Source organism: Oculina patagonica, chromosome 10 (assembly GCF_052425735.1).
Source record: "Oculina patagonica isolate OP01 chromosome 10, crgOcupat, whole genome shotgun sequence".
In the NCBI taxonomy this organism is placed as follows: Eukaryota; Metazoa; Cnidaria; class Anthozoa; order Scleractinia; family Oculinidae; genus Oculina; species Oculina patagonica.
Genome location: NC_135767.1, coordinates 8,367,288 through 8,428,583, shown reverse-complemented (window position 1 = coordinate 8,428,583; position 61,296 = coordinate 8,367,288). Strand labels below are relative to the sequence as shown.

Sequence of the window (61,296 nt, the reverse complement as noted above, 5' to 3'; positions counted from 1 at the left end):
CAATTTTAAGTCATTATAACAGACTACTATTTGAAGAGAAGATCTGAATGAAAGTTGGCTGAATGAGTCGAAATGGTCTGTTATGTTCAGTAGTCTGACGATAAGACATGAATCAGTTTCACTTATTTACACCTGCAAGTCTTTCGTGCAGTATTCCCACCAAAGCGAGGCCTTTAAACAAAAATAGTACATAATCCTTTGGGACTATTCTCTGAATTTTCATGTTATCTTACTGGCGGTTTCTATTGCTTTAAAAAGTTATTTCTTTCCTAGTAACAGGAGATACTTCAATATGAAGGCACTTGACTTGTAAACGAAGTCTCTTGGAGGTAAAAGTTTCGTTTTGGGCTCTTTCGTGAATTGGTCATTCCTATTCAAGTCAAAGGCCGGATTATAGAGTGCAACTAAACAAAGAGAGCAAGAGATCGTAATTTAATTAATTCTAAAAAGACCTACTTTTTGACGCTTATGAGAAAAACAATAGCTTTTCATTGTAAGAAAGGCCTAAGATTGTACGATTTTTTCCTTCAATTGGTCATTGACTTATAGAGTGCAACGTTGTTTAATTACCTAATTCTAATAACTTACCTTAACTGTTTTTGAATGTATATAAGCATAACAAAGCCTTCTCTTTGCCTTTTCTTTGCTTACAACTAAAAACTCCCTTTCTTTGCTCATACGATTGACTTTTCAAGTCAATGACAAGATTACAGAGTGCAACAAAGAAAGTAACTAGAGAACGCGATTGAATTCGAATAATCTACTTTTGGACGTTCACTGGGAATCACAAAACCCTTTCTTTCTCATCGCCGACTCGCACGGTCAGCTTTTACTTCACGATACACGAGCTTCAAAATTGTTGCGATAAAGATGCAACGTGTAAATGATACCCCCAAGGCATGTCTTGTTAAATTATGTTACATGCGACAATCCTAAGGTAAAACTCGTACTGTCTAAATCAGCCTTGAAGGCGATGTACTACATTTTCGCTAAATCGAAAAGTAAACTTTTTGTTCAGAATACAATGCGAATTCGACTGAATCGAAATAGAGCCTGGCCCATCACTCTACTCTTAGATCCTCTTGCCTTACCTGTTATGTTCCTGCCAACTGTTGAAGTTTGGTGATGTACCACTATATTCTTTAAACAAAAAGAGAAATGTACGAGAATTGTTAGAAAGTAAAATTAACGTTTGGATCCTGGGAAGTGAAAGCTGTTTCTGTAAGAAAATCGCGCATCAGAGTTCTAAGTAGAGTTACTACTTCTTTGTCGTCAACTTTCTTTAGTTTTTCGATTTCGATACGAGTAGCATAAATAATAGATTTTCTTGTGGCAAACGACTTTAAACGATGACAATTCAAAAGCTGTGACCTATTCGCGGAACTAGCGATTAGTCCGCTTTCCTGAAATTTTCGTTCACGACTAGCTCGAGTTTTTAAGCGTATTAAAACTCAGTATGGCAGCCAGGTCTTGAACTTCATAATCAACTTCAGTACAAACGTCCTTACACAACATTGTACTTCTACAGAATTATAGGTAAAGCATAAGTGCAGATCAAAATGTTTAATCAGAGTGAATTTTTAAAAGTCAACGCTCATAAAATGATAAGTAAAAAGAGCTTTTATTAAAATTGTTCACTTATTTCCAAACCGTGTTTTTAATGCCACTTATAAAGCCCCGGGCCCCCAGTATATGAGATTTCCCAGTCATAAGCCCTAACAAAGCCGTATAAACCCAGGATTTATAACCGGTATTTTACGGTATGGCGGTTGGTCGATGAATTAAGGCTTTTTTGGTATGCCCTGGCTGTAATTGTTTGAACAAAAAGAGCTATAAATGCAATGCCAACTAGTTCTAATTGTGATAACAGCCTCTCTTTGTCGTATCCAGTTAAAGTGCATTTTATCTATATACTATTATATTTTTTTCCCTGAACCGAAGGCCTAACTTGTTTTTATGAACTTTAGTTAGAAGGTCTGAAGTCATATCTTTTTTTTCAAGACCGACAGGGCAAGTAAATTAAACAAAACATATATGTATATAATTAATTAAACAAACTCAACTCCTCCCAATAGGCAGAAAAGTCAACGGAAATACAAAACAATCGATTAATAACATAAAATGTGCATACAAAAGAACTTATCGAAGTTTTAAGACTCTTTCGATCTAAACTAATTTAATAAACATGTGCAAGTTATGTCCAAGATATTTCCGTTGTTGTATTTATCAGTTGTTCTCGGATAAAATATAAACTTTTGTTTCAAAAGTACTTATATAGGACAGAAAAAAAGAAAATAGTTCTTTTTAGAGGTTTGCAAACAAATATGATTGCGTGCGGAGATTTTTGATTAAGGGAAAATGCAACACCAAGGAGCTGAAAGAACAAAAGTGAGAATTTGAGGGTATTCAGATTTAATCAAAAAGATTCATGATGACCGCGTGTTTCCGTTTTAATTTCGTTAGCACATGTTTTGTTTAGAATTCATGCGGAACCAACTGAACTTGCAAAATCATCTGAACTTTTATTTTTTCATAGAGGTTTGAATTCTTGCTCAGTATTTATGGAAAATGGTTGAGTTCGTTGTTGAAGCCATGTAACTTCGGCTGAGATTTCGTCAGTTTCGTGAAGGTTTCATATCGATAGCTTTTTGAGGGATTACAGCTATTGTTCTTTAAACAAAAACAAATGCGAGAAAAACAAGCCATTAGTTCTCGGGTGAATGGTTTTCTTTATTATAAACACTTTTCTGTTTTCGACTTTCCAACTTTCGGTTTTGTCGAGGATTTAATTTCAGCTGTAAAAATATACGTATCAATTCCATAAGCTCTTTTCTTTTTTTTTCTATTTACAGTTTTTGTACATGTTCTCACGAAACTCTCGTGTATCATTATTATTTACATATTTGATTCAAATCAGTACAAAAATATAATTTTCAAAGCGACCTGAGGCGAGAAAGACTCTGTACTATTAAGCGATTCTCTAATTGCTATTCAAGTCTTTAACAAACATTGTCTTTATAAAAGTTTCTAAGTTTTTCTTTTTTCTACCACGGTCTCCAAAGCGATGCGCCTTGGACAGGCGTTGCAAGTTTGGGTTCTTGCGATGAAATAAATCTCGTATCTCGTGTCTTGCTTATCGAAGCAGGTGATACAGGTTCAATATCTCGTGTCAGACTTGTTGAGACGGGTAATACGGGCGAGACATGTAGCGGTGATGGTGGAGGTGACGGGAACGGGATCATGACAGGTTGTAAGGGTGCCATGTATCGAAGACTCTCCGTACTGAACACAGGTACGGCGGCTACAGTGGTATTTGGGCTGTTTCCTTGGCAACGAGATGCAAGGTGCGCAAGGAAGTTCGCTTCGACTTGATCCTTTGGCTCAGGTACGGGTGACGTCATTTTTCTTGTAAATTCGGTGGCGCACTGTACATAGCTTGCTCTGTACTCTGTAGGATCCACAACTGTAAACGAAAGAGATATTCCATGAGCCACCAGTCAAATAAATCAGATATTTACTCGAAGAAATTATTCTGGAGACTTCTTGTTGTTGGAGACTATTAATTGAAGGAAAAGACTAAATTTCCAAACATCGCAGGAGTCTTAATTAGATGTTCGACAAAATTTTCAATCGTAGTTTAGAAGCTAAAATACTTTCTGTTCGAACTGTATTCCAAAGCATGACGCCAGCTATTTGGCAAATAAACGTTTGAGCAATCTCTTGAATATTCCGGAAACACAAGCGATATCAGTGATATTAAACGTGGGCGAAAAGCAATTTAAGAACTCCTTCAAGACCCAAAATAAAACAAAAATAAACGTACCTTGATGTTTTTGCTCCCTTCTTTTAAGCTCGCGTAAATAATGGACTGTCATTTCCAATACATCGGCTTTCTCCATCTTGGAGTATCGTGAAGCCTGAAAAATTAACGGCGAAATAATTGTAAGTAAATGTTCTTAAATGACTTTTAAAATTCATCAGCGAAACTTGATTTTTTAAATGTTAAATATCGTTCAAAGCTACTTACATCTTTATGTAAAGCCTCAAGAATAAGAGATTTCAGTTCGTTTAGACTGTCATTTATCCTTGCCCTTCGCATCTTTTCCATGAGAGGTTTTTTCGCCTATTAAAGAATCACAATAAAAACATCGTTAAATATCGGTCATAAGTAATATAAACCCAGAAAAATGTTTATAAATATTAGGACGTTTGAGTTACTGATGTGTATCGAGACCTACCTTTCGTTTCTCAGTTAAAATTTTGCTGACGTAGTCTGATTGTGGCTGATTGTAGAAGTTTGCAGTCGCCATGTTGGATCGAGAGTGAATGTGATCTCCGCGAGTTGTGAACTGATCGAGCGCTAAATGCGTGTGTCGGTCGTGTGCCAAGCATCCACGTTTTATGGCGGCTTTCGTGGGAAAATTCTTTTGGCCTTGTGTCATTAATCGTAAATATTTACCCTCACATTTACAAGAACAATTATCCTAACAGCTGAGAACAATGCGGCTGACCTTCTCAATGGGTAGGTCGTGGGAACAGTCATCTCTGATTGGTCAGTTGTGTTGGTCGCACGACAAACTACAACGAACAAAGCTTTGACGTCGCCATCGGCGCGTGACGAGCGTGAGACCACTCCACGCTGATTGGCTAATTGAACAAGCAGCGCCTGTGCTGAGTTACTCACAAAAAGACAGTATACACAAGCTGAAAACAAAAGATCTACAATTGAAGTACCTCGATGAAAGGCCAAGAGAGCCCAAACAGAGCACAATAATTTCGCGCCGGAAAAGCGTCTAGTCAACCTGACAGCTTGGTTTTTGGCACGAGGTTATCACATTGACGCGATGAAATCGTGATAAGTTCTTAATGGTTTTCCTGCGGAGCGTTTAGTGTCTCATTTACACGTAGCGTATTTAAATAAGGAGCTCCAGCGAAGCGTCAAATGACATGCACGTGTGATACAACTTTAACAGCGTCTAAAGCCATTGTCACTCTTTTCATTTGTACTGGAATTGTCTCGACTCAAGAATTACTCTGCGGTTTACAAGGTGGATTTTCATGACAATAGCGTTCAAATCTTTCCCACGGTCCGAGAATAAAGAACATTTTTTCACTGTCTCTTCATTATTCTTCGCTGTGCTGGAGTTTTGTTATGCAAAAACACCACAGTTAAAAGACAAAGAGTACGGGTTAAAACTGTGCAAACGCTAAGTGTGTTCCAAAGGGTTCAGTTAAGACAGGCACAATAACACGATTTTAAGGCATGGCCTAAGGGGAAAAGGTTTCTGTTACGGCCATTATTTAATGAAGTGTTAGTCGAGGTCGAAAGAAACTGACAACAGAATCTGGCGCACGTGCCAGTGACCCCACGCAGACAGGAAGGCAAGAACGGAACCTGTCATCAATATAAATCAAATTCGAGAATTAAAATTCCAAAGTCTTGGGCGGCTGAATAAATCTTGTCTGTCTTAAGCTTAGCTTGATTTGCTTTGCCCAATCACTAGAAAATACCTAAGCTAATTAGCGATATCGGCAAATGACTGACCACTGCACTGTATCGATGATAAGTGAGCCGACGTGGTATATCGCGTTTGCCACCCGCAACTAAGTCTACAAATGTCGTGTCTGACTTGTATCAGAGGGCTGATAATTTTTTCACACGCCGTCTAAGTGCTTAGCAGTCCATAACTTCACTTATTAACTTAATGATAAAGTGACAGATTTGCTATTGTTTTTGACCCATTTTCAGGTTAGTTCCGGCAACTTATTTCTGCTAAACATTTCAACCATTAGAAAAAGGTCGCTTTTAACCCTATTGACAATTTGGAAGGTTAAAAACGTTTTTCCCCTGTATATTCCGACGTACAATCAGGCAAATAACAAGCAAGAAAGCAATATATCCGGTCACCAAAACAGAATTATCCTGACTTCTACCAGCTTAAGTATAAGGATGTATGGAGACCAGTCGGATATTTGCACGCTTTTATTGAGTTTAGCATCTTTATTGACAACATTTTGTTCCCACAGTTCTTAAATTCGATCGTTTTATACAGACTGTTACATCCGGAAGTCTTACACGGGAGTTATGGATTCGGGAAATAAGCCAACATGAGAAAACAATTGAAACTTTAACCATGATCCGTTGAAGGTTCGTAGTTTCGTTACTCCCAAGCACCTATTTTTGTCGGAATGTATAAAAATGGATAAAAAACTGAAAGAATTGCTACACATCAGCTAGTAATGCAATAAGCCCTTTTAAAAACTTTCATAATCCACATACAAATTCACCCTACTATATTTTGTACACCTTTTATACCCGGGCTTTTATATTACTAGTTTGGAGAAATTGTGACAAAAGCTAGTCAGTTTTGGACAAGCATACCTTTGATTTCCTGTGCTTTAAACGTGAAGTATAGATATTAGAAGGTGGAAAATGTGGTTTGACATAGTTATTGTGGTTTCATTAAGCCTGGTTCTCATATGATCGTCCCGATCGTCTCTGTCGCTTCTGTCGCTTCAAAAAGTTTGCTTGCTCCAATCACCTCAGACTTTGCAAACGACAGAAGCGACAGAGACGATCGGGGCGATCATATGAGAACCAGCCTTTAGGCAACTGAGACACTGCTTCAGCCGTGGCGCGAAAAACGTGCAGTGGTAGGCGCACGAGCCGGGGCGAGCGCCGCGCGTGTGATGCTGCACGGCGAGGAGGCCAAAGAATCGAAAAGAAAATGTCAAAAATGCAAAATTGTGAAGTTAAACTGGTTTCCCGCAGGCCTCCGTTGTGGGATTGTGTCAGTGATAAAGAACCAAAAAGACAGCTTCTTTTGCGAGTTACAAAGTTTCATGGAAGGAAATTTCGGCTTGCTGTTGTAAATCATTTCATCACAAATTTCAGTTGACGGCCCATCGCAAGGAAGGCTTGTAGACATGGGATTACAGAGGGGAAAGTGTTTGATACCTTTTTAAGAGAAGGGGAATAAACTTCTGATGTTATTTTCAACTTTTTACCCAGATAACGGTCTATTGAACTATAAAAATTTGTTCACTTCATGAAAAATTTGTGGAAAGCCAAGGAATTATTTTATTTTTTTCGTTTGGCGTCTAATCAGCATGAAAACAATCAAGTATTTGAGCAAGCCGCTCAATAAACACGGATTTGTTGAAGGCAGACAGGATTACTGTTTAGGAGATACTGTTTGATTTAGACAGAAGGGCGTTTGCCGCGTTTTAAAATCTAATACTCGTGCGACCGACAATGAAGCCAAGCGAAAGCGCTCGCTGATGTGTAATTAGTAGCTGTAGGCGTGGTTGATATAAACATCGTAATCGTGGCGAAACAAACACTCGTACGTAAGGGACACACACAGAGAGCGGCTAGAGCCACCTTAAAATGGCGGTGTTTTTGCAACCCTAATACAACTCTGAGAGCACTCATTCTCAAGAAATTCGCATCTAGAAACGTCTTCAAAATAGCTTTCTGTGTCTTTAAAAATTGCGTCATCATGCCTTGAAAGGCGTGTAACTCTTTGTTGGGTCTTTGTTTAACTGAACGCTTTGAATTCGGCTTTTCAGAAGAGTTGTAATAGCAAATTACGGCTTGTTTCTATTGTAAGTGTAGAGCTGTGCTTCCTTAAATTGCGTCACAGGAGTTTTGCAAACAGTTTTCGAAACTAGCTCAGATTTTAGTGGCTACAGTGATTCATTATGGCCATTCTAACTTGCTCAAGGGTCGTCCACCGTTGCGCAATTTTGAAACTCAACTGAAATGGTAGCTCAGAAGTCAAAATGAAAAATGGCCGGAAGAATAAACTGAAAGCAACTCGTTAACACGCAATTTAAATTGATCGGTGTTATATTGAATAACGCAAAAAGAGCAACGACTTAAGAAAAGGCATCCTCAGAGACATATATAGGCGCAATATTGTAAAGAGTGACTGAAAAAGTTGTTACTGAAATTGCGAAATAACCAGATCCGAAGTGTCATTTACAATGTTTTAACATTAAAATTATAATTAGCAGTTTTGGTTTGTTAATCAGGCCAATACTGTAAATTGTTTTCATCATCATGAATATTTCTGTCCGCCTCTTGAAATGGTTCCTTGTTCTTTTGAATAACAACAAATTAACTACTGACTTGAGCGATTATCATTAACGTACGAGGGAGAGACGGTATCTAAACTTTCCTTATCCTGGGTGTTATCTTTCTTCCAAAAGGCAAAATCGAGATGCGAGACTCTTACTGATCATCAAATTAAACCTGGCGAGGCAGCGAAACATTCTAAGATTAATCAAAAGTTCGGAGACAGAAATCTGGAAAGGAAAGAAACTAAATCTGAAATAATCTCAGCGATCTCTTAAAACACATTTACGTTTATTCAAAAAGCGTCAACATATTATTCAAGGCAAAGCTGATCCACTTTAATTTTGATGCAACGTCGTTGGTGTAAGGGAAATTTCGCAGCGAATGGGTGCTCGCCAAGCAATGACTACATGGCAGGCTATTACACAAAGCGCGAAATTAGACTATGCAATACTTTATGGTGAAAGCTGTTGGTACAACTTTAAAGATTGTTGCGACGTAGTTTTGCCAAACGACTTTACACCATGTATAAACTAGACCGTTAGCCTTTTTCCTTTCGTTATCTTGGTCTCCTGGGGTTCAAATACCGCTTTGTAAAGACTTCGAATGAAATAAGCATCCATGAGTGATTAACTTAGCATTCCGTTTATTAAAAAAATTCCTTGAGGCATACTGAACAATAGCAAGCTGTTATGAGGAGCCAAGGTGTATAGGCACAAAGAACTTGTGAATGAATTTTCCATCAAGGGAAAGCCCATTCGTGTACTGACGGAATGCGAAGAAGGTGTTTAAATGATATTTGTTTTAACGTGGTGTTGTTACGTTTCTCCTCAAAGGCAAGAAACAACGTTTTAGAATGAATTACTTCCATCTAGATTGAAAAGAAAACGTGATTTAAACATTGAAACGACTACAAGAAACAACACATTATGTGACTGCATAACCCAGCAATTTTTTAAATTTACTTTATTTGATAAAAACAAAGGATTTCTTTACAAAAATATATACCTCTTAATGTTTGTACAATTTTTTAAAAAAAATAAATATTCACTCGTTTTTATATCACAACTATAAGCGAGCCCCAATTTGAAAACACTCCAAGTATATAAAATTTCGGCTTAAAAAAGCAATTAAAAAATGTCACGATAAAAAATAAAAATAAAAATGTGTAACGCTGTCCTGCGTTACCATGGTCTCCACAAAGATGTATCGAAAGCAGACGAAGAATTTGGGAGCGTTAAAGGTAAAAGCTGTACAGCTGTATCGTTCGGTAAAATTAAAGCTGGAATGCCATTACTTAGAACAAAAGGAGACATGGAGGGCGACATAGCCGGCGAAAAAGGCAGTAGTTTCCTCTCTTGATGGCTGCGAAGAGGCGAGGAGGGCGGTGAAGGAAATTTCGTGGCCATACTCCCATCGGTGAAAGCCGGATTCCCGCCAACCGCAGGCGAAATGGCGGGAAAACTTGACGGCATCGACAGCGGTATGTGGGTTTGTTGACGCGAAGCTGGTTGTTCGTTAGGGAGTTGGTGAGGCTCTTTCTGCTTTTGACACGTCGTTGCTAAGTGTGATAAGAGCTGCGTGCGAACTGGGACTGTAATATTGTCGGCCGTCATTAAAAATTGGGAGACCTTGGCAGCGCATTCGTTGAATCCAGCGCGATATTTCGCGATTGCAACAGCATCATCTGTAAATTGAAGACAAAGATACAATGATGAGTATCATATTTCACATCTTTGACACTTGTCAATATATCTGGCACCTCCGGTTGAAGAGCTTGTGGGCGGAAATATGTTGACAACCTCTGGAATTCAGTGGTTTAAATTTCTCGCTAAAAATCACACACAAACCAGCCTTAATTTAAGCGGATGTTTCGAGACGTCCCAATTGAAGAGATCAAAATGAAGCGAAAAATAAACTGCTCATGGTTAAATCTTCTTTACTGGAGGCTATACGTTGGATTTTCTACAAAAGAATCAAAAGGGTGTAATTTAAAGATTGTTATCAACGAGAAACAAAGATCAACACAAGTTCTCTCCCAACCTTTTGGCGTTGAAAAGTCATTAGTGTGATTAGTACTTCATTAGTTCACGTTGCATCTTATAGTGAAAGGAGAGTTTTGTGTTTGTTTAAAATAACGTTTTTTGAGGTCTAAAAATGCATTAAAACGTATACCACATCTCACGAGAAAAAAGCAGTCAAAATCTACCTGCCCCTGCAAAAACCTTATTAAACTCAAGTCAGACCCTTCTATGTCGTAAATTGCGTGAAGAGAAGTTTTGAATAAATTTTATATTCTCACGTACCTTGATGCTGTTTTAGATGTAAAGGTCTTTCTGCATTCAGTGAACGTAGGTATTTTACAGTCATTTCTAAAATATCGGCTTTCTCCATTTTGGAATACCTAGAGACCTGTAGAAGAGAGAAGGACAAATCGCTTTAGCTAACCAAAATCCAACGAGCAAAACAAATGTATTCAATTTTCTTATCACACCTTTTTAACAATTCAATCTTTGGAAAAACTTACATCTTTTTTCATCGCTTCCAGCACGAGACTTTTCAGTTCGTTTAAGCTGTCGTTTATTCTGGCTCGTCGCATTTTTTCCATGAGCGGTTTTTTAGACTGCAAAACAAAACAGACAGAATAGGTATTAATAATTATTTTGTCAATTTTCTTTAAAAACCATCGCAAGTTTTAAAGCCCAGTTTTGTTCTGTTTTATCGTGGAAAAAAACAGCTTATTATTCAAAGCTGCTAGATGGGTTTCTTTCACAGAATTTATCTTTGCAACGATGTTTTTAAAAATATTTGAAACCAGTCATATATTATTAAATCTCCATTTCGCGTCAAATTAGTGGTCTAAAAACTTATGATTACTCCGCCAAAATACCTTCTTTGTTTCCTTTTTCGCATTTCGCTGAGAAGCGATAACGGGTTTTAAAACTTCAACATCCATTCTTGATGCCAACAGGACGCGTGCAGTTCACTGACTTGTGGCAGTATAAAATACTTCGGCACGCTTCGAGCCGACCTTGGGGCGTAATACAAGCAACCGGCGTGCGCTTTTAATATTCTTTTTATAGTTCGCACCGTGGGAAAAATTCTTGGTCGTGTGTCAACCCTCGCACTTATTTACAAACATCTATTCATATTCAATAGCTGGAACAGTCAACAATGCCTCAGTGATGCCGGACCGTGGGAATGCTCTGTGCTGATTGGTCCACGACGCGCGAGGTCGTGAGGTTAAGTTGCTTGACAGGCTCTTGAGCTTTACTGGTGCATAGAGGGCGTGAGAACGGAATCGCACGATTGGTCTGAACATTTCAATGGGTTCCTGCAATTAGCGAGTCGCGCGACTTTACTTTATGCAACTTCAGCTAAGCGCGTGACGACAGGAAAATTCCTTTTCGATCCTCGTGCCCGCCAACGCTGCACTCGAGTGGGTCTATTCTTTTCAAACTGTGTGTTTTTGTCGTCGTTTCAAAGGTGTCACCCCTTGAACACAGTAGCAGCGTTTTGCTCTTCAATATGTGTAAACACCGTCGTTAACTCGACCCCTTCTGCACGTGCTTGCAAGTCTAAGTTGCCTATTATGTAAAATGTTTTCATAAGATTTGAGTTTCCATTGTAAGATTGTTTAGTTGAGAGATCGTGTCACATGGGAACAGAAGAATACAATAAAGCTATGGAATGTTCCCACGGTAGCTTTCAGCTCTTTTATACAGAGTTTATTACACCTGTGTAATTGAAGCCTGTTGGCTGGATTAACCCTTTCAATCTCAGAGTTAAACCTATTTGAAATTTGGTTTCTTTATTAAAGTCTGTGGATAAAACCTTTGTCTAGCGTGGTGTATGCCCATTCATATAAAAGCAACCGAGCAGAAGTTTCTTGTTGTGTTGTTAGACTCTTGTTAATCGTTTTTTCAAAATGGAATTTTCCATTTTGTTTTAGTGTTTGTTTTTCCCTTTAAATTTTGAACTTGGACACTGAAAGACGGAAAACACGAAACATTTTAACTTGGATCGTCGATCGCAGTTGTATTCCGGCAAAACTCCAGTATTGTAGTGTTATGGAATGTTCAATATTTTCGAAAAGAAAACTCGAAACTTACCCGGAAAAAATAATGCTGTTAAAGCTTGCGGGTGGTCTAGAAAATTTGATCTTAGTAAGAAAGAGCCTCCCCACCCATACTTATTCAATTTGACTTGGGGTGTCTCCCCCCCCGAGAAACAAATTTTCAAACTGAAAACCGAAGAGGCGGGGTCCTCCTAAGGGGTTGTGGGGGGGGGGGATCTGGGTCGGATGGGTGGAGGGGGAGGGGTAAGACTCAAACTGCCCGAACCAAAGATTTCTTTAAACTTTTCGCCTTCCCATTTACTATTATTTTTTATTTTTATTTTTGGTCAAACAATGATCCATGCCATCTATCAAGGTTACAGCTCACTTTCGCAGCATCCAATCTTGGCATGAAGAAGCGTGTACTTTGCGCTTATCAATATCGCTAATGTTAAAACTTTAGGGTGTGATAATGCTTTAATCATCTTATCTTTAGATGGCGAGTGAAGATTACAAATTCCACCCATACATATTGACGCGTGCCGCCAAAAGCCGCCATTGACGGGCGCCGGCCAAGAGTGTGGTGCTGTGATTTGTGTAAGCCTGCGCGTCACTGATGTGAAATTGCAGTGCACCTTAGTTGTGATAAATACAGCGGGTCTGTTAACCTGAGATCATGCCCTCCCTCCCTCCCTACTTAAAGAACGCCTGATCGCAAGTACGGGTCTGTAATAAATAAATTCCCCTCGCCGATTGCATACATTTCATTGAAAGTTTGTAGGGAGAATTTGGTGTTTTATCTATAAGGGATTGGTAGCTGTAATGCCCTCTCAAGAGGGTCATTAGTTCATCAGATAAATTGAATAAATCTCGTCACTTTATGCAATTATTAAATATTTATTTATTTATATAGGTTAGTATTAGATAGAGCAACACTACGGAGCTAGAACAGAGATTAAAAAAAGTCGTGACGATTAACGAACTCGCCGAGTATTAAACCTGAGAATTTAGGCTAAATTGTGAAAGGACTAGCTAGTATTTTAAACAAACTGTGACGTAGTAGTTTCTTTAGAAGACGAAGGACTTCAAGCTCTTCAGTATGTTACAATGAACTGTTCTTGCCTGCGCAAGTTCCGCGAAAAGAGGCCGTTTGTCGAGCTTCTGGGAAATGAGATATTTTCGCTGCGCTCACTGGATTCCAAGGGTTCACCTTTTTTTCTAAATTTCCTACAAAAGGGTGTGGTCATGACTGTTTCAAGGGTAGCCGAGTGTTTCAAAAATAAGCGCGAGGCGGTTGTTTGGAGTTTTATCCCGGCAGTTCTCTTTTTGAATTTAATAGAAACTCATCGAAGTTAACGACATTTGCCAGTTGTGGAACGCAACGGTTGTACATGAACATGCAAAAATTTGTTTTGTATTGATTCCATTGCCATGAAGTCGTTTATCTCACTTGCAGTTTTGGCAAAGAATACAGACACACCCAAGATTGATATCGAAGTTAGCGTTTGTATATACAGAATTTCATTTGAGTTCACAAAACATGGGGCGTCTTGAAAGGCTTCAGAGTTGAATGAACAAACTAGTAATGGATCACACAGATGTACTTGAAGCAATTTTTCGAGAAATTGCCGGAAAGGCAGTTGCTCTGTCTGCCGGATTGTTTCATATTGGTCACTAAAGCTGCTAAGTAGTTTGTACTTTATCAATTGCGTTTATCGTTCAGTATTGTAATTCAAAGATTTAAATACCTTAGTTGACGGATGTAAAATATCCGGTTTTGCTATTAAAATATAAGTCATGATATTGGTAAAGAACAATCGTCGTAAACTTGGTTTTAAGAAGAGATATGATCTTTAATCTCGGTCAGTCCCGCAAGCGTTGTTTTCGAGTCGACTTTCTGTACTATGCTTTGCTGACACTCTCTCCGCTCTCAAAAACGCCCTAATATATAATCTCAAAAAGCTTGCGTGCAGAAATCTAACCGAAAGCACGAGACGTTTGGGTAAAGCAATAGAAAGGCTAATTGAAAAAAAGAGAGTCAAATTTCATTTTACATAATATTGAAAAGGTAACGCCCGATGACAGTATTGGTCAATCATTTTTGTAGCTCTTATTTGAATGATTATATTTTAGCTAGCTAGGGTTTCATCAAAAGTTAGAACCATCTCATCGAATCTTATACAACATACTAAGCAATACCTATACCTGAAAGTGCAGTTGCCGGAGGTCCCTAGTCTTGGACGTAAGAAGCACCTTGTACAACAAAATAAACAGTATAGTGCTACATGAAAGTACTGCTCAATAACTTTCATTTGAATGGTCAAACACTAGGCTTTCATCCACAGACTTAAAAGTAGGAACCACCTTGTACAGCATAATAAACTTTACGACATAAACGTACTGCTCAATAGCTTTCATTTTAATGGTCACGCACTTTGGTCTCAACCACAGACCTAAAAGTCAGAACCTACTTCAATATGAAGCATAAAAACAGTACAACATTAAAATTAATTCTAAGTTATATATAAGAGTACTACACAAAATGTTTTATTTGAATAGTCACACGATAACGTTTTATCCACAGACATCATTTGTTAAAACCACCTTGTATATGCAGCATGATTAACAATATTTAACTTCATGTAAAGGTTTATAGCACGTCCATCATCCAATAAATAAACGAAGAGCCTTTTTATGCTAAGTACCGATCTAAATATCTTCTCTTTTGGTAAAAAAAAAAAAAGCTGTATAAGCCGATTGAGCAAACGTTTCAAATGTTTATTTGAGATAGTAGAGAAAAAGATCTACTTCGGGTGGGGCTTGATCAAAGTTGACGAAAGACAAAGTAGTTATTTTAGGAAACTAGCTATAAAAATGGATAATGCGTTTATTGGATTTTCTAAAGTTTGCCCTCATTGTATACTCAACGGAAACTATAATCGCATAAAGAACCCTTGTATCACGGAAACCAGAAGCTAGACTGACAATTGACTGTTTTTCTCTGGATTTTGTCAGGGTTCTGTTATAGTTATTGAGAAGGATTCAGTTCCGGAGTTTCAGTATGGGCTGATCTGTCAAGTAAAATAAACAGACTCGGCAACAGTGGTGGTGATTTGCTTCTCTGCTTCGCAGGGGTGGAGGGGTGAAGACTCCGTTATATAAACATTGATTAGGGACAAGCGGCGCCAAAGGGTTTGGTATTCAGCCGTTTTGCTCTAATATCGGCTACAATTTGTGCATTCTGGTCTGAGTTTTGGTAAAGGTTTTAGAAGAAACTATTTTGTTTATGTTATTAAGATTCATCTCTTGACTGGAAGTACGGTCTGGTCTGAAAAGGGGTGTTAAATTTTGGGTCAGGTCCCAAATGCATATTTTGGTATAAAATGGGTAATTGTCGGAGGAAGCGCGCAGCAATTCCCCGCCCAAATTTTCGGAGAGTATTTCCCTTCCCTTAGGCTAGGCTGATTTTCCATGAAAAAGGCTGTTCTAGCGGAGAGCTTTCTCGGAAAAAAGGCAACGAAAAAATGTTGCCTCGTTGTTCGGTCCGGCTTTTAAATGTTGAATGATTCCCTGTTTTCATTTCTAGAAAGTTACATTTTAAGTGAAATACCCAATTTCAGTCGAAAATTCAAACCAGTCTATATAGATTGAGGCGGGTTCTCTGCATCGTGTTTCCTCTATAGATTTGTTCTATGGTGATTTGGGTGGAAGTCTTGTGAGAGCAGCGCAGGTCGAGGAGACAAGGGGGTGACAATGAGACAGGGTGGTCGACCCCCATGTTTTGGCCGCCAACTCCGTTTTGAGATCAAAACGCTCTCTTGGAAAATAGAACTACTATTATTATCTTCCTCTGCCTCCCGGGCTCTGCTTGCGCCCAACAAATCAATTTTGATGGAAAGTCTGAGATGATAGGACATAGGGTAAAACGAGAAATCTCTTAGTCTTCTCGAGTTCCGCGCGCCTTTCTTTAAATTTGCAGCATTTCTTTTTTAAAATCACTGCACGATTTGAATGATGTTTAAGGCTAAGCATTGAACTTATTAACAAAAATTTTTCTGACGGTTTAAAATTTGTGAAAATGCAAAATGTTCTCAGACAATATTTTCCACTGGAATTTCTCATTGCGTGCCATTTCTTTGAGACCACCAAACTTAGCAACAACAGGAAACAAGATTTGCCGGAGCTAGTGCAGTGCTAGACGGATAAGCATAAAATTTCCGTTGAAAAACGGCAGGAAGTCAGTGATAAGATAATCCTTCAGCACTGCGGCTATGAAGACGACATTAAGCCGGTGCCTTTTATATAAAGATTTTATAAAGACGCTTTATATTCGCCCATCTGTGTTTCACTGTCACGGCATTGATAAACAAAGACGTGAGATGGCTCAAAAGATAGAATTTATCTGATAATTGAGCTGACGGACTGAAGCAGGGGAAATATGATTGAATCAAGCTCCGTGTTTCTAGTTTTGGCTTTTCGAGATACTGTCCTTGAGGGTCGCGGGTATGGTCTGCTGTTGCATGCATGTAAAAATGGTTAAGGTAATGGTTTGAAACGAAAGAAAATCGACTAACAGAATACGAGAAAGTTGCAAACAGATTGCAAAAATGTATCATTTTAATCAAATTTTTTATTGATTTAAACGGTGACTAAGCATCAATCAGAGAGCTTTTTCTTCACTCAGAAGTGGGTCTGAGTAAACTTGCGCTCAATTTTGACCAATTCCGGCTCTACGTTTATCACTTAACACATTCAGCCAAACTTTCAAACTCTCAGCAGACAGCTATTCAATTTCACAGCCATCAAATAGAGAATAATCCTCGTTTCTCAGATGAGAATTTGGTCGTTTCCAAGGGGATTAACCCTGCTAGGATGGGCTCTCAGTTTTGTGGAGAAAACTCGAACTATCTTTAATGGGATCTTTAATCTTAGAGCTCGAAACATGGCCCTTTATTGGTTGCGAAAATTTCAACATTGATATTTTAAATATCAATGTTGAAATCTTCTCTAATTTAATCGTGTTTACTATTATTTTAATGCCGCCATTTATAATACGAAAGGATTATTTAAAACAACTTCAACATTTTTTGTCACGGTAGTCCACTGGTAAAGTTTTCCCAGCAAAAGGCTACAGTTGAATCCCGATAACTCGAACCCTCGGTAACTCGAACCTCGATCCCGCTAACTCGAACCGTTTTTGATTTCCCTTCAGGTCATTTTCTTACTAATTTTACCCTCGATAACTCGAACTCCCGATATCTCGAACCTTTTTCTATTTCCCTTGAAGGTTCGAGTTATCGGGATTCAACTGTACATTTATAAATAACAGTTCGAGTCAAGCGCGAGTGAATTACGGGTAGTTAGGGAATTATTTCGTGGATGTAGCAAAACAGAAATGTGGATTGTTCTAAACTCACTTATCAAAATAAAAAGGATAGGTCATGTTGTTTTCCGGTAAATATTGTTTTTCCATCAGCTAAATCATACGCCAGTATACACCATCCATCTTTCAGTGTTTTAAAAGAAGATTGCGCTTTTTTTCTTCTGTTCAGTTTTCTCGGGTCAGAGCTCCATTGGTTTCGACACCATCTTTCACTGGGCGAACGCCCAAGGCGAAAAAAGTGAAATTTCACTTCAAACTTCTGTAAACAAGTTTACTAGAATTTGGAATTCATGCATCAAAATTTGGTAACCTAAGACACTTGACCCTTTTTTATTGTCTAAAAATACAGCGAATGGAAAAAGTATGATTGCTAAAAACAGTTTTCTACAACTAATAGATATCATTCGAGTGAACTTTTTTCGTAAGAAGGACGCGAGTAGAATTTTAATGACCGTTTTTAATACGCAGGTCTAGCGTTGCCCTATTTCCTGTCAAAGGAAAAGCATCGCTATACGAAATTAAATTAAGTTAAATTGAATTAAATACAATAACGTTGCCGCTGTTGAATCCAATAAAATCTGAAACTCCATATTTTCTAATGGGTAATCAATTCTTGTTATTGTTCTATGCCGCTGTGACGAATTGAGGGTCGACCAAGAATTCAGGTACCGATGTTGACTCTTGTTCTCTTCTTTGATAATTTGTAAAGGGAAAATGTGTCCATTATTATTGTATTATTCTTGAACAAGCTTTTTGTGTTCCAAAATGTCTGCATTACAATACTGAACGCAAAAAGACTTGTCATTTGCTTGGCGAAGCAAGGTGTTTTGTTTGATATGCTAATTAGACAGCGCGGTCAAAGACCATTTAAAATTTGGCGGGAAATTAGTATTCCACGTGCTACGCGCCCGGCACGCGTAATTTAATTAACACCTGATCAGTTGCTCGTGTTTGTTACGCATAGTAAAGAAACCTGTTAATTGCTTCAGGGCTGATATTGACTAATATTGACGGGTAATATCGTGGTTAATTACCTAACTGGGTTGGTCAAGCATGAACGCAAACGTCACGCGCCTAAAATAATTGCTTCATTTGTGCTTTGAATTTGCCTCGCTGCCGGCACGCTTCATTTGAATGAATTAGCAGTATTGAAAACCTCTTTGCGAGGTGTTATGCGGTAAATTATAGAAACTCTAAGCTTAGTTCAATCTGCTTTGCAAATACCGCCTTTGAATTCCGTTAGACATGCCTGAAAACCCTTAAAAATTTCCGCGGACACACTTTCCGCTATCGAGTGGAGTTACGATTTCCCGAACCCTTGATTTCTTGGAACTCTCGATAACTCGAACTCGTTTCTTTTGTATTTGCTTCGCTCGGTCGAAGAATGCGATTTGACCCATGATTTTTGAAGTTAACTCGTGCCGAGTTCTCAGGACAATTTTCGTTTCCCCTTTGAGATTCGAGATATAGGGTGTCCACTGTATTTTATTCCTTTAGATGAGGTTTTGAATATTTCAACTGCATCATACAATAAAAAGAGACTGCAAAGAGCTTCTGAAACGTGCCTGTGCCGTTTCGTGAGACCAACGATCGGTAATTACACCAGAATAGTTTTTTTAATTGCTTTCCAAGCATGTCACACGCACAAAAGACGAAAACTCGCGGTCTTTTCGAATAAAACATTTCGCAACTTTTTAGCAAAAGCTGTTACAAATCACACATGTGTGTGACATAATTATTTAAAAGTTAATTACAAAGAGCCACGAAGCCACGTGTCTTTTGAATAGCCAATAATCATTTTGGCGCGCATTTTGAGTTCTCGCCTGAAAAATCTTTTTCGCTCATACCTACACAGTTTTTAAGCGCATTTACAAATTCTAAGCGCCTTCACACGCGAGAAACGAAGCTTATTCCCTCACGAACAAACCAGATAACGCCTCTGCATTATTCATTCAAGACCTTTTAACCCGCTCCTATTCACGACCATACAAGGGCACTCCTTAAATTTTCGCGGGAAATTTGGCGGGAAATTTAATATTCCACGCGGCGTTCGCCCACTTATTCCTGACACGTTTGCCTCCAAAACTTCAGCTGTTCACGCCCAGAACTTCTTTTCGTTCAATCGATTGAATCTCGCTCGAAATTAAACTTTTTTCGCTTTCTGCGACCTTCGTTCTGGCTTTTATAAGCATTTGCCTTTTTATTAAAAGTTTGGCGCGGCTGTTTTGCAGAGTTCAAATCAGTTTGTTGTAATTCTTGTTAAAACACGTCATTGTTACGAACAGGTGTTAACTGAACGTGTTCTTTGCATTGAACGCGATTGACTTAGGTGTATTGTAAACTTATTTCCTTCTTTAAGAGTTCATATTGCACGCATTTGACAAGAGACAGTCGTGTCGGCGAGTCAGTGACTCATTGCGTTGAACAACTTGTTCACGGACGATCAGTATTTGCTAAGATTCAAGCAGGAACTGCGGAAAGAAGTTAACTATCATGAAGTTTGCACCGATCCACGCAGTTGACAAAAAGGTTAGTTATAAAATAAATTAGTTGTCGTCCTTAGCAATTTCTTCCGATAGATGCGTCGTATTGCAGTAAACCGCTCTCTACAATGATCAGTACGCTTCGCCAAATGTTTTAAATGTACTTAACTGGTTGAAACTCTAGATTCAGTGATACGTATAACAAAAATTTTTGGCGTGCGATCTCCATGTATGCGGAAAATTCCATCCCAGTATGTTTTCAGGATTAACAATTGTTTACGGGGATTTAGCGAAGTTTCTGAGCAGTGCGCGCGTTGCTTACCGCGTCAAAAATGAAAGAAAAACTAATTTCTCTTTTTCCCTGAAAAGAAATGTAAGGTTTTCTGAACAGGCGGGTCACCGAATGATAGAAATTTTGACTCAAGTTTGATGCCAAAATGGATTTAGAACCAGGGTTAACTAGAATTATGGCATAAAAATACGTCTTTGTTGTCGCAGTGAATTCAATGCACAGCAGTAAGAAATCTAAAAAAATAAGTGTCTAATTTTATACAAGAAAATTTCTCGTGAAATTATATGTTTCTCCCACTGCGAAAGAACACGAGTTGAAAACTTGACTAGAATATATAAAAATATGACCAATATTTTTCATTTGTTCTTATAGCCATGCGTTTTTTCTTCCAGGTAAACAAATCTCTACAAGATCGTCTTCGACGTGAAAGAATTAGCAAGAGCGTGGACGCGCTTAGAGAGCTGGTACTTGGGTCGTCGATTGAACATGTGAGTTTTAGATAAATCATTTAACATATCCTCCTTTACCTCCCAAAAGTTTCACGGTGCAAATTTGATATTGATCTTTTCTAAACTTTCTATTCGCGAAAACCTTTTAAACGAAAAGCATATTGTGAAAGTGCCGCTCAGTAGCTTTCATTTGAATGTTCATAATTAACAGAAATAAATAAATTTTTTCATTCTGCCCCACATTTGGAGACCAAGTTCTGTACTAGTCTCCAGGAAAGCTCATCCATCAGCTGCCCTTCTCTTAGCCTTCTTCGCCAAGTTTTTGATCTTGCGCGAAAATACGCGGCGAAGCTGCAAAAGGCGGTTCGCCGACCCAGTTACGTTTCGCGCCTTTTCATCGCGCACGCAAAACTGCTAATTAGTTCCTGCGCTCTCTGATCTCTCCAACCGCATTTTTTCTCTGCCTCACTTCAAATTCCTTTCCTTTTTCTTTGATGAGCAAATTCATCGCAACTTGCATTGTCTGAGCTGAAAGGCTTTTTTTTGTCTACCTTCTTGCAGGGGAAGATTGGAAAAGAAGAAATTCTCAAACTTACTGTACAATACATCAGAAGACAGAAAGGTAAGTCATTTTGATGATGGATTTTTCATCGACAGCTAATGAGTAAAAATAACCCGTAAACGAAATGATTTTGACTTAAAGCTTGTCGTGGCTGAAGTTCAAGTTTGTTCCGTATCAGAAAGGCGTGCATGTTTTTAGATGCGATTCAAATTGTTTTTGGCCTTTTTTCTCCAAAGCACCCCTAGTTTGAATACGTATTGAATGGTAATTACTTGGGTGAACAATGGGAATTTAGAGGCCTAACGCCCTTTTACGGCAAGTATACCTCAAAATTATATTACCCACGCATATTTCGCTTCAGTCTATCGGTCTGCCATTTAGTTTGAAATAGCTCCGTCCTTTTCTCATCTTAGTCTTTACTGTTCCAATGGAGATACGAGTTTCAGTAGCTACTCGAAATTTGTTGCAAAATGCGGTATGCCTAGCTATAAGTTGGTTTCGTGAGACTTTCATCATACCGAAATTGCGCGGCTATAAATGTATTGTTTGGTAAAAATGAATTTTTTATTTGATTTCGTGATCAGTCACAACGCTGCTTTTTGAAGATATGCATGCGGAGTTTCCAAAGGCAAACCTAGCTATAAATAACTCTTGGTGCGTACTCTGGCTTGAAGAAATTGTTGTAAATGGCTAATTTGAATCTCTATTTGACGTGCCTCTCTTCTCTCTTTCAGAACGTATGGAAACTAATGTGGAAAACCACAAGTCGATGGAAACTTACAGGAGAGAGCCAGATACAAATGAAAACGACTCGAACAAACAGTCAGATTGTTCGCCGGCCAAAGAACAAGTTCAAACAAGACGAGAAGAAATATTAGAGAAAGAAGTTCGGTCAGAAAATGCAAAGACACTTAATTATGATGAGAATTGCGCCGCTAATAGCGTTCTATTTTCGAGGCAGTCACAGAGTTACCCCCGTAGATTCGCCGGATTTCGAAACGAGACGGACGAACATAGAAACGGCGCTCCACTGAGGAGAACGCCCTTTCGTGAACTCAACTTCAACAACAAGCAAGAAAAGAGCAAACAAACAATATGGCGGCCATGGTGAGATGAAGAGCTCATCGGCGCGGACATGTGCCTTAATTGACTTTAGCTTCTGTAAATCTTTTATAAACATATTTAAGTCTCGTCTGTTGTATCACACACACAAAGTGGAATTAATATAATATATGACTAATATGTCGTGTTCAATATTTAAAAAAGAAAGTTATAAACGGGAGTATGTTTCTATCTAATTTATAATAAACCAAATCATTTACATTCAAAGCTATAGTGTCAAGTCTGGAAATTTTTGTCCAAACTCTCCCAACTAAGCTCTAAAGAAAAGTATCGAGACCAGTTAAGAGAATTCTTATGTTGATTTCAGGTCTTACCGATACACACGCAATAAAAGATATTATTGCCTCCCCTAGAAAAAAACCTCAGAAACTTTGCTCAAATGCGCAGTCACTTCGGTGAGCCTCAGCGAGCTAACTCAGTGTCTTTGGCGGGAAATTGGATTCTGTTTGCGTTTCATTACAAGAAAACAAATTCACAAGTGCACAAATCCAAGTGCCTTTATTCGTTCCTTGTTTTGATTTTTGGCGTTAAATTCCTTTTTCTTCCAAGACTTAATTTCGCTGCCAATGCTTTAGGGAAACGGAGGACTGATCGGGCACGCGTCAAAGCCGTTTCTCGCGGCATTTGCAATTGGATATATTTTATGGCTTGCCTCTCTGTTATGATGATCCATTTCTGATGGTTTCACACTTTCAGGGTAACCGAAATGTTTGTAGTCAGTGGATGTACAACGACTTGAATTGGTTGCGAAATTCTGAAGTCGGGACAAGATTAATCAGAAGAGAGAATATAGCAGGAATTTATAGGGATTGAAATATTTCGTAAGATGATTGTTCTTTTTTGAGCAAAAGCAATAAGCTTACCCTCCCATTAATTACACGCAAAGTTTTCAGTAGTTAATCTTTTCTTTATTTATAAACTGCCTGGCAGTAATTTGCATATAAATTTACAGATAATCTCTTTCATACTCTGTCATTCATAAAATATATTCACAAAAGCTATATACAATTATTGATTACGGCGGTAAAGCAAAGCAAATAAAAGTCGCATTTAGTGAACTTTTCGTAGCAGAAATATTGCCGTAGAATTGCGTTAAGTCGCTCGTTTATTGCTTATTTTCTAGCATTGTAAATTCAGTTCAGTGTTTATTCTTCACCACGGACGCCAAAGCGGTGTTTTTGTCGTCGCGCTTGGAGAACTCGCCGGCGTAACACTGACTTTCTGTCCGTGAGCGGCCGAAGGACTGACTGGGGACGGTATCCTTGGCATTTCAGTTTGAACTGGGCTTGTGACGGGAATAAAAACAGCAGATTTGCTTGTTGGTGATGGTGGCGGTGAAGGATAAGGGATCCAGACGGCGTTAGGTGCAACGGCGGGAAAACTTGGAGTCATGGCGGGAATCCCTGGCGCGTGGCTCGTGGCGACACGGCTTGTGGCGTTACCATGGCAATATGAAGCCAAGTGAGACAGGAGTTTTTCCCTGAGTTGATCGCTTCCTTCGCTTGTCATGATATTTCTGTTGACTTCATTTGCACACTGATTGAATCCAGCCCTGTAGTCAGCAAGAGTTGTGGGATCTGAAAGTTAATGAAAAGTTTTGTTAGATTCTCTGCATACTTAGAGGACAATAAACCAAAATTTAATTTGAAAGCCGGTTTTACGCGCTAAACTTCGGAAGTGCAAGAAGTTGTAGAAGTATTAATGCTTGTCGCATTGGATCTACAGATGTCTTCGTTAAAAGTTAGAGTGGCAAAATACTCGGTTTCGGCCAGAAAATGAAAGCATCGCATTAACAAGCGAAAATCCGAGACGTGTAAAAAGGCTTGGTCAGTTTGCGTTTTCCGGTTTCATAACTCTTAAAAGTGCATCATAGCTCTCATTAACACTTCATTAGTTCTGCGGAAGCTAACTTGTTTACGTTTTACAAATGCATTTCACGAAATCTTACCTTCAGTGTGAGAGTCCTTTTGCTGCATGGCTTTAAGGAAGGTCACAGTCATTTCTAGAACATCAGCTTTCTCCATCTTTGAATAACGAGAAGCCTGGATAAAAGATAAATAACATTCTTATAAATACTTCTGCTTAAACACCGTTTGATCGATTTTATGCTCTGCGTAAATCTGAGAATTCGGAGTTGATACAAATTCTATCAGTCTCTAAGTATATTTTGCGCACTGTCAAAGCCGAAACCTACGACCTAGTTTTTTGATTTTGCAACACTGAATAAAAACATTTAACTTACATCTTTATGAAGGAGATCCAACACAAGGCTTTTCATTTCGTTTAAGCTGTCGTTGATTCTTGCTCGGCGCATTTTTTCCATCAAAGGTTTCTTGGCCTGAAATAACAACAAAGTTCAAATTATTACATGTAGCAATAAGTTATAAAATTGTGCGATCGAGTCTTGAAAAATGACACATCAGCAAATTAAAAACTGATGAATTAGAAATTTACCTTTCTTCTCTCAGAAAGAATCTTGCTGACATAAATCGCACTGTCTACGCATTCAACGGCCATGTTTTTGAAAGTTTAAGTTTGAGTTTTCCAAAGGAAGTTTGTCGGAGATGTTGACTCGGCGAGTGTTTGTCGCGAACTGTCCGACATGCATGATGCGATCGCATTTATATTCATCAATCGTGGGAAAATATCGGGGTCGTGTGCCGACATTAGATGAGTTTTATTTACAAACACCTGTCCTCTGACAATCGGCTTGCTGCCCGAACAATGCTGGCTTCATACACAAAGCCACAACCGTGGGAACAGTCGCCTCTGATTGGCTAAGCGCTTAGAGTCGCACGATAACCGTCGTTTGCATTGTTTCCCGCCTTCAGCGGCGCGTGAAGAGCGTGAGACCAGGCGAATGTGATTGGCTGAGGCGCGCGTGATTCACTTCATATAATTATGGCTGTGCTACTTGTACATTCAAACTTTTAAAACAAAAGCAAAATGACAATCCCGGGTTCTTGAAATCGGACATCGAGGCCATTTTAGCACGTGCCGTAATTGACGCGACACTCTTATGGCTTTTATCAAACTAGACTTCCTTTTCCCTACGTTGCTTTTAGTTTTTAAGTCCTCTAATAAGTTTTATATTGGCCGTTTTAGAAAGTTTAAGTCGTTCTCTTGCAATCCACGTGCTGCATAAAACATAACAGGTATTGTTTTCATTGTTTGCCCCGTTCTTTATCAGTTTATCTTTCTTTACACTTAAATCGCGCTTTGTAAGCACCATTTCAATAACAAAAGAAGGTGAAAATTTCCCACGGTAGAACGAGTCGCCAACTAAATGTGAAATAAACGACATTCCCTTGGTGCAGCACGTATTGAACACGGCGCCAGGTGGAGTTCTATTTGTTTTGCTGTAATAAGAACACTGATATGCATTTAAGTTAATTTGCCAATCACGAACAAATGCCAAAGTTGTTGATCGAATCTATTACTTTCTATAAGTGATGAAACCAGAGCTATTTGGTGCTTTTTGGAATATCTTTTTCTAAAGTAGAGCAAAATGGTTTCAGCTACTGAATTTCTAAGCCCAGTATAAAATACGACATTTTAGAATCGACAAAATCAAGAAATTAACTTGCCAAAAGATGGTCAGACAAAATTAATTGTAAAAATAAGTCAGCTTCCGTAAAAAAGTGAACTTCACATACATTATCAGACACATCTTGACAATTTTTTAGAAGGAAAGTTGGCCTTCTGCAAGAAGAAGGAGGCTTTTCAAAAACACATTTCTCAGTTTAAAATTGAAGTTAACAACAAGTCAGCAAAATATATTTTCATTTCGAGAAGGGGAGTCCACCGAATGTAAGACATAAGAGATTTAAAATCTTGATGGAGTCAGTATAGATATTAGGAAAACTGAATATAAATTGTATAATAAGTGTATCAACAGGAATTTTGATTTTGTTTTTAACGTCCAATTTATTTGTAAATCACTACTACAATAGAGACATCATACCATATTAACATCATCTACAAAGAAAAGTATGCCCTCAATTTGTTGAATCATTGTTCAACTAAACAACTGAACACTATGTTGACTCGCAGTCGGTGCTAAGGTCCGCACAGATAAATGATAATAAATTTGTCTAATAACTTACTCCTTGACAAATTAAGAAATGTTTACAGCAACGCGAATGTCAAGGGAAGCTAGAAAGAGAGATCATTTAATGGATGTGATCATGAACAATTCAATATGCATGCTAAGAATCGATTACTTAACATACAGTGTTTTGTACAACAAAATAATACAAAATTGTCTGTAAACAAAAACCGGAGATACTTGATTGCTACGGCCTTTCCTTCAAGACTTAATGTTATTTATATTTCTTTTCAACTTGGGCATGTATGGCCAAAGATTAATTTAATTTATTTAGGCGGTGTTTGGGGTCGAGTCGATCGTAAAATTTTGTCATGTTTTAGGGCATTAGAGCCTGTGAAAATTTTCACTTTAGTTTTTCAGGCGCCTTTAGGAAGATTTTTACTCTGCCGAGCCGGAGACTTTCGGACTGGAAAATGATGAACTCTATGATTGTTTGTCAAGAAAAGCAACTGTGTGCACTGAGCATTTGTTAGAATCTTTGTGGCGAAGTCATAGAAAAATTGTTGGCTTTAAACAACTGATTTGCCATCCTCTCGATCCCACTCGGCCATACCGTTTCTTATTAATAAGAGAAAAATTTCACTTTTAAGTTATCTGGCCATAAAATCTTGGATCTTCAAACCTTCAGTTCTCCCGATATTATAGCCGAACTTTCTTCTGTTCGAATTGGCAATTTTAATATGGAAGCCAACATCAACAAATTTGATGATCCTGCAACTAAGTATAGCTTTAAATAATACGGATTCGACAGTTTTCGGCGACCACTCTGCTCGATGGTGCAATTCAGACATTTTGTAATATCTCAACTCTTACCTTTTTATCTTTAGTATTACAGCACACTTTCCTTTCTTTAACTCTGGAAAATTTTGATACTGTTTCTCAGTTCACAACTTCAAAACAAAACCTCACGAAGTTGGTCCGCATTGCCCTATATATTTTCAGAGATCTCCTCTGTATTTGAGTTCAAAAATATAGCACTACTCTTAACAAAATAATATAGATGGAAAATCTTATTGTTTGTTAATTTAATTTGCACTTCCAATATACTACAATAAAACTATTCACACACTTCTAGTGTCACGAAAGGCTTTTGCCTGAAGTACATAGCAAACAGAAGGTTTAATTTCAGTCATGCCTTATACAAAACGTTTCTCATTCCTTTTTCCATCTCCATATTTTTTAACGTTAGATGTATTTAAGAATATTTCTGAGTGAAATAAAGGTTCACAATATTTCTTAGTTTCATTTTGTTGGTTGTTTATTTGAAAATGCACTGCGGTATTGTACAAAGGAATTATCGATTTTGTGCATTCTTGGAAATTGAAAACACATTCGTTATCACATCTGGCACATGTGGTGATCCTTCTTTCTTAACGCATTATTCAAGTTACTCCCTACATTGTTTTATTTTGAATACCACTGTATTATTTCATTCTCTGCCTGCTTCGTTGTATCGTGTTCAGTATCAAATAATTAAAGGTTACGTGTTTTGTGGTTATTATGAGGAAATGAAAAATGGAAATTGATATTCGGTATTCTAGACTGGATTCGCCGCCGTTTCCGTAAACAAAAGTTGATATTATCAATAACAAACGTTTCGTAAGCATGTTATTTGGGCTGGTTTTCTTCGGTAGTAGATTTATTTTAACCATATACGTTTCAAAAGTGTTCAAATACTGTTCGAAAGTGGAGTGTGTTTTTGACACAATTAAAGAGGCTATGTACGTGAGTTCTTGATAAACTTCACGTTAGTTAATATTCAAGTTCTCTGTTTGTCATCTGTCTCAGTCTTCGTCCAAACTTTCAACCAAATCATCTTTGTTTATTTTTAGTCTTATCTTACGTCTTCTGTGATTTTCTTTCTAAGAGACTATTACTGTGGCGTTCTCTGATTAGAAAAAAAAGTTTGGGTACATCGGACACAACAGCTTTTCATCCATGCCTCAACGAAGTCGTAGTATGTTCCATTTCATGTTCGCAGTTCTAAACTGTTACCCTTTGATACCATGCTAACTCACTGCAATAAATGCAGTAATAAAAGTGGAATTTCTTGTATATGCAGTTCAAACCGTATCGGGAGCTGCGTTGAGGCATGTATATTAGCTAGACGACTGTCAGTCTTGCATAGTCCCTTAAAGGGACTGCGACACGAGAAGTCTTCTAAGTTTTTAGTGTACTGAACTATGCTAGAACTGTGAGGGTTCACTCGCTTGTCCACAACAATTACCTTTAAAAATAAAAAAAGCATAAATTCATTCTCCAAAATGTTAATAAACCGTATTCAATGGATTTTATGTGATTTTTTTTCCTAGTAACACTGTCAAACTTGAAAACGTCGACCCGACATTTTCCAGTTTAAATAAAAACTGAGGTCTTTTTTCTTCCTAGCCATCAATAGCCACACCATTTTAAATCAATTTCCACGACTAGTACAGTACGCTTTAGCAAGGCCAGCAATCCATAAGTGGATTTCCAACTAATACCAACGCCTTCAGCGGATTTCATGAAGCTTTAAAACTCCTTGACACTGCCCTTTTAATTCCGTGTACAATACAACATTCTTATTGCAGGAAAGGATGCAAACAATTCGTTTCTGTTTAGATAGACGGCAACCAGTCCCCAGACACTATACTTAGGGATTTCCTAGTCCAATTAGGAAAAGAACTCGATAGTACTTAATTAAACGGAAATGGGTGCTAATTCAGTTATGGGACCACCCTTCTCAGACGGGATAACGGGAAGCACATTTTTGAATTAGACACCCGACTTGAGATAATCTCTGGAGACATACAAACCGATGAACGAGCAGAAAACCACAAACAGAAAGGTCAATTAAAAGAAATTTAGCATTTCAGTTGCAATGGCCACATTGAAAAATTCTTTTCGGTAAAAATTGAAAGGGACTGTCGAATTTGGTTTGAGTCGATACAGTTGCAGTTTGGCAAAACTAGTGTCCGAAGTGAGATCCCTACGTGATTTTAGCTTTGCTGGGTACTTCCCGAATATTCCCCGGTATTAATTAAGCAAAACAACAGTTTTTGTTGTGTTAGTTAACAGTAACAAAAGCTGTTACCTCTGTGCTTCACTTGGCTAACGAGCAACGACAACAGTTATATAAGATCCTTAAAAGGAAAACTCGCTTGGTTGCCAAGTGGAAAAAATATCTGGATCAAACCTGTGCATGGAGACGTATAGCTATCTTATGGTTTGAAAATCATTTTGTCTGAAAATTGCTAGTGCAGGGAAGTATATTTTTGTTACTCCGTTTTTAATTTAATCAGTCTTTTTTTTAATTTCACATATAAATTGACTGAAGCTCATGATTTTTTCAACCACAAGTATACTACCAATAGAATAAAAAAATTTAAACTCAGTTAAAAAACAAATAGAACATAGTAAACAAATTAAAAAAAAAATAGCTGAGATTTTGGGCCTACTCCAAGGAACTAACGTCGCACTTATTTTCGGTGACTTTTAAGGCGATTTTATGCAGATTAAGATAACTGAAAATAGTTTGTGAAGCAATTTAAGAGGGGCTTTCGGCGACTTAAGGCGATTTGGGCGTTTTTATACAGCTTTTATAGGCAACTAAAAATAAAATTGTATAGCGGAATCACTCACTCGTCGGCGCCACTAATGCAGCCCATGATGATCACCAGAACTCGCTAGGATTCTTGTTGAGCATGTCAAATGTACACCGAAGTCACTTTTTTTTACCTAGTTTAATGAAACCTTTGGGAAATTAATGGATCATTTATCAGTTTTATTTCTAAACGGGGTTAAGGTTAGAACTTTGCTTCCACTTTTTAAACATTTATTCAAGTTTTTGTGACAATCAAGTAGGGTTCAGAATTATTTATATACAACATTGATTAAGCGAAGCAAGCGAAGATTAAACTTTGAAATAAACTTCTCAGCAACTTAGAATTTCCCGCAGTGTCAGAGTTCTAATAAGTCTGCCTTTTCTTGAAAATTAAAAAACGGTTAAATGAGTCAATTAATGTGGTCCTGGGTTTGATGAGCAGTATTTTTTATTTCACCATTTATACTGATAAAAATTTTGCTCTGCAACAAGGTATTTCTAACTTCTAAGTCTGAGGATGAAACCTTAGTGTATGGACAATATTCAAGTAACAGCTACTGAGCACTACTTTTATGTTATATTGTTTATTATACTGTTTAAAGTGGTAAGATAACGTCTAAGTTTGTGGATAAAACCCAAGTGTGTGTCCATTCCCCGGAATGAAAGCTATCAATGACTGAGCAGTACTTTCATGTGGTACTGTTTATTATGCTGTACAATGTGGTTCTATCTTCTAAGTCTGAGAATGAAGCCCTAGTGTGTGACCATTCGAATGAAAGCTCTTGGCAGTATGTTTTTAGGGCTGTTCGTTTTTCAATCGTCTTACGTGGAAATCTTCCAAAAACTTGCTAAATCAAGACCAAGACATTACTTGCTGCTTATAACAAAAGGTTTGTTGCTCGATCGATACTCTCAACTATCGAAACACTAAATGGATTATTAAAAATTCTACTTATTTGTCAAGCCTATAAAAGAACTGATGTGTGCGTCTCAGAACCTTAAAATGAATTGAAATAAAACAAAGATATAAAAGCTGGCCCAGCTGTATGTCTGTTGAAATAGATACGTGATCTTATCTGGACTTCTTAGACTAAGCCACGAACTATGGATCCTCTATGGATGCAATAAGAAACCTTCCCTAATAGGTTTTAAAAGTGTTGTTGTATCTTCATTCATTCAACAGAGTCTCAACATTGTTGGATTTGAATGAGCAGATGTCTAAAAGCGGGTGGAATAATTTCTGGATCCGAACAGCATTTTCAATCTGTTCATCTCTAATTGTCCCGTGCTATACCTGTAAACCTTATTTCTTAGAGCTCGCACGAAGGGTCGGATAAACAGAGATGTTATAGCTACCTGCAAGAAGCGTTGCTTTACAATGGGGGCGTATTTGTTTAAACTGAAAAGTTCTAATCAAATCTATTCATCTGCGTTCAAGTCGAAACATGTATCAAAGAGATTCATAAATCTGTTCTTTGACTAGAACAAGTTGGAACATGCCGTATTTGAATAAAAGTAAGAGTCTTCAAATTGCAACATTTCCTCTTCATTATGTTCAATTTTTATAACTTCACGAATTCGTAATGATTTTTAATTAAAAAATCCGTTTATTACCGCTAAGGAGAACTAGCTCACATTGAAAAAGTACGCTCTGAAATACTATCATTAGCTTGTCTCTGACATTCCCTCACAATTGCCTCATTTTTCCACCACCTATGTTGCTTTAATTATAAATCTTTCAAAACTAACACTGTTTCGAGGTTTTCACTCAGTATTTGAAAGGAATTTTGTACATCGCAATATAACAAACTGATCAATTTTCTTCTATAAATTTACTTTCTGCGGTGGCTACCTACGTTAGCAAAAACTGATACTATAAGTCGGCCGATCTATCTTAAAAGATGTAACAATGTTCTCTATTTATAGAGAGCTGAAAAAGAATAATTCTTGTTGAAAACAATTGATAACACATCAAAATAGAGTTATATATTGCCTTTGCAAGGCATAAAGGCCTGACCAAACGGAGACGCAAGTAGACGCTTAGCTTGCGTCCCGATTTGCGTCTCCGTTTGGCCAGAACTTAGGGGCACCTGCGTTGACTTACGATGACTTGCGTTCACTTAAGGGTCATCTAAAACAAATATCAGAACATTTTAGTTAATTTCGGAGGGTCTTTCTTTCGGGATTTTCTATCAACCGTGAAGTCTATCAACTTTCGAAATTCACGGTACCCTGACAAGATGTCAGTCAGATCTTTAAAAATTGTTATTTTTACTATTTTTTACCCACATGAATGCAGACTTCGTCTCCGTCATTGATACTAATCAATTCTTACAAAGTTAAAATATCGGCATTTGTTTTAATTTTGTTTTCATATAAGAGGGAGCCAAAGTCTTCCTTCCAATTATGTTTTTATGTTCAACCGCTAGCGCCTAGACTGCAAAACAGTCGTATCTTTTGCGAACGCGCTCGGTCTTGAAACGAGAGCGAGATGTCTGTAGCCAATGTCAATAGAGAAAAAACGACTGTTTTGCAGTCTAGCTAGCGCCAGATTAAGGGCGTGCATTCACTTATAATTAATTCAGTCTATATTCTCGGTATCCGAGATCATGACTGCAGTACTGACGGAGGGCCCATATGTATAAGGCAACTGAAGAAAAACAATCAGAACGGAGCAAATTCTAATGGCGCTCTTGTTTCTTTTCATTCACAGTCTACTCGCTACCCGGCGCAAATGCCAAACCATAATACATCCACTTGTGAAACAAACAGGAGCTTAAAACAACAGAACAGAACAAAGTACTGATGTTTAAAGGGGCTTTGTGACGAATTTTAACAGATTTTTGAACAGCCAAAATTAATATTTGGGTCGAGTAGGAAACCTTAAACTAATGGTCTATTTTTATTAAAAATTGATATGTTGGAGCACTGAAACTGTTAACAAGCGTCTTTGGCTGCGGATGGCTCGCATTAAAACGGATTGCAACTTGAAAAACTGTTTCCGCGCGTCTTCAAAAAAATCGATATTTATAGCCGTAGCTTGATTTTTTGTCCGCCAATTAAGGTTATATTTAACAATTAGACTACGAGCCCAAGTTTTCTATGAGCAAATAGTCAACGAGGCGCAGCCGAGTTGACTATCGCTCATAGAAAACGAGGGCGAGTAGTCTAATTGTTTTAGTAGAAACTCTAAAGGATTGCAGTCCAAAACCTACAATATTGTGCACTTTGAAGACAAAAAACAAGAAAATTTACCGCTTAAAGAGCTACGCGAGCGCGCGACTGTTTTCTATCGGCGAATAGAAATCAGTGGGAGAACCAATCAGATTCGCGGATTTACATTAGAACACAGCTGAGTTTCTACTAAATTCCTTTAGATTTTCAAAGATAATGTTTTTCGTGGTTAATGTTGCCTACCACTATTATCAGAACAGATAAAACTGAAAAGCACTGTTTCAAAACAAAACAGAGCTCTGCTCAGTGTTTTAATGTTGCTGCTACTGAAACCGTTTTTTTTTTCTGGTTCCTGCCCGGCACAAATGGCAGATCACCAAACGATCAGTTTACTTTCTGGGGCATTTCTAAGAAGCCATAGATTTTTTCTGTCATAACATGGCAACTGCACAACGAAAACGTGCGTTTAAAACGGAGGGTTTCGCGATGTATACTGTTATATAATCGTTTGAACAATTTAAGAGGACATTTTATGATGATCATATTGTTATATTTAGGAAAAACTAACAACCAAACTCAAACAAGCGAACGAGTGTTGCTGTTTTAAGCGATCATAATATTGAAATAATATTGCCATACATGGAAAGATCAGTCAAAATTTGTACTACTGCACAAAGTTTCAGCACAAAAGGCTGGAATGTCGGTGAAGGAAAAGCATTATTAATGGATAATTTTCGAACGGATAAACTGACTAACCTTCCCAGCATATAAATCTCATTATCAAAACTTTAGCAGCTTAAAAATACTCCTAGTGCGAAAATTCAACCTAGTGTGTAGAAATTTATAAATTATACCAAAATTCAAGGGATCTGCTCCTTTCATTTATGCAAATATTTTTCTTGTTGCTTGCTTGTTTAGTTATAGGTGACTATTGTGACGTCATCGCGCGAACAAGGAACGCGAACAGACGCCGTTGTCGGCGTAATTAGCACGGCGAGTAACAAAGCGATGAATGGAAACTAATCTTGTTTTTGGTATTCTTATGCCTAATCATTTAAAGTGCAATTAGTGGTTTAAAAAACGTAGGAAAACAATTAAAACCCTGTCACGTACTTGTTGTAGTGAAGGTACAGTGAAGGTTAAAAGTTTTCTCGAGTTCTTTTAACTCGCAAACTAACCGTCACTTGTACTGTGGCTTAGCGAAGTGGTGAATGAATTTGAAACTAGGTTGAAGTATAGAATCCAAAATGCAAGACTTTTTTTCGTCTGCAAAAGGCTAAGAATACACTTCTTCCAAACTATGAAACGCGTGTGAGATAACTATCACTGCTCCTTCAATCTGGACGGAAAGTATAAGGTAGTTTGAGATAACTTGAAAAAAACTCCATGTGCCTCACTTCGGCCTGCTTGCGGATCTAAGACGTTTTTTCCTCGTGCGCGCTTTCGTGCTTTCGCGGTCGAAGAAGATAGTAGTTGACCGTTTACGAGAGAAAATCGAACTATAAAACTTACATAAAATTGGATGTGAAGGATAAGTCTAACTGATGTTAGAAATTTAAGGCAAATGTAGGTCATATAAAAGCTTAATGAAGCACACTTGGCAAAAAAATGAGTTCACATAAATGTTGAATTGTACGTTCTTAACACGGTGTTTTAATTTCCATGGCTACATCCTTTTAGTCAAAATGATAAAGGACCTGAACTAATAACATAAAACATTCTCACGAGCCGTCGTGTGACCAACGGCGAGAGAAAAAAAAAATGCGGCTTCCACGCGGCTTCTTCAGTTTTTCCCGCGTGTATTTTCGCTCCTCCTTCCTCTTGTTTTTCTTGGCTTGGAAACTTCACGTTTAATATGCAACAATGTTTTCCCGTTGCAATCTTTTCTTTCACTACTTAAAAAGTCTTACATTTTTGTGTTCGATTTATCACTTTTCGTCTACTTGCTTGCGAAATTTTATTTGCACGCTCTTTTACGCCTTGGCGGGACAAACTGTCTTTGATGAAAAAACGAAAAACCGTCAACAAAAAAGTTTTAGACTTTATTAACTTCCATGACACATCTTCAAATCATCTTAGGCATTTCCTTAATCTCTGATGGATTGTTTTCGACAGAACTCTCTGAGGAATTGTTTTCGAAAGTAAAAAGAGAATAAAAACATGTCTACAAATGACGCGTAATTATCCCATTTGTTGTACCACCAGCGTCGAAGGAATCCTTGGAACTCGTTTCACTTTCTCAAGTTTGAGATAAAATACAAATACAGGCGCAAACGAGCGACCTTACCGTGGGAAAATAAAACGTGCTATTGTTATTTAAATGTTGTGTGTACCCCCGTGTGAAGCGCATAACAAAAGCTTGTCACTAGAATCACAACCAGAAAAGTAAATTCCCTTTTATAAACACACGTGGAGCGAGATGCGTGTAAGCGGACACGACTTCCGTGAGAAAATAACTCGAACTCGAAGCTTAAGGCTGACGGGGAGTTTTTAAAACTACGGTGAAAAAACGCGCACAGGCGACGTAAAGTTGCTTTGATCTTGCACGCGCGTTCTCGCTTTTTTAAGTCGCGGCACTCGCAATGTTTTGCCGCTAATTAAGCGAGCTGGAGGTTTGAAAACAACTAGCCAATCACACGAGCGTTCTCACACTCGTCACGCGCGGCTAGCTTCTTCGAGGTTTTGTAGCAGGCGGTCGGCATGTGCCTATTCAGTATGAACCAATCAGAATCGGACGTTCCCACGGTAGTGTTATTGTTAAGTTAATATGATAGTCCTTAACTATTAAGGTTATTGTTTAACGTTATGTTTCCACTAAAGTGTTTACAAATATTTGACAATGAAGTCACTGCGAAAGCATTTTTTGCAAGGAGGAGTTGGTCTTGTTGACGTTAAATAGCTAATGTAGTTTGAAGACGCAAGCTAGTCGCTCGCAGACACCAGTCTTATTGCAACTCGCGCTTCGCTCTCGACTTCATTTTGTAATTATGGCGTATCACGGACACGATGCCACGGATTTTGTCAGCAAAATTCGCGTGGAACGCAGAAAGGTAAGGAATTTTTTAATCTTTTCATAGTTTTTCAAGAAATGTGAAAATTTGATTGGACTATTGACAAATCAAACCATTTTGCTGAACAAGTCAAATTGTTTGAGAACTTGCGTAAAACGACTGTTCCAATTAAATAAAAGAAGTCAATTTTATACTTTAAGAAAAGATTAAGAATGGTAAATTTTTGATGTTTAAAGAAAGTTGTTGCAAGTATTTTGCTTTAATAGATAATAAAATATACCCTTGGCTGAATGTTCGTCAGCGCATGTCGGCCATTAGTGTAGAAGTTGTAAAATCAATGCATCGAAAATGCCCAATCAGCATTTTTCTGTATGCAGGTTGACACACATTGTAACAGTTCAGCAACTTTTAATCCCAGAAGGTACTTGCTATGAAAATAAAATTTTAACGCACGATCAAGTTAATAATTCCTTCTCGGATTTTTAATTCTAGGCTCAAAAACCAAGGATTGAGAAACTAAGACGTGACAGAATTAATGGAAGCCTGGATGAAATAAAGCACTTAGTTCTGGAGGCTTTGAATAAGGATGTAAGTATTAATTCCGTATTTTTAAAGTTACTCACTCTTTGTTACTCACTTTGGAGGTAAGAGATTTAAAGTTGATAATATGTAACAGTGTATTAATATTAATGTATTTACATGTAAAGCACGACTAGCGTAGTTTACCTTTCCGTGATTTACGCTTTAATTTTAGGAGCATTTACAAAGAAAATTCGCTCCTTGAATGAGAATTCTTCTCCCGTTTTCTCTCGTTACAACTTTTCTTACGTGAATCTTAGCTTCCCCCGGCCTTAATTTGAACTGTCTTCATAGAATATCATCTATATATCAGCTATAATCTTCTTTAATCTGTTTGAAATCATTACTTACGAAAAATTTTGCTTTGTTGTTATTTAGACTTCACGGTACTCAAAGATGGAAAAAGCGGACATTTTAGAAATGACTGTTCAGTTTTTAAAGGGAGCCCAAGCAAGAAAAAGAATTCAAGCAGGTTAGTAAACCCAACAACTAGTTTAAGCTACTTAATAAAACATAAATTTCGTCAACAAAAAGTTCAGTGGCTAATAGCTTTTGAATTGTCAGATACATTGTTCTATACACATTCCTCTTTCAAATTGAAATCATTTAGCATTGATCCACCCACACCAGGTGATCGTTCAGTGAGGCTTACCAGTTCCCACGTGATTTTTATAAATTGCTATAAATGACAAATTGTTAAAAGTATCACAGTTGGAAAGAATGTCATGACGTCAGTAACTGAGCTAACTTTGAAACGAGTCGCGTAAACAGAATGAGAGTTACAGACGCAAAAAGTTCGCAATTTTAGACGTGTTGTTTGTGTTGGTACGCAGTGGCTTATTTTGTCAATGATCCAAAATTAAAAAAGCGACATGGTACCCGATAAATTTCTTGAGTGGTAGATTTCAGTCAAAAAAACATTTCAAGTTGTTTTGAACGTTGAACAAGAATACCATCCTACAGCTAAGATGAAAGGCATTTAAGCTACGAGATTAAATATGAAAAGAAAAGATTCGCGGGTGATGCTATTAATTTTTTCCTGTGTGTAGTATAAAATTGTATAAAAACCAATAACGCTAATTTGTAAGTAAGCAGTAGGGCTTTAATGCTAAAATCTTTAAAAGATCTTCATTTGAAACTAAAATTTATGATTTTCATTTTCTAGGCATAAGATCGCAAGTTGAACACACGGCAGAGCTGAAAGACACTACCACTCACGAGAGACATTTGGTCGCAGCTCCACAAATGCCTTGTATGACGCAAGAACAACTTCTCATGGGCATGACCGCTGACGTAAAACCCATTCCAATGCTGTCGCATGCGATGTCGCCTTTCGTCTCAGCTCCAATGGTTGCCATGGCACCCCAACCGACAATTGTATGGCTACCTTATCCTTCACCACCACCATCACCCACGGAGCAAACAAAAGAAACTGCTGACTCGACGATCAAGCAAAGCAACGCCACGCGACCCGGAACCGGAAACGACCTTTCGAAAAATTGCCCAAGCCCGATAGTGACGTCACCTAGCAACGCAATGCTGCCAGTTTGGAGGCCATGGTGACCAACTTGAGGTCGAAGACAATTGTAAAGAATTATTTCCAGAGAAAAATGTAGTATGACTCCGGGAGTTTTATAAAGAAAATGTTAATGTTCAAAGAATAAGAATTAGATTTTTCAATTCAGTGTATTCATTGAATACAAATTTCTCACCATAATTTTTACAAACAATAAATTGAAATATTATTTAAAATGGTGTATTTTATTTTGTACAGCAACGTACTTAAGGCTTGGGTACACCTGAAGGCCGTTTTCCACTGCTTAACTTGGGTTAAATGCAAAAAACTCGTTCGCGTTCAAAAATTCAAAAATCGTCAGCTCATTACGCAAAACCAAGTTTTGCGGTGTTTTGTAATTTTTTTTGGTGATTCTTGGAGATGTTTAGGAGGAGGTAGTTTTTCTCAAAGGATTGATAAAGTTTACGGAGAAATAAGGAATTTTGAAGATTAAATATGATTTTAAAATTAGAATTTGAAGTTAGAAATTAGCAGATGGGCACCAAACAGTCGCCCCCTTGTTAACCTGGGGTGCTCTTGCATGGGGTCAACTGTCTGGTGGTGTTTCAATTTTTTCTTTTTCCAATCCCTTCTTTAAACCCTTAAAATGTCATTCAAATTCAGGCAGAACTTTACCCTAGTCTTTTTACACTTTCTCTCGCTGATCTTTGTAGATGGGAATTAATTTGGTGATTCCTCAAGACAAACCCACAATTGATGAAACTATATTCTCATCGCTTGTTTTCTTGTCTATATCTTGATATTGCAAGGAGAAATTAACATTTGATCAAAGTGGGTTTCAAAGAGAAGCACAAACTGAACACAAACTGAACACACTGTCTTCAGAAATCTAAAAAAAAGATCTTTGTTGCGCTCAGTTTTCTACAGACCCAGTGTCCATTAAGCTTCAGCACATTTACACTTGAGGGTTGGGGGAAAGGTAAAAATCTGTGATCATTTCTAAACCTTACATGTTTCGTCGCAAATCTTCCTAGAATGCAGGAAATAGCATCTTAACAATTGTAAGGGCATGCCCCGCTGTCTCGTTGCAACTGCCACGGGGCCCCTTTTTCGAATTTCCTGGTTCCACCCCTAATTCCTTGGACTGTTCACAGCCCTTTTTTTTCTAGTATTTTTCTTCAATCGTTAAACACGGGGAAAGAATCGAGAGAGAACTGGACGACAACGCAAAACGGCAGGCGCGAGGGGGTGTGGGCGGGAGGCTTCGCTCGATCACCGCCCCAGCCCCCTCGTGCTTCGCATTCGCGCTCGCTTGGCTCGCTGTTTCTTTCGCGTTGAAAAATAGAGAGGCTGTGAAGAGTCTACTAATTCCTACTAATCTACTTTCCCTGAAAGATCATCGAAAACGAAGGGAATAACTAACGCTGACAGCAAAAATGCAATCGCAGAAACTTTTCCCTCCTTCCTCTTAACTTCCATAATTTTCACACGGCCATTTTACCTGCCTCTTTAAAGGACGGTCTTAGAAAAGGTCTATCCCGGCTTTGGCAGTAGAAAAGACAAGTGTTTTTTTAAAAGAGACCGGACACTTTCAGAGAGAAGCGAACAGGTTGGGAGAGGCGAGTCCGTTTCTTCTTCTAAGAAGAAGACAGCAAGGTCTAGTGGTTTTGGCCGGGCGCTGATTTGTTCCCGGTCGTCCCGAGTTTATATCCTCGGTTCACTGGTCTTCCTCCTGGGATTTATATTTTTAACCATGTTATGTTCATTAACAATGTTCGCCGTTTTAGCGGCATGTCTGGAAGCTAACTATCTCGAAGCTAAGTGCCGTGTCCACTTTGAACAACATTTACATTTTTTTACAAGAAGACAAGCCAAGGCCGATCATCGCTCGATTTTTGCGCCGGATATTCTGATATATGTTCTGATAGGAAACGTCGAATTCCAAGCGCAAAAAAGCTGATAAGAAAGGGTTTAAAATATCGGCGGAAGGAAATAGTGGATCGAAATAAATAAATAAAAAGGAGATGGAAAATCAACATTATTTGGAGCCGGATAAAATGCTATCCACTAGAATGGTTAGATTTCCCCACTATGGGCAAGTAGTTGCTGTTAAAATCCCCCTGCTATACCTTCTTCTTCAACACTGATGGGTGCATAAGGTCAAATTTGTCCAACCCGGCTTTTCAGTGTTTGTGATCGACGTTTTCCCTTGGTGTTATTCCCGACAAAGCTTTCAGTAAACAGAGTTGTGAAAACTATTAGCAAAAGGTTATCCCCAAATTCTTTGACAGGTTTATAAATAGCGTACAGTCTGGTTGGTGAGCCAATCAGATTTCCGGAAAATGAAACGGAACGTATTGTTGATTTCTTGCTGTGTGACTTTGGTATATATATCCCACCTCGTGACTTTCTTTGGAAAAGTTTGTATTATACTGTAAAAAATAGTTTTTGTTTTGTACCAGGTGTGAGTTCATTTGCTCAGTTATATTTTATCTTTTTGTAAAGGCAAATATTATGGTTTCAACGTTTCTACAATTTGGTGAGCCGTTTATTTATCCAGCGTCTATAAGTTCGCTGTGTTAACAGTTACTAGCAAACAGTAAACTAAGCAGGCAAGGGGCCGAAAAACCACAAGCCAAAATGGTTGAACATAAAAGCAGCAGAAATGTCAGGAACGGTGGGCGAAAAAAGCTTTTTGCAGCCCAGGGCTTTAATTTACAAGTCAGTGCGTTAAGACATATAATATATAAAGAGTGACAGAGCGCAAAGTTTTTACTGAATTGTTTTTCTCAGTAATAATTCGTTATTCCATGACAATATAAAAACAAACGGTTCCGAAAAGGTCTGCATTGTCTATTTTGTTTTTTCATTATCTTGTTTTGTGTGGTAAGACTGTTGTGGTTATTTCGACTATCAAATGAAAAAAAAGATAACCTTTCAGCTCTGGTCAACTAGAACAGCTGCGCCGAAAGAAAATATTGTTTAAGAGGTGTTATTTTTACCGTTTCGCTTTTTAAAACCTATAATTGCACATTGGAAATAAGTAGAAAACTGCTACATTTTCGTTTTGTTTGTCTCGCGTCATTTCCAAGGGAACCGGCGACTGGTATTAGCTGGAGTTGAGAGCAATCTTAGGGTAAATAACATGCTTCAATTAGTTTTCATTTTAACCTAAATAATACCATATCTAACTGTTAAAACGATCGCATTTTTTTTGTGCTTGTCGCTAATAAACTAAATGGCTGAAAACGAAAAAGATTCAAGCATCGAGCAGTATTTTTCTTTTATTAGCGGAAAGACAGAAAATGTATGTTCATTTCCATGTGCTAGGAATGGAATGACACAAGAAAACAGTAATTTTTTCCGCACTATTCAACAATTAGATTATGAACTCGAGTATAAGACTGCACGCTGTAGTGAAATCGCGCGCAGACGAATTATTTGCCTCTGGCAGCCGTGATCACGCGCTTGTTTATCAGTTAATTCGAAAATTTTCACGTTTTAAAAACGTGTAATAGTGACTATCATTCTTTTAGACTTCCCAAGAATAAAATAATCAAGTAACATTTCTAAATCTTCCTCCGAAACTTTACAAAAACAAGAAAACATACCCATTTTGTTGACTACCTCCAGCCACTGCGCACTAATGGGCCAATCAGATTGCAGAATTTGCATTAAAAACACTAGTAGAATTCTACTAAATCAAAATATTTTCAAGGGGGCAGATACGAGAGTAAAGACTTAATTAAACAGCCCCAACATTTCGGACAAACATTTTTGCGACACTTTTGTGTTATGACTAAGCATACATAACATGATCTTGAGCCGTTCCATGCGTCTTCTGATAACAAGAACTGCATCGAAGACTTAAGAGGCTGTATCTGTAATAGTGGTCTGCCCGATCTGGCTTGTTAAATAGATTTCGCTCTTTTCTAGTGTGTTGCAAGACTTCCATGTACTTATACTAAAAACACAATTCACTTGACCGGATCATAAATTTTTTTTCGAGTTTTTAAGGATTTTCGGTTCACCCGAACGAGCACTTGTAACGACCACTGTCAAGGCTTAAATTTACCACAACTTTGAAAATTAATTAAAAAAGAACTAACAACTTCTGTACCAAACAAACACTACAGCCTGTTAAATTATGTCTTTTTAATTTATCACACCAACTTTCACGAACATTGAGCTCGAATCAAGCTAGCAGCAAAACATTAACGACACCCCTATCACACACCTTGATGAAACACTTGAAAACGGCTCAGATTCAAACTTTATTTTTGAAAAAGTGAGGCGGTCTACTTCAATCAAACCAACGCAGCCGAAAAGTAGATGTAATAGAAAATGTTCCTATCGAAAAAAACCTTTTGGTATCGTCTTAATGAAATATTTACAGCTGTGTAAACTTGCCCAATTTCGAAGATCTTCATGTTTGCAGCTATTTTGAGGGACTCGTCAGGACGAGGAGTTTCATCAACTGGCCTCGCAGACATACCTAACACCATCAGAAATAAACAAAGATTAGATATAAATGCATTGCACTTCAACTGAAAGAGAATAAATCGTGTTTAAAAATGGAAGCTCGACTTACATTTCAACGATTTCTACGGGCGTAAGGTCATTCTTGTTCGAATTTCGCTTGATGATTCCACAACAAATAACAATATTTGACACGCAGACTTTGACTGAATGTAGCGTTTGAATCAGTTAATGGTAGGAACCTCGTGCTTTCCCTTCTTTACCGGCGTACAGCGAAGTTGGTTTCACGACAAAACAGCAAGCATCAGGTAAAGAAGACCAAACTGACATGTTTATCGATTGGTCGGTTATATACTTCATGTATGGAGTACCGTTGTGTACCGTATGTGTACCGTATAGTGCCTCATACATGAAGTAGTGACCGACAGGCCGTTTCTTCAGCTGTTTCTTCGACGTTCAACGTTTTGCGATGGAAAATCTTTGCTGTACGCCAGTAAGGAAAGAAAAGCACAAAGTTACTGCCTTGAGCTGATTCATAGGTTACATTAAGTCGAAGTTTGTATGTCAAATATTGTTATTTCTAGTGGAATCATCGAGCGAAATTCTAGTAACAACAGTACAGTATGTGGCCCTTGGTCCGCGAGTAAAAGTTATAAACTTGAATATCTTACCTGAATCAAAGCCCGATGAGCTGAAATTTTTCTTGAAGATAGATTTTATGTCTCTCTTTATAATTGCAAAGTGGCAATGCCTGAACTAAAATATATTTCGTGTAATTAAAAAAAAAATGACCGTGCTCGCAGGTCCTTGGTCCGCACATTTGGTCCTTTATCCGCGAGTCACGTAAACAAAGTGAAAATTACTGTAAATCGCAATAATTTTCAAAAAAGTTGCAATGTTTTAGCAATATTTAAGTTATTCTTTTCTATTTTTGACATTTTTAAGCTTCAGTCTTGCTGGAAGTCGTTGTTAGGTGCGAGTATAAAACAACCAGTATATTCTTCAGATTTCTTTCAGACCGAAGTCTCCAACGAAACTCGCGTCTTAATTTCTTCTCTTTATAACTCTCCAATTTAATTTTGAAACATTTGAAGCGAGGATAAATGCCGTAGCACCAATGTGTGCACCCAGTACTTAATATTTTTCTGAATGATCGTTGTTTTAGAACATTTTTTTAAATTCACAGTCAAAGGTCACGGACCAAGGACCCATATGCGAAAATTGTTTATAACTTTCATTAGTCGCTAAACCGAAAATTTGCAACTCTGCAGCAAATTTCTTCGCAGATTCTGAAATCTATTTATCTATTAACCTGTTCTCCAAAAAAACACGTTATCCTGTTGCGTTTTATCTATGCACTAGCTTAGTAAACGCGACCATGTAATTCACGGACCCGCGAAAAGTTTAAATTTCAAGAAAGGCAAATTTACCTGTCTGTTGACAAGCGCGAATTTCGCATCGTAACTGACAGTAAAAAAGCTGAAAATTTAACATATCAAAGAAGAATAGTCAAAGAATTATTGGAAACATTCATTTTTTGCCAAAGTTTAGATATCGAGGAAATATTAAATCATATTCGAAAAAGTCGCGGACCAAGGACCTCACGGACCAAGGACCACATACTGTACGTCCGTAGACGTCCGTAACAGTCAAAATGTAAGTCGAGCTTCCATTTTTAAACACGATTTATTCTCTTTCAATTGAACTGCACTCATTTATATGTAATCTTTGTTTATTTCTGAAGGTGTGAGGTATGTCTGCGAGGCCAGTTGATGAAACTCCTCGTCCTGACGAGTCCCTCAAAATGGCTGCAAACATGAAGATCTTCGAAATTGGGCAAGTTTACACAGCTGTAAATATTTCATTAAGACGAAACCAAAAGGTTTTTTTCGATAGGAACATTTTCTATTACATCTACTTTTCGGCTGCGTTGGTTTGATTGAAGTAGACCGCCTCACTTTTTCAAAAATAAAGTTTGAATCTGAGCCGTTTTCAAGTGTTTCATCAAGGTGTGTGATAGGGGTGTCGTTAATGTTTTGCTGCTAGCTTGATTCGAGCTCAATGTTCGTGAAAGTTGGTGTGATAAATTAAAAAGACATAATTTAACAGGCTGTAGTGTTTGTTTGGTACAGAAGTTGTTAGTTCTTTTTTAATTAATTTTCAAAGTTGTGGTAAATTTAAGCCTTGACAGTGGTCGTTACAAGTGCTCGTTCGGGAGAACCGAAAATCCTTAAAAACTCGAAAAAAATGTATGATCCGGTCAAGTGAATTGTGTTTTTACTATAAGTGCATGGAAGTCTTGCAACAAACTAGAAAAGAGCGAAATCTATTTAACAAGCCAGATCGGGCAGACCACTATTACAGATACAGCTAGCCTCTTAACAATGTTAATACAGCTTTTGGTTGTGTTTTCACGTCTGCTTTATTACCTGAGTTTCGTTCCAGGAAGAAAGAGCCAAAGCTTCAAGTTAACTTACCAAACAACATCATCACAATTCCAAACACGGCGGCGAGAGAGAGTTGAAAATACGGTGTATTAGCAGTCTTGCTCAGTAAGCGTATACTTAGCAAGATAGATTCACAGCTGTAGCGTTTTCCATTCTTAATTTGGAAACACTTTTCATCTCGCACGAATTCAAATACAAAATTCTTAGTTTTTGAAGCGCGCGAAAACTCCAGTCACCTGACTTTGTTATAAATGTTGTTATAAATAGTAAAAAAAGTAGTAGGATTGTTCGTTGACAGCCGCGATTATAACAACCGCCTGTTTTCAAGTTTTTCAGCTGTAAATAACCAGCTAACGAAGCCTTGAAGAAGCCAAAATAGCAGACACGACTTCGAAGCTAAGGCAATTCCGATCGATCAATTTATGACATTGCGCATCCTCATTTGGTTCGATTTTGCCCGTGCGCACAAGCTGCACATAATTAGCGTCTTAACAAGTGACTTTATATTGTGTTGTTGTCAGTCCGGTTGATAGACATTTTTGTCTTTATAGATTCCAGCAATATGATTGGTGGAGACAAAACCAAAACAAATTAATTTGACCGAGATGGATTGGGTCGACACTGGCGGCTGGCATTTATTTATCATTTTCGCATCATTAAAAGCCGTCTGGTCTGCCTTCAGACATCGACCGGCATTCTTACTCCATTTTTTCGCTCCACGATCACGATTTAGCAGTGTTTTTTTTAAACTCTTATGGACCTTCCTTCGATTTGTTACTGAATGTATGCTGCGTCCGCCTGCTTATCCCTTACGAACTTCTGCTGTATTTTGGTGCAAAACGTAATCGTTGACCAGGGAACAGACACCATTTACTCTAAACTCTAAAGGGCAGATGTGTGGTTTTTTGGTTGTTACGGCTCTATTTAGCGGCTTTGGAGAATATGTTTTGGCTCTTCTTTAGGGACCGGTTCGTGATCCCCCCCCCCCCCCCCCGATGTCTTTGCACCCATTGCATATTCAGTTACCGGTTATGGAGCCCTGACAAAAATATCTTCTGCCAAACCAACTCTCCATGAAATTGAAGATTTTTTGTAACAGCATAGCCAACAGGTTAACGACTCTGTGTTTCGTAGCAAGTAATCTGGGTTCAGGAACTAGCTGCTTGAACACTGAACAGCAAATTCGATGGGCGCTTAACATGCTAAACATATAGATCTAGAGGAGCCGTCAAACAGAGCGAATAGTTTTCCTAAAAAATGAGAAATACGGAGTGTACTAAAACATTAATAAGTTCATTTCAGGCATTATAAAATGTTGCATTCGAAGGCGATAAGTTCGCCTATTTAGTACCCGAAACCCGAGAACCCTGTACCCGGAACATCAGTCCGCTACTATAGGTTTACAAGAGCCGGACCAATCTCTAGGAGAGGCGACAAATGCTTCATGTTTAAGGTGGTTTAATACAGTTTTGAGAGGGTAAATCAGTCCAACCTTTAACTCTCTTGTACAATCTCCAAAAAAGTTTTGTCTTTCTCTTATCACTGTTTGTTACATCCTAAAACCATCTAATGCGATATTTGGAAAATAAAAATGCTAACAAACAGTTTAAATGAACGGCCGAGTGCTTACGACGGGACTGGCACTAGTATTTTTTTCTATGTTAGAAAACTATTATCTTTTGAGGTTTCCTTCCGTTTGGAAGTAATCAAAAAAAAATTACGTAGACTGCCGTGACATTGCTCCTTTAAACAAACATGCTATTTCACAATGTGTCAGTTATCAGGGGTTATGGCTCACAATTTAGAATTCACCTGTCATGTTCAAAGATGAATATTAGCTAAGCACGTTTTTAAAGGAAAAATATAAAAGTGTTAACACAAAACGTTCTAGATATAAATTGAAATGTACACATTCCACAGTGTATTTTGTATGCTCCCAAACTTGCATTATCCAAACAGATTTGAGTTGTCCTGCATCTGATTCCTCCCGCAATTTTCAATGATCCCCCCTTTTGGGCTCTCAGTTACGACTGATCCCCCCTTCTGTTCATCTATAATTCAAGTGATCCACCCCAAAATCCTCCACTCCCCACCAGGCGATAAATAATGACCGGTCCCTTACCCAGCTGAAAGTGATTAAACAAAAGAGTTCGAAAAAATAAACAAACAATGGAAACGTGACTTAAATCATTACTTGTGAATAGTAATGATTTATAGTTACAAAAGCTGCCAGGTTGCTTGAAATACATAAAAAACTAGAAGGTTATAGAGAAACCAGTATTAAAGAAACGTTTTATCCAAGTTATGGCTTTGAAGCGTTTTTAAAAGGTCAAGTTAAAGTTGAAACGTCTTGCAAAGGACTTGACATTCTTTCCAAATGTAACAAATTTCTTATTTAAACCTGTTTCCCTTATCTTTTCACGAACACACACATTATTATTAGAGTGGCAATTCAGTAAAATCTTGCGCCAATTCAGTTCCGAGGTCAGTAAAGTGCTAGATTTTTCTGGGTATGCGTTTCTTCTCAAACTACTTAAGATAACCAAACACTGTCAGAATTAAAATCCAATTTCTCCTTGTTTTTTCTGTATGTTTTGTTGTTACTAAGTAACATAATGTAAGTCGGTTTAGATCAGATAGAATCGGAAATCTCGAGCTTCAGTATTACGCACGAGATATCGTATCATCGGACACTAACTGTTATATTGCGATATCTTTGTGATATAAATAGGGGAGAGGCGTGCTGCAGGGGGTACAGTTGCCTTTGGAATAACGTCCTAATTTTACATCAAAATATATCAATACAAGTCTGAACGCCATTATGATATTTACTCTATTCAGTATGGCATCTAAACCTGAAGCAGCCTTTGATCGTGATTCGGTTCTTTCAGTATCAAATTCACCGAGTGTTTTCGTTTCCCGTTATCCAGCGAAGAATACAACCGTACGTAAATCAAATAAAGAGAAATAAATCACACTCAATTTTAGGCAAAATGATGGATCAAACTTTATAAACGAAATCTACTGATAACCCTGTTTGGACGCGCAGCTTCCGAGTCACTTTACACACTATTTTGACCGGTCTGGCTAATTAGTTACTGCCGCAAAAGTAACTGACAATAATATTACAAGTTTTATTTTTATCGTCGTTAAGCAATGCAAGTGTTTTGCAATTCATGTATTTCCAAATTCTCTATGACCTCCAATTTAACCTCTGTATATGACGCATCTGGCAGACTAAAAAGTTTCGAAACTGGACAGATGTGGCATTGAGTAACGCTTTATTTAAACAGGATCGGATCTGTCTACAAGCATTCAACAGTGTCGAATCTGTAAAGTGTACAAACGGTCCCCGAGAAGCTGAACTAAGCCACTATCAAGAACAAATCCAAGCTTTAATCTGATATAACATCATCTATCCTGTGTCAGAACTGTTTCAGTTTTGATTTTAGCTGTTGACATAACTTTGTGCGTCGTTTCCATTCCTTGGCCAGTTATTATAAAGGTAAGGAAGTCAACTTTGCAAGCGTTCGCTTAGTTGAAAATTAGTGCAAGTACAGCGAGAAACAGAACTTCTTGTACGGTGTATTCTGTGCTACACGGTGATGCAGTTATAGTACTAGTACTTGTTTTTTACAAGATAGAATTCATCCTCGAAGCTAAAAAAGCTTACTGTATTTCTTTTTGTAAAACCAATGACGTTGCGCGTTGGAAGAGACTGATCACATGTAGTTTCGTATTTATTTCGAAATATTTGTGTGTTTTTTTTTGGTGCCTATTTCTAAGTTTCGTGCAGAAAAATGTTGCTGTTTATCAAAAATACTTGATTTATCAGCCTCGCTATCCATACTGATAAACTTCCAGTATTATTTTGAGAGAATCCAGCTGGTATACTCTTCAGACTTCGCAATTTATTTATATTTGGTCCCGGTAACAGCCAAAAAACTTCTTTCACAACCCCAGATAGGGAGGAGGAGGGCGGGCAAGGCGGGGGACTCCAATATCAAGAGCAGTGCTTTCCTTTCCTCTAAATCGACGAACGCGAACAAAAAACAATTTTTAAACTATTGACAAAATAACTCGGCACGGTCCAGCGACAAAAAATATTAATATTATCTAAAATAAACAGAGCGACAAAACAACTTTGAACCCAGTGACAAAAAATGAATTTTGAACCGTGTGCAGACAGAAAGAAGTTTTCAGTCCACAACAACAACACTTGAGCTTTTTTGCGTGGATAAAATACGTTACAGCATTGCAAGAGCATTTAGTAGAAAGAAAAGCGAGTGCTGCAAGAATTCTGTATTTTCCTCACTCAATGTTGTTTTGAGGGCGTGGCACATGTTGATTTTAAACTGGGCAGCCTGGGGCTGAGCTGGTTCACTATATGTTTCTTTTCGTTTTAAATCACGGTTACTCACCAATTTCTCCGCTCACCCGACAACACCACCGAAGCGCTGGGAGGGAGTGCTGAAGAGGAAATTGTGTAGAGAGGGGGAGAGTAAAATATTGAAGGGGAGGGGGATGAAGGGAGTTATGGGTAGGGGATGGCGAGGTCGCAATTCTTACTATTAATTTTAACCAAGGGATTTTGGGTTTTAACAGTTCTCAGAAACAAAATATAGTACATGCCACACATGTGAATAATAATAACAAAGTAGGATGTTGCAGTGGTCGCTAAGAGTAACTTTTGAGTTGTATATCTTGTCAATAACAACAAGATATCTATGTCTTTCGCATTGGTCTCTATAAATTCTTAAAAAGGAAAGAAAAACAAAGATAGTTGCTTGTCCACCGCATGTAACAAAATGCGTTTTATGAAAAATGGCAAAAAAATTCACAGATGTAAGTGAAAATTGACGCGTCAATGCTGTCATGAGGTCGAAAAAGCTATTTTCGTTTATTTTTATTTTGCAATGCCCGGTTAATAACGTCTATTTCAGGATAGCCAATTACCTAGGTAGCCCATTTTGGTATGCAGTCCATATGGGTTATATCAACAGACTGGGGGTCACTGTTTTGTCTAGTATTTGATGGTCGATGACAAAAAGGACGTTTATATCTTACGTACAGTATTTTTTTAAATAAATCCCTGGGCTTATTTTTGGTCAACGTCTTTTCAAGTCGGCTTATTTTCGGGTAGGGTTGGCGGTGCTTGTTTTCGGATGAAAATTTGCGTATATATCAAAACTCTGGGTTTTTTATTTGTACGGGATACTGCGACTAAAAGTATTTTTGGTGTATACAAGGATTCCACCTGGTAAAACTATAAACATAACGATGTAAAACCCAAAACAAGCCCTACGGTCGCTCTGGGTATTCTCCAAACAACTTAAAATACAAAAAAAGCTATACAACTCATGGGAATTACGATTGAAAAAGGTATTATTTTCAAAAGCTATAACTGAATATAAGCTCAGGGGCTTACATTCGGGAGGACATTTACGTATAAGATTTGGGAGCTTAATTTTACGGTGTGTCAGAATAGTTCCATGACAGTGGTATGACTTCTTTCTTGTCCTGTTTTACAACATCTTTTTCTTAGACTGTTTATATATGCGTTTTTTTCTTTTCACACGAAGGAAGTTTACATCTTGGCTAGATTATTGAAGATCCAAAATACATCAGCACAATTCCACAACCAGCACGTTGAGACAAATGTAAGTATTTATGAGCATTTCAATAGTTCTAAAACACGAACATTTGTTGGCCTGGCGGGTTTTCCTATTCATCAGTCCCTACAAAAAGCGGCGAGGCATCAAAATGCAATTCTTGGGGGATTTTCTCAGTAATAATCAAAAATTAAATTCAGCAAAATTAAATTAAGCATGGCAAACGTATATATATGGTGAATTGATAGCTATGTACCATGCCTTTTTTGAATGTGGTTGATAAAAAAGGACTAGTACTGTCAAACAAAATATATACTTTTGAAAGCGTCACATTTACAGAATTGCCTGCGTGACAGGAGTTGTCACACAACTAACCAAACAAATTTAGGCATAACTGTACTATACTTTTGCAACACAGCTTTTCCTTGCTGAAAACCCATTTGATCCCAAACTTTACAATTAATACAAGTGAAATCACCTTCTAATTCAAGGTAAAATATATTTTACCGCTGTACAAAAATCATTCTGTTTGCATGCTTTAATAGAATTTCATATTTCATCAATTTTCACGGTTGGTGGGGGAGAGGGGGAGGGGGGTAAGGGAGAGTATTGTTTGTGGTCCATATGGTGTTTCCCCTATCACTCTCTCTTAGCCTATTATTAAATCCTCGTCCCAGTGTTATTGAAATAACTCAACAGTTTTAAAAATTCTGCCAATATACAACGAGAGACTCATTATAGAATAGAATAGAATGGAATAGAAACTTTATTAACATGTCAAATAACCACGTAGCTCGGGAAAACCCATGCTAATTTGGGGACACGAAATGAATACATTCTAAAAGACAATTAAAAATACTTAAAACTATGTAAAATATTAAGTAACAATATAGAAAATTCTAATCCTAATAATACTTATCTACTTATCTAATAAAAACTGATCTAATGACATAGGAATTGAAATGACAATCGCTAAAAAGATAAAATGATAAGATTCTCTAATTATGATGTGCAGAGGGATCAGCAATTGCAGCCATGATCGAGCAGTATGTGTATCTGGGACGTTAGGTTCCAACGTATCAGTATGCAAGGAGATTTCACCTCCTAAATTTCACGCCGTCGTTCGGTTACGAGATGGAAATGCCAAACTGGTTTTGTTACGATTTATTATCAACTACAAGGTCTTCAGTAGAAATAGTTTTAAAACATTTAAATGAAGAAGCAGTCAAATTCTTCTCGTTGGAAAACTCAGTGATGATTCGTATTTCAAGTTTGACAGTTTTCAGCTAGTAGGGGAATTTAAAAGATCTTTTTCATCATAATGTACAAATAATGTTTATGTGAACTCATAAAAGTTCTTAATTTAAAACTATAGATCTTTGCAAGGCTGTTCTTTTGGCACATTCTAGACATTAGTGTTGATAATTGCTGAGAAAATTATTTGTTGCCATAACGCTTCGATTTGGAGGTAAAGCCTTTTGAAAGTTGAGACCCCCTGGACAAACGTGTTTCAAACTTCACAAAAACCGATTAAAGTTTTACTTTTTTTATGGAAAACGATGACTTAAGCATTTCAAAGCGAGAATACATCACATTGAAAGCAACATCTGTTTGTTTCTCACCCGGATGTTTTGTGGCCATGTTGTTTTACCAAAGGGGTTTACTAATATGGCGGACGCATACTTAGTTTTGTAACTTTCCAAAAATCGTTTTCTCAATAACTTGGTTGTAAAAACCATTGTAACATTAGTATTAGGGTTTTCACCTATGCTTAAATCGCTGAGTTTGCTGTTATGTTTCATGTAAGCAAAAGTATCTTTTTTGATGAAAATAAATTCATAATCGTGAGAGACGAAACAGGTGTCCTTTGGAAGCCTTTTATATTTCAGCTTCTCAAGCTGTCACAGTGAGTTATTTCTTGGCCAAGGTCCGCACTTCATTGCAACTCGTTAGCCAAATATTTAACCTTGGTTATAATTAAATGGAAAAATTCAAACAAAGATCTTTACTTAACATTTGCAACTTTTGACAGTGTGTCATCGTTAGGAGCCATTTTTCAAGACAAGTACCACGCACAGATGACGTTTGGCCTCCCACCAAGTCAATAACCATTAGGCAACAGTCATCCTGCTTTAGTCGACAAACATTTTGTTGAATTTGTGAAAAGTAATAATTTTCAACATTTTCCACCTGTTTCGTTTCCTTTTACCGAGATGATTTTTTCTTAACATTTTAGGCGTAATTTATCAAGCATTCGCAAGTAACCAGATTTCTTAAAACTTGTTAAAATAATGACTATGATTTAATCAGCTTTATGTCCCTTTTTCATGTGTGCAATGTCTAGTGAAACGTTACCATGCTTTAGAATGATATGCTGTGAACGTTTGCTTGTACTACCTCGATAATCTTCGTCGAAATGATTCAATATTATTTTAATTTCGCCATTTCAGGCCGAATACAAGATAAAAAGGAATCCTGCATTTCTGTAGTAAAGTCGCAAACTTTTCAGAAATTTGATCATACATTTCCAGTGACGAAAACGGTTATTTTTGGAGTTATAAGCTTTGGAAACTTAAAGTTATTGAATCGATAATCTAAGTCGAACTGGTTCACCTTAACTTTAATTTTTACTATTCCCAATCGAACACATCTGATCAGAAGCTAAGCTTATGACTGATTAAAAGGCATCTTGCATTTCTTAAGTAACTGAAGAAAGCAAAATTTCAAGAGATTTGATGCTCACACATGCAAATTATAAAACGACATGTTATCTTGCGATAGTGGTTGTAAAATTTGCTTAATTATCAAAAAAACAAACAAATTCGAGCTATCACTTCTGACCAGCTTGATTATTGGTGAAAATATACAGTTGACATTGGGGGTGAAAAATGCGTCAAGGTAACAAATGCAACACAAATAACATGGAATGCCACAGTGGCTATTTGAATATTTTCCTTTGGACGGGCTTCGAAAAATATAGAATACAAGACACCAACAAAATTTGTGAGTTTATAATTTTTTTTTAAATAAAAGCATCACATTAATATCAGAAAAGTCACCAAATTTGGTTCTGTTAGCTTTTCGAAACATTTCTCAAAATCCTTTAAATGACTCCATATTCAAAATCCGTCAAAACCTAACTTCTAATATTTCATGATCAATTTTATTTTTGAAATCTTGCCACATTATGAATATCTAACCAAATATTCCAAACTGGTAAAGGTGCTCGTTTTATTATGAATTTTTTTGTGATAAGCTTTATTGCTAAATTTCTAAAATTAAATTAAATAAGCAAAAATCCCTACTTTCATGCTACTAGAAGTAATGTTCTCGTCTCAATAAAGAGTTAACAAGCTTGACTGGTTTCAGGTAACAGGTTTGACGGGTTTAGCAGGCCTGGCAGGTTTGGCAAGCTCAGTGATAAGCCATCGATGTTGTGTCAACAGCATCATGTTTGGGGAATTCACGCAAAGCCCCTACTTTTCTTCCAATTAACAATAAACTCTCGCTTACACTTAAACAAAATATAATTTTCATAAGTCAAAAAAAAAAAAAAAACGATAGTGGCCATATTTTCTTTCCACCTGTATATTCGCTTCTTTATGAAATACCCTGAGGATAACAAATCTGTTGTTCTAAGATCAACTTCAATCTAATCAACTTTTTAATCCACGTCCAACAGTCACCAAACGTTTAGCATATCTAATTTATTTTGACTCTGCACGAAGTAAATGAAATGTTTTTCATATTTTCACATATTTTCAAGTAACAAATAATATTCTCTCAGTAATAATGCTTCAAAATATAAAATGTTTTCACCTTATTTGAGATTTTCATATGCTCCCGTTAATTTCAAGCTTTGTTCACACCGGTTATTAAAAATCGCACAAATAAAAAATTGACTCAAAATAAAACATGAAAGGAAGGAGGATCTCCTACACTCAATAGTCAACTGCAATCAAAGTGACTGTTTACAGTAAATTTAATAAAAGAAAAACCGTACTACAAATAAGAGCTATCAGTGAAGTTTAAAACGCCGACATGACTTAATTTTTTATCATGAGAAAATATGGATCGAAGGCCTTGGCTAAATTAGAAAACTCTTTCAAGTATTCGCTCGTTTACTGAAGTTCTGCTACACTGTTTTAGGAATAAAATTTAAAATATGTCTTCTGACGCTACAAAATATCAGTATGGGAAAAATTCATTTAATGTGAACACCGTGAAATCAGGAAAAAAATGCTATGAGTCACTTCCCCGAATACAAACAAGACAGTAATTTAGTTCAAAGTTTTTGTCAACTTTAATAATAACTTCTACCCGACGCTAAGATCTTCATTTATTTATTAAATTTCACATTGCAGTTTTAACAGATGACAGCGGAACACGAAATAAGATGTTTACAGATACTGGTGTAGATTAATAACATTTTAAACTGCTGCATTTGAAATAGATCGAAGATAAAGTACTAGTTAAGTGTGCTCCTATTGATCTATGGCTGAGAAGTAATTAGGGCTCCAATTTTGTGAAGTTTCGAAAATCAAACAAGTACAACTGTATAAAAGCACCCTATAGATTTATACGACGACATATGGTGACAGCCACCTTAAATATTATCAAACATTATTTTTCATACAAAACGATTGATGTACTATAAACTAGAATTTTCCGGCAGAGGAATGAATATCCAAAAATATATTCCCCTTTTATATTTCGCTTTACTACTGTTAGTTCTTAAGAAATTAAAGAAATGCCTGCTGTTTTAGATAAGGTTGTCGCAGTTTAAAGAAACGCATCGGAAACAGTCATTTGAATACTGTCAATCTTTTTAATACTGATCCGGCACGTTGTCTTATCCGTTAATATTTATATGCATCCGCGAATCAAACTTCAGACAGTGTAGAAACCCAACCGTGAGGTTCAAAGGCCTTAATCTTTCTTCAAACATAAATAAGACAAGGGGATATCTATTATTCAGAAAACATAAAACATTTAGATTTCAATTTCGATTGCCAGGGAGATGAAACCAGTCACAACCTTCAAAAGAGCTCTTTTCGTTATTAATTCTCACTGTACATATCTCCTTTTTAAATATAGTTCTAAGAATCTTGTTTTGCACTTGATGAATTCTTTTATTCTCATAATCTATCTTCTCGACAAGCTATAATTGTAAGTTTTAAATGATTGCCACTTAATCAAAACAGGGACTAAAAAGGTCTCCAAGTGAATGTTTAAAATACTAAGCTTCACACTCTACGTTATCAGCACACTGAGACATGTCAAAGGCATTGTGAGTGTCATTTATTTTAATTTTACGGCGTTTGACAATAAATTGACATGTTGTTTCCTTAGTCGTTTGCAAAATATAAACAAACAAAGATTCCTTTGAAATATTAATAAATTTTCTGCAAGTAATATCCTTGCCTAGAGATATATAATAACAACAACTTTTGCATCTGCTAGCATTTTTTGGAATATAAGTTTATGGAGAAAAACTTCAACAATTTCAAGTTAAAGTAGCTGGTTATTCAGGCTAATACAATAAATAAAATCCTGTTGCTTTAATTTCTGAGGTAAAATGTAGGTAAACACTAAAGGAAATGTATACCATCAACTTAGGGAAACACCCACAAGCACATTTTGCCCCTAAAAAGCATCAATTAGACTTTTATTTGACACCGTCAAAAAGCTAAAATCAAGACCTTTAATTAATTCTAATTTTCTTGCTATGCACGAGAAGGAACGAAAATGAGACCCATTGTCACCTTTTTCCAGTCTGAAAAGGAACCCGAGGTCACTTTTTATTTACAAGAGAGAGTAAAATTACTTTTGAGAGATTTTTGTCGATGCACGAAGCATCAAAAGCTAAAGATAGTTCCAATCTGTCATTTTAAGTGCATCTACCAGAACTGATAAAATTACAAAGTTCAATCTCCCGTGACACTCTGTCAGAGAGCCCATCATCAACTCAGAAAGAGAGTGTTATTGTTGGTTTTATCCCTAGAGCAAGTCGACGAAAATGTTTACTTAACTTAAGTATACGCGTGTGAATATTGCATGAAGTATAAGACTCGTTTGCCTATGTGCACCTGTAATTGTCCCAAGAAATCAATCCTTTAGTGCTGCATGTCAATCCATGTCAATTATAGCACAGTTTCGTAACGCCCCTGCTAAGAATAACCATTGCAACTCTCCAAGATTGAAGCGTTATCTCGATCGATAACGTGAAACGTATCGAGGGGTCTTCCGTTATCTCAGGGCCGTATCTCGCCCGTTGTTTGGTGTTTTGGCAAAAATGATTGAAGCGCTTTAGTCTCTTTGGCCGGCACCTTTTTGCAGATAAAAGCAACGATTTAAGTCGCGATATCGGAAACATTAAGGTTGAGGAGTATTGCAAGAAAAGCAAATAAACTTTTGGGGAGTGACGCTGTCACAGCGCGTCTCCAGGGCACCAAGGATCCTTGGGAATGACATTATGGAGCTATATAAACAAATGCTCTTTATGATTAAAAGTGACTTTGAAAGAAAAAATCAACCGGTGAAGCGACTCTGTCAAACAAGCCTTTGTCTTCACTGTTTTAAGGCCGAAGAACGTTCTATTTCGTCTTGAAACCAGATAACGCACTTAATTCTTCATGTGCTGCAGCGTGGAAACTTTTCCGGCATGACCGGTGTCCACTGAACGTACGGCGATAAAAGGTTATTTCTTCATTTGCAACATTTGCAACATTGTCTTTTTAAATTTTCCAAAGTAAAACTCTTCTTTTCAAAGGACAACCAATATCGAATTCGTCAGTTTTTGCCGGCAGGCGCGACAGTTTCCAAGATGAATAATTCGACCGAAGAGAACACAGCACGCTCGAATGATAACAACTTTCTCGAAGACGAACTACCGCTTGAGCTAACTATTGCCACATACGCGGTCATCGTTCTGGGGTTTTGCGCCAATTCCTTCATATGCTTCGCATTCGCTTGTTACAGAAGAATACGGACAGTTCATAACTATTTTGTTCTCAACCTGGCCATCAGCGACCTTCTATTGATAATCTCGCTCTGTCTGTTCCAAGCGTTGCCGGCCATGGAGAAGACTTTGTCAGAAGAAGAAGGGGGAATCCTTGCACAGGCCTTCATCCTATTCGAAGTATTTTGTGGCTCGTCCAGCATTGCAAACTTGACAATAATCAGCTATGATCGATACTACTCAGTCACTAAACCTCTGCATTACACAGCCAACATAACCCGGAGAAAAGCCGCTCTCTTCATTGTTTGTATCTGGGGATACGCGCTGGTTGTCGCTCTTCTTCAGCTGCTTTATTTTCTACCAAATGAAGACTATTTTAATTACGGATATATTCCTTTACTTGGGCTCTTTAACTCAGTACTCCCCTTGGCTATAACGCTGTACTGCTACATTACGATCTTCATCATCGCTTCGAGTCATCTTCGTAACAACCCACACCGAAGTCAAGACCCCAACGCACCGACCAACATCCTGACAAAGAACCTAAAAATATCGTTTCATATCCTAGTGCTCGTGGCCCCTCTTTTAGTTTGCTGGAGTTCTTACTACGCGATAACCGTTATCGAGGTTTACTGTGTAGGTTGCATACAGTTGACAACTTTTGAGAACTGGGTGATAAGTATGATGGCGCACTTTTTGGCGGCAATCGACCCAATAATTTATATTTTTCTCACTAAAGATTTTAGGAAGATCTTATTTGGCTGTTTCAAGTCCGGAAATCGGCCATATTCCGTCAGCGAGACTTTTCATCTTTCGACCACAAAGTCAACAAATTCTCATGCCATGCCAGCGACCGGCTCGGAAACGCGAATCATCGACGAAGATCAGATGGCGGCCTCATCTTATCGCCGTTCTTGAAAATGCTGCCGGCTTTGCGGTGTTTAAATTAAAACACGATTTAAAACATTGTGATAAAGGAGATTCTATATAAAGGGTACGACCGCCGAGCGACGCTAACGCTGTCAAAGGCTGAGACGGAAATAAAAGCCAAACCGAAACAAACTTGAATATTGAAAAACTAAACATTATGGAACGGTGTCTTCTGAAACAACAAAAGAACGACACGGGATTATTCGAAGATCCATTAAATAAACAACGCTCGATTGAACTTCAATATATATACATAGAAATGAAAATCTTTTCTAAAATAGTATGCAGGTGCAAGACGAGGAAATTGCAATTTTTTTGTATTTCGTCTGCAATTTTAACTTCATTGTGCCGTGTCAAATTTTTTAAAAAAGGGGAGCGTATTTCTTTCTTTCTTTCGTGATGAAAAACGGCTAGCCAAACTTGATGGTTTCTGCGGTAATTTCTGTTAATGATTCTTCGTGTGTCACTTATAAATTAGATTCCGCAGTTATAATATTCTTTCTAAACAGTTTAAGCTTTATTACTGCCACAGGACTTCGACTATTTCACTTTCCGGTGCTTTTTAACGCGCTTACAGGTTGAGATCGTTTTTAAAACTACCCGGCGGCAATTTTGTTGCTAATGTCAATTGGTTTGCTGCGATTGACGTGCAATCTTAATGTTTTTGGAGAGTTGAAATATGAGTTCTATGACTAATAGCTAAACCTTTGAAAAATTTATCTTAGTAAGAGTAATGAAAGGTAGTCCGCGCGCCAGGTATCGAAAACACGAAAAAACGTGGGTCGGCTAGCTTAGACTGAAATCAGCCACACTTTCGCTCGTTCGAAAGATCCTTTTTTTATTGAGTTCTATTTATATTTGAAGGACGTAATTCTGAATCTTGATTGCGAAACGGCGAGCTTTCAGCGCTGTTAGCTTTGTGAGGCAGCTGTCACAAGCGTAAGTCATTTTGGGTCCCTTCATGCATTTGCAATTAATTTTCCTTTTTCAAATTACCGCACCAGGAGTTAAAAAAAATCCAGAAAAACCAAATTTATAAACTTAGTTAAAATGCATTTTACGCAGGAGTGAAGACATAAAAAGTAAATAATTCATTCTCGTGTTATTAAGAAAAAAATTTACGACAAAAGATAAGTTACAACAAGCGATTTCCGATGTATAAAGCGGATATACTGCAAGAAATCATACGAGCTTCAGGCTATGTAATGAACAAATGATTTATTTTCTTTTAATACTGTAAGCCTTGGGGTAAGGTTAAAGTTTTATCTAGCAGAACGAACCATTAAAAAGGATGAATATCAGGAATTTTTTCATAAAGTCGATATTCATCTATATGTCTGCTAAAGGCAAAGATACATCAATATTATTTGAATGTCATTTTTTAAGCAACAGTGAGGAAAGCGAGTTATTACGTCTTGCATAGATTGAGTTCGAGAGTACTCATAAGATGATCTAGAACGAAGAGCATTTTAAAATATGTAATAGGAGAAAAAATATAAATAATTTAAAGTATAAATAATTTAAAAAAGGGTTTCACAACAGCTAAAAGGTTTCCAAATAGGTTTAATCTTAAAAGCTTCACAATGTCACATTGTAAATACAACGAATTTAGTCAAAACATTATGCAGAGTTCACAGTTTCCTGCCGCGATTAAATCGAAATGTCCAAAACGTAATATGGCTAAAATTCATGTCAGCCGTCAAATGTGAACTAACATTGAGTAATGTTTAAACTTGCCTGAATGTGAAATGGCCTTCGTAAACAGACAGACAGGTTCTATTGTAGCAATACTAATTGATGAAGTGGTCTCAGTGAAACATAGAAATAAAAATAAAAACCAAGGGAGCATTGCTCGCCTGTAGTTTAATATTATGTTTTTCTTTTCAATATATGAAAAACTCTGAGAAAGTATTCCCGTTTTGGAATTCTCTCAAAGTACTGCCAAGTTCTTCATCAGGGTGTTAAGTTTCATCTTAGGTTTTAAAGTGGTTTGCCACGATTGTGCAAATACAAAGCACTCAAGTGAATTAGGAATAGCCGATAAGTTGCTATAAGGTTTTTCTGATGTACTGAAAACGAAATGTTTGAGATAAAAACGAATGTTTCACGTCAAACTACGATTTATTGAGGTAAAAATGGCAAGTATTACCGGCAATTATCTATTTTCCTGTCGTTTGGCAGCGCTTTGAAATGTTGTTTGTTTGTCACATAACAGGCAATGTCAGATCAAGGAAAACCTGAAAATAGTAATTCTAAACAACGAAAACCGCAATGATAGGAAAATAAACCCAAAGAAATAAACGTCGTGGCTAGATTAGCCAAAAATTAATTAAGACGGATTGCAACTGCACCTCCAATGAAAAACATTTGTAATGTTTGTGTTGCAGCTTTCAAAAAGCCTTCCAAAATATTACTGATCTTTCTATAAATTAATAAGCATTTGTTAGCTTTTTATAATTTGTATGAGA

The 61,296-nt window shown here is 37.4% G+C and overlaps 6 protein-coding genes and 1 long non-coding RNA gene across 7 annotated transcripts in view; 3 read left to right on the top strand and 4 right to left on the bottom strand.

Annotated features, from left to right (window-relative positions):
• Positions 1 to 2,709: 2,709 nt before the first annotated feature.
• LOC144629288 (transcription factor HES-4-A-like) lies at positions 2,710 to 4,877 on the bottom strand. Its single transcript, XM_078487506.1, has 4 exons — positions 4,239 to 4,877; positions 4,028 to 4,123; positions 3,824 to 3,917; positions 2,710 to 3,463 (listed from the first exon to the last, which is right to left on the bottom strand). Exons 1-4 carry the CDS (start codon positions 4,440 to 4,442, stop codon positions 3,045 to 3,047), a joined length of 813 nt encoding a protein of 270 aa, XP_078343632.1. The 5' UTR covers positions 4,443 to 4,877; the 3' UTR covers positions 2,710 to 3,044.
• Positions 4,878 to 9,116: 4,239 nt separating this feature from the next.
• Positions 9,117 to 11,622, bottom strand: LOC144629327 (transcription factor HES-4-B-like). The gene is made up of 4 exons (XM_078487565.1): positions 10,971 to 11,622; positions 10,608 to 10,703; positions 10,387 to 10,492; positions 9,117 to 9,767 (listed from the first exon to the last, which is right to left on the bottom strand). The coding sequence occupies exons 1-4, from the start codon at positions 11,034 to 11,036 to the stop codon at positions 9,265 to 9,267; spliced, it is 771 nt and encodes a 256-aa protein (XP_078343691.1). The 5' UTR covers positions 11,037 to 11,622; the 3' UTR covers positions 9,117 to 9,264.
• A 4,633-nt stretch (positions 11,623 to 16,255) lies between these two features.
• Positions 16,256 to 22,583, top strand: LOC144628143 (uncharacterized). The gene is made up of 4 exons (XM_078486201.1): positions 16,256 to 20,049; positions 20,688 to 20,783; positions 21,306 to 21,366; positions 22,041 to 22,583. Exons 1-4 carry the CDS (start codon positions 20,014 to 20,016, stop codon positions 22,415 to 22,417), a joined length of 570 nt encoding a protein of 189 aa, XP_078342327.1. The 5' UTR covers positions 16,256 to 20,013; the 3' UTR covers positions 22,418 to 22,583.
• Positions 22,584 to 23,314: 731 nt separating this feature from the next.
• LOC144667375 (transcription factor HES-1-B-like) lies at positions 23,315 to 25,036 on the bottom strand. The gene is made up of 4 exons (XM_078528766.1): positions 24,883 to 25,036; positions 24,671 to 24,766; positions 24,377 to 24,470; positions 23,315 to 24,005 (listed from the first exon to the last, which is right to left on the bottom strand). The coding sequence occupies exons 1-4, from the start codon at positions 24,943 to 24,945 to the stop codon at positions 23,581 to 23,583; spliced, it is 678 nt and encodes a 225-aa protein (XP_078384892.1). The 5' UTR covers positions 24,946 to 25,036; the 3' UTR covers positions 23,315 to 23,580.
• An 11,118-nt stretch (positions 25,037 to 36,154) lies between these two features.
• LOC144667413 (transcription factor HES-7.1-A-like) lies at positions 36,155 to 38,629 on the top strand. The gene is made up of 4 exons (XM_078528810.1): positions 36,155 to 36,343; positions 36,797 to 36,892; positions 37,262 to 37,355; positions 38,049 to 38,629. Exons 1-4 carry the CDS (start codon positions 36,281 to 36,283, stop codon positions 38,444 to 38,446), a joined length of 651 nt encoding a protein of 216 aa, XP_078384936.1. The 5' UTR covers positions 36,155 to 36,280; the 3' UTR covers positions 38,447 to 38,629.
• Positions 38,630 to 42,539: 3,910 nt separating this feature from the next.
• On the bottom strand, positions 42,540 to 43,366 carry LOC144627947 (uncharacterized). The gene is made up of 2 exons (XR_013566180.1): positions 42,991 to 43,366; positions 42,540 to 42,894 (listed from the first exon to the last, which is right to left on the bottom strand). It is a non-coding gene; the product is annotated as an uncharacterized LOC144627947 (long non-coding RNA).
• A 13,774-nt stretch (positions 43,367 to 57,140) lies between these two features.
• LOC144629321 (D(5)-like dopamine receptor) overlaps positions 57,141 to 61,296 on the top strand; it is a 22,912-nt gene continuing 18,756 nt past the window's right edge. Inside the window, exon 1 of the mRNA XM_078487558.1 lies at positions 57,141 to 60,081. Coding sequence (XP_078343684.1) covers positions 57,764 to 58,816 — 1,053 coding nt within the window. The 5' untranslated portion in view covers positions 57,141 to 57,763 and the 3' untranslated portion in view covers positions 58,817 to 60,081. The remainder of the gene's footprint in view (positions 60,082 to 61,296) is intronic.

Coding starts and splice junctions, on each gene's coding strand:
- LOC144629288 (XM_078487506.1), bottom strand. CDS start 4,442: ATGACACAAGGCCAAAAGAATTTTCCCACGAAAGCCGCCATAAAACGT. Junction 3,918..4,027: donor TTGAGGCTTTACATAAAGAT/GTAAGTAGCTTT, acceptor TTAATTTTTCAG/GCTTCACGATACTCCAAGAT. Junction 3,464..3,823: donor AAGGGAGCAAAAACATCAAG/GTACGTTTATTT, acceptor TTTCGTTTACAG/TTGTGGATCCTACAGAGTAC.
- LOC144629327 (XM_078487565.1), bottom strand. CDS start 11,036: ATGGATGTTGAAGTTTTAAAACCCGTTATCGCTTCTCAGCGAAATGCG. Junction 10,704..10,970: donor CGAAAAAGGAAACAAAGAAG/GTATTTTGGCGG, acceptor TTTGTTTTGCAG/TCTAAAAAACCGCTCATGGA. Junction 9,768..10,386: donor ACATCTAAAACAGCATCAAG/GTACGTGAGAAT, acceptor TTCAATTTACAG/ATGATGCTGTTGCAATCGCG.
- LOC144628143 (XM_078486201.1), top strand. CDS start 20,014: ATGAAGTTTGCACCGATCCACGCAGTTGACAAAAAG. Junction 20,050..20,687: donor TCCACGCAGTTGACAAAAAG/GTTAGTTATAAA, acceptor TTTTTCTTCCAG/GTAAACAAATCTCTACAAGA. Junction 21,367..22,040: donor ATACATCAGAAGACAGAAAG/GTAAGTCATTTT, acceptor TCTCTCTTTCAG/AACGTATGGAAACTAATGTG.
- LOC144667375 (XM_078528766.1), bottom strand. CDS start 24,945: ATGGCCGTTGAATGCGTAGACAGTGCGATTTATGTCAGCAAGATTCTT. Junction 24,471..24,670: donor TGGATCTCCTTCATAAAGAT/GTAAGTTAAATG, acceptor TCTTTTATCCAG/GCTTCTCGTTATTCAAAGAT. Junction 24,006..24,376: donor AAAGGACTCTCACACTGAAG/GTAAGATTTCGT, acceptor ATTAACTTTCAG/ATCCCACAACTCTTGCTGAC.
- LOC144667413 (XM_078528810.1), top strand. CDS start 36,281: ATGGCGTATCACGGACACGATGCCACGGATTTTGTCAGCAAAATTCGC. Junction 36,344..36,796: donor TTCGCGTGGAACGCAGAAAG/GTAAGGAATTTT, acceptor TTTTAATTCTAG/GCTCAAAAACCAAGGATTGA. Junction 37,356..38,048: donor AAGAAAAAGAATTCAAGCAG/GTTAGTAAACCC, acceptor TTCATTTTCTAG/GCATAAGATCGCAAGTTGAA.